This window comes from Enoplosus armatus, chromosome 20, assembly GCF_043641665.1.
Source record: "Enoplosus armatus isolate fEnoArm2 chromosome 20, fEnoArm2.hap1, whole genome shotgun sequence".
Lineage (NCBI taxonomy): Eukaryota > Metazoa > Chordata > Actinopteri > Centrarchiformes > Enoplosidae > Enoplosus > Enoplosus armatus.
In genome coordinates, this window is record NC_092199.1 from 19,153,797 (window position 1) to 19,225,885 (window position 72,089).

Below are 72,089 nucleotides of genomic sequence, written 5' to 3' on the forward strand. Positions count from 1 at the left end.
CTCCTTCTTGAACACAGCCGTATTAGCATTGATTCCACATGTTTTCGGGTCATATTTATCAGGAAAGCTGGCACCAGACGACACTTTCCCTACCCTCACGTGTGGAACCAGTTTCCAGCAAGGCCCATTTAAGAGAGACAGGGGCCTCCAGAGGAACGCTAACACTGTTTACAATGTGATACCCATGCGACTTCTGGCTCTGTTATTGAGGCTACTATGCTCTGTCTTGGCACCAGGCGCTATTTATACACCTTTCATCTGTAATGAAAAAAAGAAAGAGAGACAAAACGGATACTCTCCCCGTTGCATGTGAAATTCTCAGATGCCAAGGTGGCCTCTAACTGGAAGACTGGTGGATACAAAACACTGCGCTACTGTGTTAGATGCTGCAGACAGACTGTCCAAGTAGTCTAGAAGAGAGAAAACTTGTTCGGTTCTGAGATGTCCGTGGCCGCCAAGGAAATGTTCGTTTCACTTCAGACGTGTCGTTGTGAGGGAAGAACACGAAGATAATTCCTTAAAACCGCAGTGTCTGTTTTATCAACTGGAGGGTTTGCTCAAGGAGAACAGCCTGTGGGCCTTATCAATTTTCATGTTGCGGGTTTATGACGACGGTCGGTTCGCTTTAAAGGTGATACTTATCACTCTTGTCATCAGCACGTCGAGCAGAAGATTGGGATCTTTATTGATCTGAGGCAGCCAAAGTCGCTTCGGCCTGTCATTTGCTGAGGGCTCGCTGTCAAATCAGCTGATGTAACATCTCCTGTCAAGTTAGTTTGTATTAGCACTACGCACTGATTTGGCCAAAATGCAACATGAAGTGTGCAAACAAAAGCAAAATATGCAGTATCTCAAAAACACCTGGATGTCATGCTGAAAAAACCCTTCCAGTATGCATGTGACGCAGTCCGCCTCGTGTGTCCCACAAGTTTCTTCTCAAATGTGTGCTGAAGACCGTTAGAGAGACCAGCAAGCTCTGAAAGTTAATAAACTAGTGAGAGTGCTGAGATGGACAGCGGCCAATCTTTCTTCATTCTTTGTTTTATCTTGGTATTTTCTCTGTGCTGTAGACATATTGCCTTGCTTGACTGCATTGTCACCCCCCCCCCCCCCCCCCCCCCCCCCCAAGGGGAGTTGTTAACTCTTCGCTGTGAGAATGAGCTCCCAATGCCCCTAGGGGTGTGGGGTACAGGAACAGTAAGAAATGCTGAGGCAGGCAGAAACGGTGGGGGGACTGAAAACACAAAAGAAAAAGAAAAGAAAACTGAGGCTTTGACTCTGGGCGTGTTCATGGAGGACAAAGAGACAAAAGACAAAATGTCTCTGTGTATTTATCACTGTTGTGTTTGGACGTAGTTTTGTGATTTGTGCTGCTTACACCAACAGACCAGATAAAATACCTAAAATGAAGATATTTTTAAAAAATATATATATTTAAGTAGGCTAAAGCACTGCCATGTGAGAACAGTCTATATGTCTTCTCAGTAAATGGATCAGGGGTTCCCCTCCTTCCCTTCCTCCCTCCCTCCCTCACTGCCTGATCACGTCCCCGACGTGTCCACAGGAGTGTTAGTATTAGCATTTCTGATTCGGGGGGGACCCTGCATAAACCCCAACAGCACGTTATTAACATGTTATAGAGTTGTGATTAGCTGAGCTTTATGTGACTTTCGCCCACCTGGAAGAAAAACAATTTAAAGTTGAAATGAAGCGGCGGGTCCCCAGTGGCTTTACTAGTGATATGCTGCCGACTGCAGCATGCACCCTGCCTCATGTAACATTCTAGACTACTCAAATACTAAGGTGGTCGGCTGTGGTGTTGACACCAGGATAGTCCTATGAGGTCAACATGAGGCTCCAGCAGTCTGAGTTAGACAAGCCAACCACTTTGAGTGTGACCATTCTGAACAGCTAAAAACATTTTTGCCTTCAGAAGTGTTCAGATGACACTTTTGGTAGGAGAGTAAGAGTGTGTGTGTGTGTGTGTGTGCGTGTGTGAGTGTGTGTATGTTTGGTGGAAATTGGCATTGAAACTGATCATCTGCCATTTATCAAGTAACAAGGGACTCAGTGTAGGTTTCCCCCCACTACCAGGTTGGAAGATGAATTTCATGCAGCCATCCTAGCTTAGAGGGACTGCATGATAAACACAGCCCTGGGTCACACACACACACTATCTAGTGGCATTAGTCTGATGCCTGGAGCTATCCTCCCTTAGAGGAGGGCAGTTCTCGGGCTCAGGCTGTGGGTGTCGGTGGCGGCAGTAGTAGTGGCGAGCACGGGCTACGTACGGAGGCTGCAGCTGCAATACACCAAACAAAAACACCTTGAACGTCACACGCACGCACGCACACACACACACACACACACACACACACACACTTAACACACCAGGGTGTCTGGTCATGCAGTGCTAATGGGGCCATGCAGGATGCTGTAATCAGTGTTAGGGCTGTGGAGCGTGTCAAAACACTGAAGAGTGAAATCTCAATCGCAGGATGGGACCTGACAGGGCGGGGCGAGTTGGGGGGGGGGGGGGCAGCTGCAGTAGATCAAACAGCAAAGTATTTTCTTTCTGCTGATATAAAAGGGAGGATAAAATAACAGGGTCATCGGATAACAGTAAATATCTGTTCTTTACTGTCTCTGTCTGTTCCCCCTGGTTCGGGTCAATAGAAGCGTTTAGTATCAGTGACCCGGGTCCATTATCCTGGAAGGGCCACGATGTGTGCAGCCCTGAGATGTAAAGCATTACTGTCTCCTTCTGTTTCATCTCCCACCACACCCCCCCGGTGGGATAGCGGGCGGCAGCTGAGGCCTTCTTGTGGCCACAGTCTGCTCTGTTTTGAAGCGTAAGGTTAGACTGTCACTTTGCTGATATCGACCTCTGATCATGGATTGTCAAAGTGGACACCAGTCACTCTTTGTTGTCTGCCTCTGTTGGGACGCAGTTTGATTGATCAGGTGTTTATGGTGGAATTGATCAGTGGTTTTCATGAGAAACCTTTAATGCCACAGTCACTTAAATATGCATGAATATTATTACGTTTTTTGTTAATATTATCTAGGGGCTTTTACAAGAAACGCGGTAAACCTGTAATCTCCAAAACCCATATCAGTTGAACCCCAGTTAAAGGGTTACAATGGTACCTAGGTTTTAAAACATTTGACTTTGAGATTACTGCCTTCACCCCAATACAATGATGGTGAATGGAATTTTATTTGTGGGGCTCACAGAATTCAAAAAGTAGATTTAAGAATCTACAGCCATGCTCTGAGGCTGTACTCAATTACTCATCTTAGTTTAGCGTGTTAGCATGTTCACATTTACTAATTAGCATAAACAAAAAGCGCACAGCTGAAGCTAGTAAGAATATTCTGAAAGGTCAGAGGATTCAAGTTTTTATAATTCATCCCTCAAGAACCATGAATGTCTGGACCAAATGTCACGGCGATCCCTCCCATAGTTTATAAACCAAAAATCAAACCAAAAAAGTGTCAAAGTCGTGGCTGTGCTACAGGAAAAGTCAGGGGATCATTGGAGTCACGTTGTCTGGGAAACACGAGTGACCATGATTTTTTTTTTTGGGCCACTCTGGATCATCCACACAACATACTAACCCTATTATACCCTGGTCTTGGCCCGCAATCTGTCTCTGGATCTCTGCTACAGCAAACATCTGCTCTGTAAATCACTTGTCCTGTGTTCTCCATTTATATGGCACTGTATATTTATTGGTTTCATGATTGCACCCCTATCTTTGCATTAAGCAGTTGGAATGCTGTTAGGCAGAGCAGATGGTCACAGAGTCAGACAGTAGCCTACTACACAACACAAGAGCCACAGACTGAATAATTAGCTTTCCTGCTAAAGTCCCCTTATCTAACTTACAAACATGAACGCATGCCTTGGCCTGCATCTTGCGTCAGTTTGCAGGCTAGCTGATTTCAGCTGGAGTGAAATCACATGCCGAACAAGGTAGCCTAAAAAGCCCTTTCCTTGGCAAAGGAAAAATAAGCATAACCCATACAGTAGCGTCCCCTACCTAGATTTGGAAGTCCAGTACCTCCACACACCTAATTTGTATAGTGAGTTCCAATAACTCAATGTGGGCAGAATAGAAATAGCAAGAACCTTTCACCTACCAGGAGTAAATGTCACTATGCAGATACAGATCTTAATGGGGTCATTGTAACAATTTTTCTTTCGGAACAACTCTGTGCTGAAAAATAGTTGCTATGAAAACTGTTGACAGTGTGTTCTAGGGATGACTAATGTGGAGTTGTTTCTGTTGATTTTTTTTTTACTATGAATACCACAAACAAAATTCCATTTACTTCCATTGTATTGGGGATGGCAGCAAGAATCCAATATGAGATATCTCAAAGCATCGCCATATCTAGTATTGCAATATCTGCAAGGTCCAGGTACCACTGACCCTTAAAGTATGGGTCCTCTTGTGGTCTTGTGTGCACGTCCGTGTGTGTGTGTGTGCATGTTCCTGTGTCCTCCTACAAAATCTCAGAATCTTGCCCATTTTATTTTGCAGCAGCAGATGCCTGCAGAGCGCTACGGGAGTGTGCTCCTCCACCTTGCTACACTGTGACTGTTTTTTTCCCCCCTCATCAGCTGCACCTGCACCAGTCTCTCATCACACAGGACTTCATGATTTGTTTGTACGGTTGAGGCCATATATTTAAATACACCTAGTCCGCATATTTCATGTTACCATACATGTCTTGTTTTAAGTCAGCAGGGTAACTACTTTACTTCCATGAGAGATCAATTCCAAATAATAGCAAACGTTAAAATACACTCTGTTAGTATTTGGTGACATTGCCTTTTGATTGGTTCACTTGAATCAGACGTTTAGGGTAGCCTTCCACAAGCTTCTCACAATACTTTGCTGGAATTTTGGCCCAAACTCTGTCAGGCTTGTGGGCCTCCTTACTTGACCACTCCTTTTCAGTTCAGTCCACAAATTCGCAATTGGATTCACGCCAGGGCTTTGTGATGGCCATTCCAATACTTTTACGTAGTTGTCTGTGAGCCATTTTGTCACAACTTTGGCCGTATGCTTGGGACCGTTGTCCTGCTGGAAGGCGCAATTACGACCGAGCTTCAAATTTCTAGCTGATGTCTTGAGATGCTGCTTCAGTATTTTCAGGTAATCCTCCTTTCTCATGATGCCATCCATTTTCTGGACAGCACCAGTCCCATTTCCAGCAAAACAACCCCACAACGTAATGCTGCCACCGCCGCGCTTCACAGTTGGGATGATATTGGGAAGGAAAGCCTCGCCCTATTTTCTCCACACATAGCGCTGATCATTGTGATCAGTTGTGTGTCTCATCTGACCAGAGCACCCTCCTCCAAAAGGCTATGTCTTTGTCGTGGCGCTCATCTGCAAACTTCATTCTCGCCTTTTTATGCCGGTCTTGGAGTAGGGGCTTCTTCCTTGTACGGCAGCCTGTCAGGCCTTGGCCATGTGGGGGTCTGGTACCTTGTGCCTCCAACTCCTTCACTTCGGGTTCAGCTGAACCTTTCATGCCAATGTTCGTTCAGCATTTTCTCCTTCTTCCTGAACGATTCAGTGCCTGTGTAGTTCCAAGATTTTTATACCTGCATACTATGTTTTGCACAGACGCTCGTGGGACCCTCAGTTGCTTGGAAATCGCTCCTAGGGATGAACCAGACTTGTGGAGGACCACAATTCTTTTTCCGAGGTCGTGGCTAAATTGCTTGGATTTTCGCATGATGTCAAGAGGCACTGACTTGAAGGGTAGGCCCTTAAATACAGTTGCATTTCCCATTAAAATACAGGTGTATTTTCCCAATTAGCTTCTGATTATGTCAACTGGCCTATCGGAAGCTTCCAAAAGTAATTCCATCAATTTCTGGAATCTTCCATACAGTTTAAAGAGACAGTCAACATAGTGTATCTAAACTTTTGACCCACTGAAAATCTGTTCTTGTAAACAGAAGTTGAAATAAATTTCTATCTTGGCTATTATTTTGAAATGATCTTTTAAGGAAATAGTGTAGATACCCTATTGACTTAACACAAGAAATGTAGTTGTGTTTGAATGTCTTTACCTTAGGTGTATTTAAATGTATGGCCTCAACTGTAAAAACATATGCCGTGATTTCTGGCGTACTGGTTTTGTATTTACTGTTTTAATCATATGTAGTAAAACTTAAAATACGCTTGACTACACTTAAAGTGAGACTGTGTAACTTTTAGAAAAGAAAAAAAAACACAAGTTGAATTCATAACCAACAAAACACGTCCTTGCAATTCAATGCACTCAAGAGTTTTGCTGGTTTAACCTTAGGGGGTCTGGTATGACCAATGTGACCAGTAGCTTATGGTGGCTAATGTTAACTAACGTTAAGAAACTATAGATAGATCTGTGCGACTGACTCTTGTGTTTTAACATTTGACATTAACCTGTAGTTACCACTTGTGGGCATAGTGGCCGCTGTTCAGCAAAAAGTTCATAGTCTCGCTTTAAGTGCATTTTACTGTGCTATTTTGAGACTACAGTTTTTTGGGGGTTTTTTTTGTACTTTTGGAATTTAGAGCATCTTTAGCTTCAGTCAAGCAACATGTTTCCAAGTGAGTTGAGTTTAGTTGTGGGAAGGATTTAAATCAAATCTTTAAAGTTTTATTGGATCTCTCAAAAGTGGGTGTGGCTTAGCAAATACAGCACAATGCAAAGCTACTGTGAGTTGTAGATAGCCACTACAACCTGCAAGCTAACGGAAAAGTGTGGTTTTATATTACGGTTGCTAGCCGGCCCAAACCACATTTGATTGGATAAATTTATGCATACGCCGCGAGTTCAAGAGTCATCAAAAATAGGGAAAATATTTTACTATAAAAGATACTAAAACATTTTATTTTATATATGTTTGGTATATAACAAGATTTAAATGAACAATTCCATCAGGGAAACAGGATTCGACCTTGAAAAAGCTTATCCAGGTGGGCATAGACGCGGTTGAGCAGGTAGATGATGGCATTTTTATTTATCTTTTATTTATATTAATGTGCTATTTTTGTTTCGCCTTCTTTTTTTTCTTTCTTAAACCCAGACTAATGTCAATCTGATGGGTTGTCATCTCTTTCGGGGCAGGGTAGGAATTAGGAATTCAGGAAAAAAACAAACAAATGTGTGTTGTTACAGACTCTAGCCTGTGCCACAGGCCTCCACAGTACACTGGAAAGACATTTCTGGTAGCCATCCAAGAAGGAGGACAACACTGACTGGCTGATATTCGAATTAACATAGAGATCAGCATCGGCCGGTCTCTTTGGGAAATACTGTTTCAGGTCCAGTTGCATTCCGTTCTCTGTTCAGAGAATTCTGTTCTGTTTGTATGCAGATGTGCACATTCGCAGCGCCCCACGTGGGCGAAGGTCTCCCATTTTGCACAGCATGCCAAGTGACCCATAAATATGGCTGCTTCATCACATTACCTGCCTCTGAAATCTTCCAAACCTTCCATCCAAAATCCGTTTAGAGGACGCCGTTATGTAACTGACCTGAAATCATTGTCTCGGGGGCGACCGTCCTCCCACCACCTCCATCTCCTGAACCTCCTACTCTGTGATGCTGACAGAGGCCCGGTCAGAGCAGGGTCCACCGCCTCCACCTACCACTTCCTGTTGTGCGAGCTCAGGAGAGGCCACCAGGCCCTGAGAGAAGGGCTGCTGACTGCAGTCAATTCAGGACAGAGTGGGTGGTCTCAGAGAAGAGAGAGAGTGAGGCAGAGGGAAATGGAGAAGGGTGGGTGGGAGATGTGAAGGGGCTCAGTGTATTTACAAGACATTTTCATGGCTGTGTTCACCTCTGCCAAGTGCTGAGTGACTGCACATGGTGACATTTTGTGAAATGTGAGAATACACAGAAGGACAAAACACTGGCATCACCTAATTTACTCTCGCTGTCATTTTTTTCACGCACCGGGCAAGATCGTTTACTACAAGATACACGTTTCATTCGCCTGATAACCACACATTTGGGTTTTTAGTTCTTAATCGTTTAAAAAAATTCAACTGCACAGCTGTCAGTAGTCAAGTTTCCATCCAAATTTCTCACAAGTTTTAATAGAAAAATGCAAAGCCTGTTTCTATCCACTACGTTAATGTGAACATTAGAAGTTGCAGAAGAAGAGGACACCAAGGAGCGCCAGTCAAACCTCAAAAGATGTTCAAACCATGTTGAAAACAGGGTGGAAATATGACATTTCTGTTCGTTTCATGTAGCAGTGTGAGGCAGGTTACAATCTCCTCATCGCTCCACACGTATCTAATTTCTTTCGTCTCTTCAGTGGAAGCTCGAGTGATGTTTAAGTCACATGCTTCACGTATGTCATTCATTGGCAAAGTCTGTTTCCGTTGCATTTTGTTTTTTATCGATACGCCAGCCTTTCCATCTCAGCCAAGACTAGAAACATCATGAACCTTTGTTTACCACAGGGCTTATTTTCTGCAATAATCCAAAATTATAAACATTTACAATCCTTACAAATCACTTACTAATCCTTAAAGTGCCCCCCCCCCACCCCCCTCTTATTTTTATGTTGACATACAAATATGGCAGGCCGTTGCATGAAATGCAAAATGCTCCGATCTCTCTAAACATATTCATCATCGAAGGCTCTCCCTCCACTCCATTGCTTTCAAATTGACCTCCGACATTTCTTTGTGTGGGTAGACAGATGCCTCATATTGTTCTGCAGCACAAACTGGCTTCCTCACAGCGCAGCCAGAGGTGATCGAAATCAGATTAGCCAAGTTTCACATGATAAACTGACCGTTTGGCGCTCCACAGTGCGGCGGCCCCGCCGCTGTGCTTTGAAGGAGCCGATACAGATTCTCACATGCGGAGATAACACTGTTGACCATTAGAGATGCTGGGAGAGGAGAACGGTGATAAGCCACTGCAAATTATTAGGCGTGTGTATCTATCCTTCTCTGATGATTCAGTATATGTCTGCATGTGTACATGGTCCACATGATTCAAAAGAAAAAAACGATATGTTGCGCTGTTGTCATACATTTCACAAACGTTTTGGATCTGTGGTTATGTATCAGTGTGGTCATATATGTGACTCTCTCCTGTTGGTTGTCCGATATGTATCAGTTAATCTTAACACCACTACAAATGATAGCTTGTATCTGATGTTTCATTTTGACTTAAAATATCACAAGATAGCACAATGTGGGCCGCCGAGCCTTTCCCTCTGAGCAGAAACCCCTCAATATGGCAACAATGAAATATGTTACGGTACCAGTATGGGAGCTTCTCAATAGCCTTTTTTTTTACCCCAGTGTGAAGTAATGCATCTCCACAACCAGTAACCATTTTGACAGGGAGAGGATCACTTAAAGCTATCTCTAAAGTGTGACAATATCAACATGCCTGGTGGTAGATTAAAATGTTTATGAGGCTCGTTCGCCACAGTCGTCTCTGTCGAGATGGGCCAGTACCCATATGTAAATGCCTCGCACTCTGCTCCCTCTCCTTGGCAGTAAACTTGATTAAAAGGTCTGTGCTGGGCCTCTATTGAGGGATTGCCTCAGTTCAATGCAATTTTACATGGCAGCAGATGAAGCATCTCACTCACTGTCTGAGTTACACAGCTTCGGCAAATTCATCACGTCGGCCGAATATATAGACATCCATACCAAAACGATGGAGCGGCAAGGTTACGCTTTCCCGGCGTACTCAATCACATGGAGGGAAAAAGACCCCTGTCTCTATTTTTCTTCATCACTTAGATGCAAATAAAAAAACATCCATCAAGTGCGTGACAGCTCTCTGCAGATACCTAAACTGCTAGCACAATCATTTCCTCGCAAAGCTCACGCCGACTGTGGACTCACTGGTGGTTAGCCAGTGTGTGTCTTTCGTCTGATGTGTTCACCTTGTGCACTTACGGATCTGGAGCAACGTTTGCTTGCCGGAGGTTGAAGATAAAAGAGCCAAAATTCAGGTTTCCAGTGCTCCACACCCAAACGGAGTCTTTAGGGTTATTACTACAGAGTTGCAAGTAGGAAGAGTTACTTCCAGAGTCCAGGGCTCCGGAAGTAAAAGTCCAGTGTCCAATGTCAGGTGACTGGAAGTTGGAGTACCCCCAAGACTTAGTTAGGCATGAAACTAGTCCCAGTTACAAAAGATAGAATATTAAAGGCCCTGTTTTCTCAGTCAGCTCTGCACTATGACTACATGAGCACCATTTTATGCCAGTCAAGATGAACCTTGAGTTGAAATTAGTTTGTCAACTGTTGTTTCGAAGATCACCTCAATTTTGCATCCAAGTCAAGTTTGCCAGTTGAGCTAGAAAACAAAACCTAGAGACCAGAAAGCTCATTCTTGACCACCACAAGCTATTTTTTTCAGAGCTTTCTAGCACATCTGACAGTCTTCCTTAGCGGAATCATTATGACAAATTTTGACATCACATCACATTGAGGGCCAGTTCTGATCGGCTAAAGCAAGTGGTGATACTTCATTATATGAAAAACCAGGTGAAATTAGCTCACGAAGACCGTAATATGTAATTGAAAGCTTTGGGAAAAAAGCTAGTAATTAGACCTTGACCTAAGCTTTTCTTCCTTTTTGTCATAGAAAATCCAGCTATCTTATAATATACTCTTTGAATCCTTTTTCTTGACTTGAACTTGACTTAAAGAAGACCAATTATGCTCATTTCCAGCTCTATGTCTTTATTCCGGGACACCACTAGAGTAGCTTTGCATGATTCACAGATCAAATGAGTCCTTATTCATCTTATTCTGGCCCTCCATGCAGCCCTTCAGTTCATCCTCCTGTCTGACACAAGCCGTTTGAGCTCCTGTCTCTTCAAAGCCCGCCTCCCTAAAAGCCCACTTTATCCTGATTGGCCAGCTCCCTGCAGCCCACGAGGGGTAGGGAGACGCCTCTGTGGTCTGCACACAGCCCTGCACTCTGCACACAACCCCGCAATCTGCACACAGCCCGCATCGCTTCATACTCAAGCCGCTGTGGAAGCTTGGAAAATAGAGATATGGGGCACTGAATTTGATGAACTTGATGTTTATCAGACCGCAAATGAGACAAGAAGTAAGTTGGAAAAATGATAGATGCTGATTACTGTACAAAAACACACCATTTTATTCACTGATTTTGGTGAAACTCAATCATTTTTCTGGCTGCTCTGCCTCAACTCTCTGTGTTTTACGGGAGTTTCCTGATGGAAAGAAAGCTTTATAACGTAACTGCTGCTGACTGTAGCTGTCGTTAGCTCAGTTAGCTCTGAGCACCAGGGAGAGTGTTGGTGTTTACACCGCCAGCACGGGAGCTTTGGACCCCCGGGGGGAGGAGGAGGTTTTCAGTCCCGGGCTCAGAGAGTCAGATGGTTAAGAGTCAGCTAACTAAGAGCATAGATATAGATATACATCTATGGCTAAGAGTACCGCTACATGCACAGCTAACTAGCGAACGGAAGCTAGACAGTTACGGCTGCTACCGTTAGCAGTAGTTTACGATTACTTTAGCAACAAGTAAAGCCACCTGTCCATCAAGAAACTACCTCCTACCTACCTACTTTCCTTCCCAACAGAAAAAGCTCTTTCAGCGAGACACACTGAACAACCTGAGTAGCAGTAAAGAGCAGACCTGAGCAGCCGAATGTGCGGCACGGTGGCGCAGTGGTTAGCACTGTCGCACGGGAGGTAGCGCAGGGTAGAGCGGTTTTAACCCCCGTTGTGTCAAAGTGTGCTTGAGCAAGACACTGAACCTTATCCAACAATATCCAACATTGTAACACTATGTATATGACAGAAAATAAGGAAAAGCATAATAGGTCCTCTTTAACCCTTTAACACCGAGTGTCCACCGCTGTCGGAAAAATTCTAACGGCTTCTAAAAGCTGAGACGTTGCGCTTTACAGCCACTGAGAGGCGCGAGCGAAATTACTGTAATGACACCATATTGGCGGTGCAACATCTCAGCTTTTAGAAGCCGACAACGCAAACCGTGATGTAATCATGGTAATCCAAAGTACGCTCGTGCAAATGTGTCGCAGACGACACACTCTGTGTTAAAGGGTTAAGATTAGGGCGTATTTGCTCCGTGGAAATTAGGAAATACGTTGACATTTGTAAGAAATTCCTCCTTTGGTTTAGTTTGACCGCCGTCGGAGGTGACCGAAGCGTTCAACGGCCACCCGTCAACCAGCATCACCAGTACGTTTCCAAGCTGTTTTACCTTCTGGGTGGAAACGAAAAGGTGTAGCAGTGCTGCACAGTCGGAGTCTTTCACATTGTCTCATCTCCTCCTCAGAAGAAGAAGTTCGCTGTCTTTTTAAAACAATTTGAGTTTATTAAGTTATAGTGGCACCGGGGTAGTGAAGCCAAAATAACGTTAGCTAAGCTAGCATACAGACACTAAAGTGACTGCAAAGGTTTAAAAAGACACTGCACTCATACTGTGTGACAGCCAAACTATAAGCAGGAAGGAAAAACACATATTGAGCATGTGTCTCACGCTCTGTGTTTCACGGAGTTTCCTGATGGACAGAACGCTGCATAGCAACTGCTTCTAACTGTTGCTTCCGTTAGCTCCGTTAGCTCTGAGCACCAGGGGAGATAACTCAGACTGACTGAGCGGGCGGACGAGTGCATCCCTCTACTTCGTGGGCGTTCTGAGCAGATGACCACGTGAGGAAATCCGGGTTGTATTACGTAATAAGCCTCACGGAAGTAGACACGAAAAGCTACTTCGTGGCCGTGCTTTTTTTTTTCTTTTTTCTTCTTCTTCATGGGTAGTGGGAACATCACTTGTGATTTCTTAAAGATATACATATTATCACATGACTATTGTTAGTTTTTTTTGTCTATGGAGAACAATGGCCTTCCATAGCCGTGCACTCTGCCTGCCCTAACCCCACAGTAAAGAGTACACAGTACTTGCAGAGTACAGAGTATTTATTCTTACGGTGTAAGAACAAAACAGTGTAAGATTCATAATCCAGCCCCCCACCCCCCTGTTGTTACTCTGTATTTACAGAATAAGCACATCTACAGTTATACTACAGATATCACCACATTTCAGTGAAGTCAATAAATATATATTAATGAAAAAAGAGGCCGGTCTTCGGTTAAATTAAGTTTTATTTTTCAATATACTTTGCAGATCTTGGGTGGGGAGGGAAAAACTGCCTTTTAACAGGCAGAAACCTTGAACAAAAGTGGGACTTCTAGGTGGGCGGTCGTCTGCCTTGACTGGTTGGGTTGAGGTAGAGAGAGAGAGAGAAAGAGGGAGGGTGGGCGGTGTCTTCATCTCTTTTCCTGTCTCTTGCCAGTACTCGTGCCTCAGCCTTCTGGATCCACTGGTGAGACTTGTTGGGGCGACCTGACCTGAGTTCTTCTGTATCTTCTTGAGACAGGATGTGCCCGATTTTCGCGATGTTTCGTAGGGTTGTATGTGAAGCCAACGTTCGGTCACATCACCTGGTTTCTGCTCTCTGTAAGCACCGTCACAGATGTAATTGCCTGAGATGGGGGGGGGACACACTTGTTTAATGGTACACGTTCAATTCTTAAACCTTGAGACAAACATTTTCAAACACGTGAGACTACCAAACGCCACCAAACACTTACCAAAGTGAGCCGCGGAGCCCATGTGGCTGACGATGCTGACTAACGAGTAGCGAATTGATGTCTACAAACGAACACCGTTACCAACAGTTAGCTACATATGCAGACACGTTTAATTTGACAGCGGGTTTCTGTACATTTGACAGTTTATCTGTTTTTTCTTTAAATCGCTGTTCTAGGATCAGTTTCTATCCGGCAAATAAAGCTGTTAAGACAGCAAAAGTCATTTTTACCTCTTCGGTGATGGTGCGTTCAGGATTCACCAGCAGCTCCCTTGTTGAAATGATGAGGATGCCAACTTTCTCAAGGTTGAAGGATGGATCTTTTCATGGATGATAAAAAAAGCGACATTTTCAAACAAACACACAACATGTGATTGCAGCGTTTGGCGGATGAAATCACACTATACTCAAGAGTAAATGAGCAGATGTGCCACTTACTTTCATGTGCAGACACCGACTCACTGAGCCCCCAAGCACCAGGTCCAGGGAAAGGTTGAGGAAATCCTCCTCCCTCGGGGGTTGCATACCACATCTGCAGCACAAAGGGACAACTCCTATTAAAACACGGCTACAGATTTCACACTTGAGTGTAAAAATGTAAGTGGCTGTGTATTCATACCCCCTGCAGGTCCTGATGCTCAACATCTGGAAGGCAATGTGAGCATTGACAGGGCAAGTGTATCTGACGCCGTCATGGGCATCCTGCTCAGAAACATACAGAACAAAGATGTTCAGGAGGTGGAAATGTTTTTAAACTATGTTGTGTGTTGCAAATAAAAAGCATTCTAACCTTCCGTCTATTGTCCTCAAACTCTGAGTTATGTTCAGCAACAGTCTTTTTAACAAAAGCAGCCAGGACACATTTTTTCTCGTCCTTGTTGTCAGCGAAGTGACAGACCACAAGATATATATATATATTTTTTTTTGTTTGTTTTTGTTTTGTTTCTTCTTGTTGATCTGCAAAGTTAGCTGAGAAAGAGTGATCTGTGTGTGTGTGTGCCGGCATTCGGAACGAGAACTCCACACCTCCTGCCTGTTGTGGACCTCCTGAATGAAATGAGTCGGTGTCAGGAGGCCTTGCAGGGTGGAGTTCATGTAGCAAGTCTGCGCCAGGTTGGGGGAACCTTAAACACAAACAAAGACGGGACCAAAGTCAGACAGGAGCTCGTTTTCTCCACGGTGTGCATGTTTCAGCTGTATTTCAGGGGTGAAGATTGATATATCTGAACCTCGAACTGTATATACAAGCAAGTATAAAAACAACACGTGAGCCCACAGATTGATGTCGACAGATTTGACCTGTAGACTCCCGCCATGACCGATCAGGGTTAGCCGCCTTGGCCTAAGTGCATCAATGGGGAGGTCGACTTCAGACAGCTTGCCACCTGAGTCGACCTCTGCTGTCTCAGGTGGAGGGCCTCTCTCTGCTCCTTGGTCTGTCTCAAATGGAGACGCCAACTTCTGTTTCTGTTGAGTGTCAGTACAAAATAAGACTACATATTCACACAACATGAACAGAATCCGCATGTTAGGGTGCATTTTGGTCAGCTGGTAACACTAGCAACATGCATCTCTGTGGAACATACCTTGCGGCGAGAGAAAAGCCACAGACGCCACCGAGGTTTCTTTTTCTTTTTAGTTTCAGCTGAAGCTGAGACTTGGAGTATCAGGGATGGGTGATGCCTCCTGGACACCAGCTCCTTGACGGCGTTGACACTGGAGATAAAGGGAAACGCACAGATGGTTACTCTGCTGTACGGCCAAGTCAGCGTTGAAGCCAAGGCGGTGCACAACATATATAGGAACACCGATGTAATGTGTTCAATCCGCTCAAATAAAAACAGACAGTAAAAAGAATCTCATACCTCTTCTCTGTGGCAGAAGATGTCAGGTTTGTGTCTTCTGCTAACATCTTCTTTCACTGGAGTCTTTGGTTTTCTGTCGGGTATAAAATCATAAACCGTAACAGCGGTTACTGATTACTTTAGCAACAAGCAAAGCCGTATGTCCATAAAGTAATTACCTACTTTCCTTCACAACAGGAAAAAGCACTTTCTGTGAGATGTACTGAACAACCCGAGTAGCAGTAAAGAGTAATCCTGAGCAGAGCAGCTGAATAACTCCCTCTACTTCGCGGGCGTACTTTTATTCACTTTTTTTTCTTCTTCTTCTTCTTCATGGGTGGTGCTGTCACTGCTGTGCCCTGAGCAGATGACCATCTGAAGAAATCCGGGTTGTGTTGCGTAATAAGCCTCACAAGAAGTAAGACACGAAAAAGCGAGCGGAGTGTTCTGAGCGGTCTGAAGCCTGAGCTTTTGGCTCACAGGGGAGTGCTTTTACATACGTTTTCCTCATTATTTGGCAACTTTGGTAACGTTTAATAGGAATATCCAACATTGTAACGCCATGTATATGACAGAAAATAAGGAAAAGCACAATAGGTCCCCTTTAAAGTGGCCATATTTTGATGAAAAATGTATAGAAATGAACATCAATGTATGTATAAACAACAGTCTGCTTTCGCTGCTCCCTCCTCTTGCCCTTGTGCCTCTAGCCTGCAGGCTATCTCATATCCCTGAACATTATTAGCGTGTTTACAGGGAGAAATCTAGACGTTTCCCCGTGCTCTCCATCGAAATCTCTGAGGGGCCAATCAGTGGCTCAGTAATCCTGGCGTCTAATGTCAGCTTCTGTCTTCTCGCAGCCATTCCATATCTCCAGCTCTCCATTCAGAAGCATTTAGAAAGATGGAAATCCATTGGGGTTTTTTTTTTTTTTTTTTTCTCATTCCATTTCCAAGGTTTGATATATTAAAATGTTTGCCTCAGCAGAGATGCTTATTTCATAAACTGCTCCCTGTCCAACTATTTCTCAAACATTTCTCCAAACATCTCCTTTTGGAAGAAAAAAACAAAAAACGTATCCATGGGTAAGATGTGGTAAGCAAAACTGTCAACAATGGATTAAACAGTGTTTGTCTGCTCTAGCCGAAGCTGCAAACATTAGCATGCCCGGCAAACTAGCTCATTAACAGCATCATTAGCTAACAATCAGGCTTACAAATGATGTTGTAAAAAGCCCTGTTTCAAACTGACGCAAGCCAAGATGCTCACTACGTCAGAGCTTAGGCTAATGTTAGTGCCTCTGTCCTGTTCTTTTCTAGATTTAGCCCTCATTCTCATAGCTCTCATAGTCTCAACACAGTTTGAAAATATGAACAACAGGACAAAAGTCTCAATTTTACCTTTCTCACGTTATGTTTGCAAATGTTCAGATCCGATTTGTATATTACGCTGACACAGTACACCAGAGTGAAAAAATAATTGTCAGGTCATGTAGGTCATGTTGTGACTGAAGAACAAAGATACCAAACCAAATTTTGTGTGGTATATAAAGGCAAAAAAGAGTTATACTGCACTATAGTACTAGTATGAGATGCAAGAACAATGTTGCGTTTATTAGCTAGCTAGCTACACCGGATAAACTTGTAGGGTTGCCAACTGTCCCCTATAATTGTGCGTCCGTTACAGATTAAAATGCCCATAAAAATGACAACTTTTACTGTGACAGGTTAGATCGTCACCAATAATGCTGACATGTATCTGAATGTCGTCTGGGGTTCTGCCGAAACGCACTGATCTTTGTTTGCAGGATTCTTTCCTTTGAGTTTATCAAATACGCACACACACAAATCAAAAGAATTTGTTGGAAAAAAAAAAAACTTTAGTGAGCATGAAAAAAACCCCACTAGAGTAAATAGCGTCAAACCGTCCAGTTATTGACAGTGAACACAATGCTACTGTTACTGAGCAAAAGAAACAGTACAACAACTTCAGGCGAGATATCTTCATTATTATGTTTATTATTAGTAGTGTTTCATATATATCATATTCATATTTTGGTGACATCACTCATGTTGAATGATATGTGGAGATGTTGGAAGCAGGACTTTCACTTGTCTCTGCCGTTAAATATCTGATGGAAGAACATGAAATGGGAATGCAGGTCGTATTGGATATGAAGTTGGAAGAGAGAGCTGTGAAAAAGATACAGCAATGAGACAATATATGGTGAACATATATACAGTATATGATAAGGAAAGAAAATGTGTTTAGTCATTTGGATATTCATGAGAGTCTTTTTTTTTTTTATATATCACCACAAACTACATTTTAGACCAGTCTTGGTTTAGTCCCTAATTTTACTTTGCTGCTGATTTTGTACAGAACAAACGTTCTCTTGGCGAAAACAAGCCATAATGAATACACTCCACATTTAAATGCATCTCGTCTAGCTGAAGTGCCACAGTGTGAGAGCAACTCTGGGTCCAAGTCCTCAGCCATGGGCACATCTGCTTGATCCTGATCTTCCACTGGATCTTCCGTACTCCAAGCGTATGCCTGACCATCCCTCTGGTGCCGATATGAGCTCCGTTGCATCTTTGCTGCTCAGCTGTTGTGGGATTTAGGGTATGGAGTGACAAAAGTTACTCTGACCCATACCCAGTGTCACCCAGCACTGGTCCACTGTGGAGTCCTTTCTGAAACTGAGCACACAAAGAGTTGAGAACATTTTGAATTTTGAGATGCACCTTTCCGACAGGCAACAATGTTTGAAAATGGCATCCTGCGGTTCCTGTACGGTTCCGACAGCATCAGGAGTTGATGGACATCCATCTGTACAGTCAATCACTCCTGGGGAGTGCCCATATTGATAGAATATAATATTGATATACTTGGCTTGGCCAGCAGCATCAGGAAACACCTCAGTTCACAAGTGGCCCCGCAGACTACTGAACTATTCTACACACAGTTGCTTCGCTGGTACCACACAAATAACCAAGCAAAGATATTATCCCTAACGCATTTGTATCTTTGGACATACCGTATATACATTTAGATATTCCAAATAGTCAAATAAACAACCCCCCCCCCCCCCCCCCCCACAAGACAAACAAAGTAAACCGAGAATGCCACTCCTCAGCGGACAGACCCCCCTCCCTAAGGGTCTGGGAGTTGTCCAAGGCAGGTCAAAGCAAATGAAACTAACTAAAGAATAATATGGGTGGTGGTCTTTTGCTGACCCGCAGAGCCTGTCTCCCGTGGGGGGCTTCTGGTTGTGTTGCTGAGGGGCCGGGCGGGGGGGGTGCCTGTTGCTCACCTATCCGTTGGCCCGGTCTACCCTCACCCCCCATCACTGTATGCATATAATGTCAATTATTATGACTGTTACTATTAGTTTGTTATATTTAATGTTTATTAGCATAGTAATATATTATTATTATCATGTCATTATTATATTATGATAACAATACTGCTGTCACATCATATATTTATGTCAACCTCAACATTTACATGATGTATAGAATAATAGATATTCCAGATAGTCCCATGCTCCCTCACAAACAGCATTAAGCAGAAGTTAAAACTGATCAATTTAAGACTCAATTTAGTCCAAGAGTAGCTCTAATCCTCCTCTCTAATCCTCTCGCAATTAAGTTTAGCTTAATCCAGAACAGGCGAAAACTATTTCAAGAGTCACTTTGAGTTAGGACAGCTCAAACAGGCAGAACCAGCCTCGAAATATATACAACAATCGTGCCTGGTAATATTCTACATGTGATAATGACAAGGTACTTAATGGGAATTTCACAGATGAATGTTGAAAATGACGGTACAGCTAATCTGTACATGCACATATATGTGAAGTACAAGTATGCAATATACAGGAATATGTAGGTAATACAACACATGCAAATGGATGGAAGTAAGTCAATTTACAAAAAGCAAAATAAAAAAAATCAGGCGTTGTAATTCAACCTCACCCATCATTAAGTATTTATCTGTAATTAAAGTACAAGTTTAGTTTAGTAGATATTTTGTTAAGTGCCATAGTGATGTGTTCCCTAGAGCATCTTTCCCGTTGTTGCCATGGGTGATGCAGGATTGCCTCTTGCCCCCTGGTGGGTGCAGTTGCCATGCTGGCCTCCGGGACCTGGAAGTTTCTTGAACATGTCTGGGTGTAGCTTACTGTATCAGCAAAGACACTGGACTGCTGTCCCGGTCTCCACAGCAACAGCAAACACAAAAATGTCCCTGTGAGACTTCAGCTGGTTCCATATGTTGTACTGCATCTTCTGACGCGTAAACCCAGCTTTTGTAGTGCCGCAGACAGCTGGATTACCATGCCTCTTCGGTGAGGGAGAAACACATGTAGTGGTTAAATAAGCATGGCTAAACTTCACACACCAGCAGAGACCCGGGCCTGAACCCGGCGAAATGAATGTAAACAGTAACTGAAACGCACAAGCATGCAATTGAGATGTTTGTATCACTTCGCCTGCATTAGGGCCGGCTGGCACTGGAACTGGGAAATGCTTTGTGCTTCTCAGCGAGTCTATTATCCTTTGTGGGGCCAAAGTAGATGGGATGTTTGCAGCTGGCGCTGCAAAATGAGATTTATCTCCTTGCAATAGAAAAAGACAGTCATTTTTCTACCACTCGCTCCGGTTAGTGGGGAAGGGGGGTGTGGTAGGAGTGAATTAGCTTGCGTGGAGTTGTGAGATAGACTGGAAAAGAAGTGAAAAGAGATGCACACCAGGGAAATTACTTTCTCCTAATTGTGGGTTGGACAATTTAATCCTGTCATAAAAAGAGCCCTGGAGAAGTGGTGAGGAGAGAGAACATTTTTATTGACTAAAGCCGTGTGATATCTGAGTAAATTAAACTGGACAAACACACACAAACTGCTGCTGGAGAGCTTATTGGTGATTGCTTTATGCGGACAGACTGAACCGAAATAATTGGGGCCCCAAGCCTGCGAGTGCTGCTGTCTTCGAATCTGAGGGAGATATTCATTGCGAGGGGAAACCTCACAAGTCAAGTCATTACCAGAACATCAGCAGAGCAAATACTCTGAGATGTTTTAACAATAATCTGTCAACATTGGCCCGCTTCATGCTAATGTTGACTGATCATTTGCGTTGCCTGCCTCGCGCACGAACCCGCCGGGCTTCCTTCCGGCGAGATCGGTCTTAACGTATGTGATCGCTATTTAGTCACTTGCTATCCAAGGGTGCTGCCGGGGCCACGGGGCGCATCCGAAAATATCCGCCTCCTTCCATGGGCTAGTTACTGAAGGGGCTGTTGAGGCGGCGGTGCCAGGGCTGCAGAAAGCCGGAGGAGGGGCTCACGGGGGCCACCGAGCAGATGGTTTTTCTCTATGAGCTGAATATTTCTACGTCACGCGCAGCATCTATCCTATGATTTCACAGATCACAGAGGGAGCAAAGACAACTACAGGCCTCACACAAAGGCAGACGTTTTTGGATTAAGCTTTAGCACAAGCTTTTCAGATGGTGATCTGTTGTGGCTGGAAGTCAGATAGCCTCTCTAGCATGACGTCAGTGCAGTCATACTGATGACTAAATACATCAAGTTCTCAACTGTTTTTAATATTGTCATATTGTTTGGCTGACAAAACATCACATCGTGCAGGCAAACTGTGATCTGCAGTGTTACAAGGGCATCATGAAAGTGTTTTGCACAAAAATTGTAACCGTAATACTTTGTGTGTTGGTTAAATCATCATGGGTTTAGCAAGTAAATCACATCAGAAAAATATTGCGGATCTTGCCTAAGGATCATAAAAGTTGAGCAACGTCATCCCTCAACTCAACAATATTACTATCATTTCCCAGATTTCCCCAGCAGATGCCCGTCCAATAAGTTGTAATATGCAACAGCAAGCGGCAGTCCCGTAACCTGACGTGATTATAACAAAGCATTCATAGTGCCCTCCCACCAATCAAATTACAGTACTGACGTCATCAGTGGGTACCAAAATGAGGGAGCACTTTACGAGTACTTTATGATTTTTCTTGGGGATAATAGACAAAGTTCAGAAAGCAGAACTGTCAAAATGCAATCACATCGGTAGGGAAAGACCAAAAAAAAAATCAGAAACCTAATTGGATGTTGTCAGCGGCTGACTAGGAGCGGCCCAGCCAATGTGTTGATCGTGTGCGTGTGATTTATAATGCAGCCATTTACCTCCATTCATTTTGGGACGTCAACCAAGCTTGTGGCACGGAGAAAAGGATGGAACACAAATGGTTCAAAAGTTCAGTTAACTTTAAACTTTAAACACGCGAAGCCACTAGTGACCAGCTTTGAGTGCAGATGAGTCAGTGTGAAGTCCACCATTGTTTGCTGGGGATCAGCTGTTAGAGGAAATGAATGAACTTTATCCTGCCCGCAGTGTGTACACACGGTCAGTCAGTGTTGATTCTTACCGCTTCCAAAATCAGTGGCCAGGTAATTGAATCCGATTCAGTCCCAGGCTGACTCGATATTCAGGTCCTCGCCGTCTCCTGCCTCCTGCATTGATATGCAGCGGCTGATGTAAACAAAACCAGTCAGAGATGCAGCGAGGGCGTGGGACTGCTCTGCGAGCCGAGGGGACGTGCGAACATCTAAACGTCTGCACCCGTAGAGATGCATTTCAAAGGCAGCAGGGGTTGATGACACTGCGTGCCTCCGCAACAGCTTACGTGCTGAGACAAAGTGTGTTTTCTGGAGAGGATGAAAAACTACCTCGGTTTCCTCCTGCAGTAATGGATTGATTATTTATGAGAACAACAGTATATTCTCTGATGCCTTCTGCCAAACTTGGTATGCTCAGTGGCTTCTGAGCTGTTGAGGAGCCTCTGGATCTTCACCTCCTACTTTGTGTTTGTGTTTACCGTTAGCCGCGGCCTCTCGAGGGCGCCTGCGAGAGAAGAGTTTGTGTTGTTTTCTGCCAGCGTCAGCAGTCGTTCCTCTCTCGGCTAATTAAAAATCCTCCTCGGCCTCCCCTTCACCCGCTCACGGGTCGCTGAGCTGGAGCTCCTCGCGAAATGCAGACACCTGAGCGTCAAGGGGAGCGTTTCACCTAGATTTAAAAACACTCCGTTGGAAAAGCAGCTGTTAAACACAACTCAATCCTCCACAGATCGATAGTAATTTGTTGGAAACGTGTTGAGACAAATCACATATATATATTTAAAATTCATAATTTTCTGACATCAACAAACCAGTAATTTGATGGATATATATATATATATAGACATATATTATTTTTTAAATTTTAGTACCATTATCAATTGGCACGTCAACAAAAAAGAACTTAATTGACTTCAACAAGAATATCACAAGTATAACAAGTATGGAACGCAAACTATGCGAATCTAAAACAATAAAAATCACAAGATGTCATGAAATACTTATTACATTACATTACTTCAACGCTGTTCATTTAGCTGATACTTATCTTATCCAGATCAGCTTACATTGCATTCAACCAAGTACGTCAACTTCATCAAATGCGTTGAACTGCTTCAAGTCTACATTTTGAAGCAATAAGAGACAGAGAAAGAAAAGGTGCAGTTTTGAGAATGTGTATAGTTTCTGCCGTCCTTATGTCAATGGGGAGCTCGACACACCATTGTGGAGCCAGGGCAGCATACGGACGTGATTTTGTTGAGCGGTAGCTGGGTGCCACCCCCCCCCCCCACCCTCGTAGTGAGGGAGTAGTAAGCCGATTGGCAGTAGCAGAGCATAGTGGACGGGCTGGGGTGTATGGTCTGACCGTGTTCTGGATGTATTATTCTGCACAATTCTTGTTTTAATAGTGACAGAGTATTATTTCATTTCACTACAGGTATTTTCATTTCAAAATTTTCAACGTTTATTTTTTTTTCTTTCATAGTGGCACTTTCCATGACAGTTATCGCTAACCCCCCCCCTCACTCACTTTTCAGCCCATCACACATCCACCCAAATCTGTTCCCATGAAAATAAGACGAAATGACATTTTATGATACTGAGTTACGTTTTAATATTTTATCAAATGATATACAAATATTTGCCAAAACCTGTGAACGATTTCAATTGTTAAGGGGGGGGGGGGGGACATGTGTAGTGCCACTGACATGCAAAATAATTGCATTTCTAAGTAGTTTTATCCTGAAAATAACAATACATAGCAGTGTGAGTAAGTAGTAGAAGTACCCGAAGGGTTATTAAGGGTTAATATAGTCACCAAATTGTTAATTGCCATGTGATATTTGTGAAAGTCCAAAATGGCCAATAATACATTTAACATGATGAATATTATTTTTCTTAATAATTGATGTAAAGGGTCTTTGATAGTATATAAAAGCTAATTAAAATGTATTATTATTTATTTTTCTTTCTTTCATAGTTGTAGTGCTGTTGGAACTCATTTATATTTCATTATAGTTTGTCATCAATACCTCTTTAGCTAATAATATTATTATGGCAAATTTCACAATTCTTTTGTTAATGCACTCATTTGTTTGTGTTCATATCATTATTTATGTAATGTCTTATTTATTCGGTGTTTCCCCTAAATGATTAGCACCGCTGCTATATATAAAAATCTGCTCAAACACAATAAACCTGCTATCTCTCCTGTAAGCAGCCAGAGTTGGGGACGGGCGAGCTATATCAATCAAACACCCCCAGACATTGCCACTGTTTAGCAGCCTGTTAATGGTTATTGGTCATTCGAAAGCGCAACAAAGGCACCGCTGCTGGTCTCGCTACCTACCTATTACAACGAAGTTCAGCGAAGACATAGGGACAATGCAGAACAGCTCCTATATATATATATAAAATGGGGTGCCCTCTTTGTCTTTATTGAAAGTCTGTTGTTTAGCTAACATAAGTTTGAATGTGTTGACCCACAAGACTTAACAACGAACATGTGTAATAATCATGAAAGCAAATACAAAAACAATACTATTTAGCTGCGTATGCACTCAAATTAACTCAAAGGGCTTATAAATCACAAGACTTCATCACTTCTTATCATAAATACAATATAATAATAATAATAATAATAAATACAATATAATATAAATACTTGTTGGGCATAAAAATCCTCACTGAGACGGTCAACCACAAGCCTGTCCATTTTGGAGGTAGTGTTTTTTATTCCGCAAAACACAAGCATGTCATGTTTAATCCCGCTGCAAATGATGTGTTGAGTTCTGCTTCAAACCAAAGGCGGATAACCTTCTGTGGGTCTGATTGCAACTCGTTGCAAAAAGCTCTTTTCAACTCGAGACTATTTTGGGGTCATCGTGACTGTAAATATTCTGGGCTTTTTCAATGAAACGCAAACAGAAATAAAGTCCACTACTATTATTCGACACACCGTGGAGAAAGGCGAATCAAGGCCATGACTCTCTAGTGTTTTGATGTCATAAATCAGAGGCTGTAGAATGGGATCAAAGCTGTATTTCTTCCACATCCGCAGCTATGAAACAGTGAAAACACAGTGAAACTTTAGTGGCAGATTTCTGAGGACAAAATAGAGAGCACCTGTTTTGTGAACACCACACTTTGAACCCAGTGGGTTTCATCATAGTACATATGAATTTATAAAGAAGTCTGTTGGTTAGAGAACAGTGGATGTGAATTCAAATACTTCCATTGCAAAAGTCCTCATATCTGTCGGGTTTTTCATTCCAAAAAATTGGAATCTGGGTGTGTACTCATTTCTGATTGGCTGCGGGGTGTCCATTAATTCCTGGAAATGGACGCCTACCAACCGTTCTAAATGAACGTACTGTAACACACAAGCTACAGGAAGTACACTGCCCCTCTGAATTCCCTGATACTTTGCATCACACATGCGATCATCTCACACCCCATTCACTAATCAGCTCTCTACTTTAGGCTGCGGCCGGCAGTTATTGACTTTGAATCTCGCTAGCGTAACGTTAGCTGTGCTGAGCGGACTAGAAATATGCCCTGTTGCCGAGTCGTATCTAAGGTTAGTCCTATTTACTGCAGTAAGAGCCTTTTGGATTGATAATGATTGTTCCAGTTATTAGTCAAAGGTGTTACCAGGGAAACTGAGTTATGGCTTGTGTCTTTGCTTTCTCCCCATTCATTTGGAAGGACAACACACCTGGGGAAGCATGCGTAACAATCAGAATTATCACTTTAAAGCAGCACAGGGAAAGCGAGAACCGCTAGAACGTTTTCAACTGCTCCCAGTAGGACTCAAGAATAGCTGAGTTACTAAACACGCCATGGTAAAACTGAGTGTTTATGTGTGTCCATGTGTCCCCAAGAAGTCCTCGCTGTTGAGGAATGTTGTCTAATTGAGTTAATAAACGTGAAAAACTCGCTGGCTCGCGGGATTTTAACAGATGAGACATACACACCTTGTGAAAGTGCACCATTTTGTCTATGGCATCACTGGGACTTATTTTGATCCTCTTCCATCCAGCCGAGGGCGGCGAGAGACGGAAAAAGCATCAGAGAAGCCGCTATGTTACTGTCCCGATCTATCAGCAGGAAAAAAACAAAACAAGGCAAAACAAAGTCATTAGCATCTACTTGGAATGCACAAAAGGAATCAGCACTAGCTATTTGCAACATAAACCAAGCATGTCATGTAGCGCACTGGTGCCATTATCATTCTCTGCAAGTTTCTCAGCAGCTTTCAGAAGTCGGCGGAGCTCGCTTGACTGAGTCAGGTGTTTTGGCCTCTTCGATAACCTTGGGCTAGAATGTCCCACTTTCTCAAGCATCCTGGAGACTTGTTCCAGCACCAAGCAGCAGCAGCAGGAAGTCTTAATTCAGCGGTTGATCATACAAATACACCAAGCCAATGGTCAGTGCACTGCTTACTGCTTACATCCAACCAAACTAAAGAGTTTAACTCACTAGTTATTTGACGTGGGAATGTCCAGGCGGTGTGTTGCAAGGTCACCTTCATCTTCCGAAACACACTTGCTTCATCAGGACAACAAGAAATAATATTGTCTCCATCAAGCTGCACTGTGGCAACCTTGACTGGCCGTTGAAATGTATACCCGGACATTGTCTTGAGGCGCCAGGCTAAATATCCTGTTTTCCCCATCATAGAAGTGCCCCTGATAAGTTATTTTCAAAAATATCATCACAAAGGTCTGTCACTTATTGCTCTTACAGAAAGAGCAATTACATTTTGCATGAATGGCTGTATAATAATGTCAAATGTATATATATACTTTTTTTTTATATTTGTGTGTGTGTGTGACTATCCGAAAAGAGTAGCATACTCCACAGTTCTAGTTGCTCAGTGGTACTATGGCGTGCCATTCTTTTAGGCCAGTTTCAAAGGAATTAAACCTGTTTTCAGTGTAATATTCAGTCTACCAGGATAGTATAATTTGAACAACGATATGCCAAATCACGTCTGTTCAGACTAAGGGTAAGTAATTTACTGCATCAGAGGAAGGTAAAAAAAAAAGAAGAAAAACAGCAGTGCTGCAAAAGAACAAAAATCTGGTAAAGCAGCAAATTGATAATGGGTCAGGTTAAAAGCCAAAAATACGCAATACAGTCTGGTTTCAACTACTGACTACCTGTCAGCCAGCTACACTCCTGGCCTTGCAGAAGAGAAGTGACCATTCAATGTGTGTGAATGATAACCTAATGTAATAAATGGGTATGGAAAGAAAAGTTACACAATACAGATCTGCACAACAGCCCAATTAAATAAATTTCCCAATTTTTCTTAATCTGGCATTCACCATTCAAGTGTCACGACACTCTCATTGGTGACAACCTCAATTCAATTTGAAACTTTACTGACGATATTGCGAGTCAAAATTGTAAAGGACAATCTCCTGCTCTCGAGTATCTCTGACTCAGTAGTCTGACTCACACGATGCAGGCCGTTGGGATAAGATCGGTGATCAATTTCTGATTCTGATTCTGGTATCCCAGAATGATAATGGACTAGTGACTCAGAAACCTCAGTTGTTCATGACTTCAGAGCTGGATGTATCTCTGCCTGTGCGAATCCCTCATTGTCTTCGACTGGAGAGGTCATTGTCCCTTGAAGAAAGTGACGGGGTATCCTTGAGGGAAGATGGTGTTAAATGATCCAAAAATCTTTTCTTTAAAACAAGGAAAATGTAAATATATCCAGTACAAGGCCGAGCTGCTAGAAATGTGCTATTCGGGGGTGGCACAGCCATTAGTAGAGATGATTGGTAATGTGGCGATGATTGTGTGACCTTGTGCAACACAAGCACGGGACCTTCACAACCTAATCCACATTTTTAAACTGTTTCGGCAATTGGATGCCGGGTCTGTCTTTTGCTGAAACAGTTTCTTTGTTCATCTACTTTGTCACAGTAGTCAGACTGTCAGGGACACGAAGGGGTTTGAGCCTCGACAACGTTTTGCTGCAGAAAAACCCTGAGCATTGATGACGAGCGATTTAATAATGAGGCCTGCCTTCATCTGAAATGCGGTCATGTACTGTTAAGTTAGGACTGGCCTCTGTCAGTTCGAGAGAGACGTCTTCCTCCACTGCTCAGTTTCATCAAAAATGTGAAATTCAGCCAGATAAAGATACCTGAAGCAGGTTTAAAAAAAAAAAAAAAAAATGCACATAATGAATGGCTGATCAACCCATTTACCTCTTAAAACTAATCTGAAATTGCACATCGCTTTTTACTTGAGCGCTATCGTGATTTGCATTTTGGTCATTACCATCAACAGAGGACATGCGGCAAAACAATCACTTAAAAAAACGGACCACCAGCCGCCAATTTAACTGCTCATGTCTCTGGTTTCCAAATGAAAGGGCGCGACAAGAACACCCAAATCGACACACATCAACTCAAAATAGTTTACGAACAGCAGTTCATGCTACCGATTTTGCCGCGCGGTCACCGAGATAGAACATGCTGTATATATCAAAAGGATCAGATATCGTAAGGATTGTGGGAGTATTGGGGGGGGGGGGTCCTGGGGTAGAAGTGTCAGTAGCAAATACCGTGTTTTCTGTAACGATTTGATTAGCTAAACTAAACTTGTTTATAATGTGGCAACGGCTTATAGTGTTTGCTCCCTCTGCAATTAACTAACATTAGGGACATCGATAATGACCGCAACAACTCGCTCCAAGCATGACTTTTTTGCTGTCATTATCGTTGTACTGGGGGAAACGGATCAAACTGTTCAGCAAAAAGCCCCTCTCATGTCGGCGGACGTGCTAAATATCCCAAGGGGGAAACACTGGTATGTATTTAATGTCGGCCATTATGGAGATCCATAAGTATGTAGCCCACTTAGTGTCCATTTTATACCGGCAGGCTACATTTATTCATTGATGCTGCATTTCTCATATTTTCACAATTCCTCATTCAGTCAGCCATTATGTACAAATATGGTATCTAATGTCCAATAACGAGGTTCTGATGTACTTAATCCTCATCCATGACAAAGTGGGTCGATATATACGTTCATGCGACACATCTTTTAGAGAGGCATCTCAGTCCAGCTCTCCTCCAGAGCCTGCATGGATCTGCTTCTTTTTTTTTTTTTTTTTCCCTTTTTGCGGGGGCTGAGGAAGGATTTCTGCAGCCAGTGTAGCCCTAGGCGTGCTTTCAGGGGGCTTTGGGCTCAGGCTTTGAAGCAAGCTGTGAGGGCCTGACCACTGCAGCCTTCTGGATGTGTGTGTGTGTGTCTGAGAGAGCCTGAGAGAATTGTGAACGTGATTCTGCATGTCGATGCACACACAAGTCCCTAAATAACTGTGAAGAGGTCTCTTTTCGAAAAAACAGCGTTGTGTCGTTTCTTCTTGTCAGAAATGTCTCATCTCTTTTTCCTGCTATTCAACATGAAGGGTGGCTTACATTAGCCGGTGTGATAGATGGTGGTTTTCCTCTGAGGGTGGGGTAGATGCTCCGCTAGAGCAATACATATCAACAACACGTCTAATTCTCCAGAGCTTGATGCTCAATCAGTTGGTTCCCTCCATCCAGCTATACAGACTTTTTGCTTTTTAATCTCCCGTTTTTCAGTAACACAATGTGCCCCATTTCTTTTATCCATTTACCTATTTGAGTGTGATTTTCTGGGATCACCATGAACCCCCCCCCTCCCCTCCCCAGAACCCTCAAGGATAACTGGATGGATGGACTGTGATTTCCTGTGATTCTCTGCACTCCATTGGTTTGCGGTTGGCAGGCATGCATCTCCTTCATGCTGTGCATTTTATTCAGTCAACGACAAAAAAAAAAACAACAACTGGGGAGGGATCCCTCCGTCTGTACTGGGGCCAGCTCTTAGATGAGATAATAAATGTCTCCACAAGTTGTTCTCTCCAGGAGGACATCATGCACTGTACCATCTGTATAATAAAACTCTCTAGCACACAACTGAGCTTGATCTTGAACAGGAGAACTAAATCCTCCAGTCTAATCAGACCTTTTGATTTGACCGTTTTCATTTTAAAAGCCTCTGAAACTGCATTGAGACCCTGAAATCTATATATCAATTAAACTACTAAGGGAAATTCTGGTATTTGTCAATTGTGGTGGTTATTCTCAACATTTTACTCAACCAACTCCATTGTAGAGACTTGGGAAAAGTGGACTCTAGGAAGAATGACTCATACTCATACTGGTGTAAAATAGAGCATCTCAATCACTTGTCTTCTAGAAGGTGTGGACTTCTCCAGTCGCCTCTCCACTGGCTCCGCTACATTGATTTTTGATTTTTTTTTTTACATATATTAGTTGCATTTGTGTACTTTTATGAATAATTTGGACAATGACGCCATAGGGAAATGGCCAACTCACCACTTTGCAGACGCTGCTCTTGGAGTAACATTGGAGTAAATATCAAGGAAAAGGCGGAGGGGGAAAAACACCGAAGTTCACACATCTCTGCGTGAACCTGGGCGGTAGGTAGCCAAGAGGGTTAGAGAAGCGAACTAGTAGCCTTAAAGTTGCTGGTTAGAGTCCCTGGCCAGATGGCCCAAAAAACTTGTGTATCCCCCCCATTGTTTTTCGTTTGTGTATGGGGTGTTTGGATGGGTTAAATGCAGAACATTCATTTCCCCATGGGGATTAATAAAGTACTATATTATTCTAATGTGTAAAGAACAATTTGAAGTGGGAAATTGGGAGGTAGTGAAGCAGCCTTTATACGTTTCCCGCCACCCTACGATTTGAGTCAGTGGCAGATTGATTTACCTGAAAATAAGAAATAAATCATTAATCCAGATTTCAAACATCATCAGCTCCATTTGTTTTCTTTGGATGGGCTCAGTTCTCAAATAAAATTACAATCGAATCAGGTGAGGCTTCTCACCGTGGCCAACATTTACAAATCTAGAAGGAAACCGAGACTGAAAAGTGACAGCAACTAAATCAACTGATCAAGCCGGCATTCAAACAATAGTACTTGCCGATTGGTGGGGGAACTATTCTCTGCAGCTGGGGGCTTTGGGTAAGGGTCTGGCAGATCATTCTCCTCAGCAGAAGTGGGTAGTACAGTTACATGTGGTGCTTAAGTCACTTTTTTAGAGTAAATTGTACCTGTCGGAGTAGTTTTAATGCTACAGACTTTTTACTCTTTACTTTTACTTAACATTTTGACACATTCATCATGCTACTTTTATTCATTTATTTATTCATCATGCAAATGAAGAAAAAAAAACAAAACAATATTTCATGTGGACCACAGATCAGGTCAAAGTGAAGAAGCATTATCTCCTAATGAGCCTAAATGAGTCATCTGATATGCAAGTCTCACACAGCCAGACCTATTTCCACACTCAAGATTGTTAATATACAGGGAAGGGTCTGGCTCAACCCCTTATCATTCTGGGATAGGGGACAAAAAACCAATGGCAGACTTATCCCAACAGCCTACATCCTGTGAGACTATCTAATATGAGACTAATACGAGATTTATAAGATAAGAGACTGATTTGGCCACATCCCTAGTAGGGGGCTCACACCTGATCTGTGGCTGTCTGGGATAGGAACTGGGATTTGGGACTGGAATTATCAAGGTTTAACATGTTGACAGTCTTTATATTTACTTTTTGACATAACATATACATGGTCTATTATGCACATGCACATGATTTGCTTATTTTTTTTGCCAAAACTTAACATAATACAGGAGTCATCAAGCAAAGAATGTAATTTAAAAAAAAATGTTCACTTCTTCACCTTCACCATGAGACAGCCATCAGTGGATGAAATATTTTTTCAGTCATATTCTCATCAAATAAGAGACTTGGGGGGAAAAACATTTGGAGCACATTTAGAAACAATCCATACACGAGTTAGAGCAGGTGTGTGTGTGAGTGTGTGTGTGTGCAATCTGAGCCATCAGAGTTCATAGTTGTCATAGCAACATCCCTCCCCCTCTGCACACTCCGAGAGACACCCTGTGCAGCGGACGGGTCTGCTTCAAAGCTGTGTGTGTGTGTGTGTGTGTGTGTGTGCCTGAACACGATGAGAAGAGGGTGTGGTCAGTAGGCGACTTTGGAGGCGGGCTCACTTCTGGGCCCACCCAATCAGAAGTTAGAAGCGGCACTGGCATTATCTGAGCTATTTTTTTCGATTGGCTGAACAGAAAAACTTTTTTTTTTGTTTCTCTTAACTTTCGATTGGGTGGGCAAGACGCACATTTGGCTGGGCTCCTTAACACCGGAGCACTCCAGGGCTGCATTCTGAGCCCCTTGCTGTACTGTAACTCCAACACCACCATCATCATCATCATCATCATCAGGTTGGCTGACAACACAGCTGTGGTGGGCCTGATCACAGATTAAAAAAAAAAAAAAAAAAGGCTTACCTGAAGGAGGTAGAGGACCTGACCCTCTGGTGTCAGGACAACAACCTCTTCCTGAACGTCAACAAGACTAAGGAGCCGCTAGTGGACTTTTGGAAGAGGCAGGGAAGGAACTACGCCTAAGAGAATCATTAAGGATCCCAACCACCCGGATAACAGCCTTTTCTCCCCGTTGCGGCCGGGAAGAAGGTACCTGATGCACCAAGCCAGCGGTGAGAGGCTCAGGAAGAGCTTCTACCCTCCAGGCCACTGGGATGCTAAATGACGACTGCCTGTGCGCACAAGGTTGGTTATAAAAATGATTCACTTTGTTTGTATAACTCTTATAAATCTTATAAAAACTCAATATAAATCCTGCGTTCATTGATTTTTGGGGGCCACTTGGGGGCGGCGGAACAAGCTGTAAACACAACATCGACATTTTTTCACCTCATAGAGTTATTACGCTCACGATTTAGTAAACTTAATAACTGTTAGCGAACAGTTGCCTATTTACACACCCAGCAGACACAGAGCAACATTAGCATTCCTTTGCGTTCGTCATGTTTGTCTCCGCCAGAGGATTGTTTCACAAAGGTGAGTCAGACAAGCGGGGATGGTTGTGAAAAGCTTTGTCTTGAATGAGCCGAACACACTTGACGCTCAGAGCTAACGAGATCAGACCAAACCAAGTCTGATCCGAGAACTGACTTGAGATCACAGTTCACAGTGAAGATAAGGGGGGGAGAGTATAGTAATTTTTATTTTTGCTGAATGGAGGGTAGTCCAATTTTTTCTTTTTTTAAAAAAGCAGGGAAAGGTCTTTTATTTTTCATCCCACCCTTGGGACAAACAAAAACCCCACCACTGACCCAATCAAAAAACAACCAAAGACATGGGATTTATTACATGAATACAAACAAACAACCAAGACACTAAATAAAGACAACCAAAAGGCACACAAAAATTCCCAGGCTGAGAGGCAGCAAGCCCAGCAGCCCCAAACCACTAATGAGGTGCACCAGGCCAGGTGCACCTCATCATTGGGCACTCACGCAGCACACCTGAGCAGGGCTAGAGAGCCGAAGAGGAAAAAGGGACGACAGTAAAGGGAAACACATTACAGCCTCTCATTTTAACCCCCTAGACCCCCCCCCAGTAGAATTCTCGAATACTGCTGCAGTTCACTGAGAGCCCTAACATGAATGAGCGTGTTCCCACTCAATCCAAACAAACAGCTCGATCTCAAAAACAAAAGTCGCAACTTCCTCTTTAATTTGACAACAAATATGTGGCATGTGTGGATTTTTAGATCGAGTTTAATTCAAAAACAACAACAACAACAACAAATTGCCCTGAAACTCCTGTAAATAGCTATTTCTGTCTGATTGTCCTGATTGATCTCATCGTGACTACATTTTTTTTAGATCTCACCAATTACTTTTGTAAGTGTTACGTTACGTGACGTTATGTTATCAGGAGCTATACAACAAAACTAACTTATGGACAAATGTATGAAAATAAGACCCCAGTTCAAAAAAGGGTTTGACAGACTATGGAGTCTGTAATCACCACACTCTGATGAAATACGAATAATCTGAAGTTAGAATACAACATAATATATAATAAGAATAAGAATATATCAGTGTTTCTTTTGGTTGAACATTAACATTGAGAAATACACCTGTCACGTACTACAATAACACTGCCATGACAACGACAATGGTTTCCATGGAAATGGTCTTAATAGCCCGGCCTCTGCTGTGACCAAGTTGCGTTAGATGTAACCTATATTCTAGGGTCAGTTTTGTGACATGCGCGACAGCTCACCATCTTTCTGAACACACACACACTTTTCACAATAAATGACAGGGTTTTATCATCACATGTGACGGTGACACACTGGCTTTTTAATCAACCCGCCCCCCCCCCCCCTTCATCCACTTTTACTACACAATTACGCTTTTGAAAATCAGTGTCGAGAGTTCAAAGTGGTTTAAATAGTGGGCTCGAGCGGCGCAAGCTCGAGGGCGTTTTCAGTGATCTCTCCGAGATTCCATCCACCACAGTGGAAAGCTCTGGGTTAATTAGGCAGTCCCAACATGACTTCCACGACTGTTTCCGATGCCTGGCTTCAAAACGCGAGCCTTTACCCTGCGTGCGCTGGTTACGCGATGAAAACCATTCCAAAGGCTTGTCATATCACACGTCGACCCTGGAAAAAAAAAAACCCCGCTGCTTGAAATTGAAAACAGACAAATAAAGACATCCATAATTTCCACGTTAGATAGCCTCCTGTTTCACACAGCCCCCTCTTTCCGCCGTTGAATTATTCATTTGCTGCATTATTCAACAAAGCTTTATTTATCCTTTCCTTGGGTTTTTTTTTTTTTTTTTTTTAATCTTTGCCAGCGATGACTTTGTTCCAATATTAATGAAACCTGCGCTTTAACAAAGACATCATCTCTGGCAGTGGGAATGGGCACAGGGGCTCAAACAACCAGAATGAGCAATGACTTTGTCACAACAGTTCACCGCTGCAAAGCCTACCTGTCTGAAAGCCTCAGGAGACACACACACACACACACACACACACATGAGGGACCTTCCTACTTATTGGCTGACTTCTGTTTGAGGGGTCACTTTTTTGAATGTTGACGTTAAAATTAGACTGTAACTCCTGCATGTCATTGTTCTCTTTTTGAACTAATGTCAGTTTCTTTACGCCAAATTATCTGCAGGTCTTCCTCACTGTTGTTCTGACTAATACTACTCAAAAGTCTCAGTTAGGAAGCGCTCCTAACGTTCCTATCTACACTCTCTGGCATCTTAAACCTGCAATAACTGACACCGACAACAACGTTGACATATTTTAAGTTGATAGGAAATAACAGTTGTTTATTTACACATCCAGCAGACACAGAGCAACATCATCATTCACAGTTATTTTCGGTTCTTTTGGCTCATGAGACATCTGCTCAGGTCTGCCCCCATTCATTTACTATGAAAGTCGCTTGCTACTAAGAGACTTCCTTTGGCCGTGCCAGCTGGCATCCCGTTTCCCATCCCTCAGTGATCACTACAGTCTCTTGTACAATTACTGAGCACTATCTGTCCACCTGCATCATGTGTCTGGTTCCGTGTTCCTCATTGATCTTTCCTTAAGAATGACCAGAGCTGTGCTTTAAACCCGCATTTCACGTTTCTTGTCACGAGGCTCTGACTGACATTCAAGGGTATAGCCCACCCCTGGACGTCCGCCCGGGGAAATAGTCACAATTTCACAGTATTAACCTACCTAGCTATTTCCTATCTTGAACTTAGTCTGCACCACAGAGCATTTATTCAAAACAAATATTATACTGTTTTGTTACTTTCGATGACCGTGCAGCTCCTAAAAATGCTTCCCATAATAAAAGATGAACAGAAAATTGAGAGAAACGCAGACAAGGCGCTGAATGTGCACCAGAGGTTAAAAACAAAGGTTAAAACTGGTTTCCAAATGGTTGGACTACAAAGTTTGGATTAGACGTGGTATTTTTTTCTTTTATTTTCTATTTCTTATTTTTTATATTTTGTACATACTTTTATTGCTAAATTTATGCTGCTTCCTACTCTTGAATGGGCGCACCAGTACTGTATCTAATTCTCCCCCCGGAGATCAATAAAGTATTTCTGAGTCTGATGACTTTGCTTTGGTTCTGCATATTGGTATGTACATAGTGCTAATACATTGGAGTCTTCCAAGTTCACCAAATGACATTTGGTACCAAAATACACATGGCATTCTTTGGCACTTTGTTTTTTGCACACGTATAGTAGATATTAAGTTTGTAGGTACTTACTTCTGCATAGTTTGCATTTTTCCGTCTCCATGAATATAAAAATGATCAAATCTGAGGTGTATTATGGGTTGACTTCCAATTTAGTAGAATATCAAAGCGCATTCAGTCTGGTTTGAGGGTCCCACTCTGTTTCCAGGAGGAATAGGAGGTACCCTCCACCAGCCACTCTCCTGATCTGATGCACTCCATTTATTGGTGAAGTGGGTGACCCAGTTCTGTAAGTATGTCTCACATCTGGGCTGAAACCGCGAGTTACACTAACACAACATTTAAATCACGCCTAATTAAAGGCAGGATGTGAGGATACACAGAAGCACGCTCTACAAGTTGGGCTAATGAATTGGGAGTGAAGAGCAACTCTCCTCATCAGCGAAGCAATCCAAAGCTCAAAGACTCCCAGTTGCGTGTTTTTATGTGTGCAGGTCAATTCAAGGCTTGTCTTGAATTTCAGTGGGTGGAGCCAGAGAAACTACAGGCACCACCGGCTGGCTCTCCAAGAAGTTCCCAAAACTGGGCCCAGTGCAATGTCCAGTGCCAACTCACGCCAATGGCAAATACCATTAGCTCCTGTCATTCCCTTTAAACACGGTAGACAATTTATCCTCTTCCACTATTGCTCCACATATTTGAAATATATATACGCTGTTGCCCATAAAGTTGGAATCATTTTGTTTTCAGACACATTTTTATTCCTATTTATACACATCAGTAATCCCCTTTGACCAGGTGCAATGATTACATAGTCCCAGTTACCCAGGGGAAACAAATTCATGCTTAACAATTATTTGGCGCTATAAAAGGCAAGACATTCGCTGTGTTGTCCTTTTCCTGCTTAAAGTCTGTGTGCAGCAAGTCCACGTTTTCAGAATTGGCTGTATCATTTTCAACCAAATTTGACACAGAAGTTCCCTGGGCTATGCCTCGTCCGGCGCAGCTGGCAATACGCCGAAGAGCGCTTGCACTCCGACAGGACGGACACAAACAAGCCAGCATTGCTGATTTCCTTGGAATATCGCAGAGCGCGGTCTGTAAAATCTTCAAAACGTCATCGAGAGGAGGGTCACTTGAGGCTACGAAAATCTCCAGGACGACCACGACTAACTACCAGACGAGATGATCGGCAACTGCTCAATCTGTGCCGTAGAAATCGGAAAGATGCCGGCGAGCCGCCTTCGTGGAGAAGACACCGCCAAACTGTAAATCGAAGATTGCTTCAGCATGGTTACCGAGCAAGACGAATGACCAAGCGTCCGCGCCTAACTGTTCAACACAGAGTTGCTCAACTTCGCTGGGCTGGGGAGCACAGAAGATTACAGCTTGGGTGCTGGCGACACGTTGTCTTTATGGATGAGAGCCGCTATATCCTTGACCGTATAGATGGAAGACAAAGGGTGCGGCGTTTACGTGGCGAGAACCTCTGCGATGACTGCATCCAGGAAACCACTCAAGGAGGTGGCGGCTCAGTGATGGTACGGGCCGGTATGCAGTATGGAGGAAAAACGCCATTGGTGTTGCTGGATGGAAACGTCAACGCCGTCGTGTACCGGGACATCCTGGAGAACCATTGCCTCCCACACGCAAGAAGGGTCTACGGGAACAACTTTAGGCTGTAAGATGACAGCGCAAGAGCACATAGGGCAGCTGCAGATGCCATGGCCTGCTTGCTCCCCTGATATGAACCCTAATCAAGAATGCCTGGGATGCCTTAGGCCGAGCCCTTAATGAGAGGGACAATAATCCTCAGAGTCTACAGGAATTAGCCCGGGATCTGACCGAAGAGTGGGACGCCCTGCCCATTGACGGCATCAACAAGCTTGAGGACAGTACGCCGCAACGTCTTAACGCATTGATCCGTGTCAGGGGTGGCCATACTCAATATTAGTGACCGAGAGACATTTGAAAGAGTAATATTGGACATCCTTATGCATGAAATCCTCTCGAATATGTGTTTCCTGTTGAATTGACCAAGGTTGAAAAATTGAAACAAAGCCCTTAATCCTATTGTCCAATACCCCCAATTTTGTTTGTGGTTTCATTTTCACTGTGCTATGTTTGGAAGAGATTGATCAATAAAGTTTTGAGAAGATATACACTTCTATCTATCAAGAATAAATCACATTGTCACAATCATTTCATGAGAAGAGGTTTATGGGCAACAATGTATATTCAGAGACTCTAGATCTTACTTACTAATAATCAATTCCTTCAGTATATAGTAATTGAGGGGCCAGTTGTTCAAACAATTTAATCTGGATCAGAATGATCTGGATTTGGAAATCCTTGGGGGTTTTTTTCTGACCAGGAATCAGGTAGTCCGTCTTTACTTTTGTACCCGTTTTTCAAAGAAAGTTGGAACTTTTTAGGATCACCAAATCCGGATTACCAGTGCTCTGAATGGTAACAACAGGGTGGGGTCAGTGGGGGGCTTAATTGAAGACTAACCTAACCTAACCTAACCCTAACCCAATAATAGTTAAACAAATCAAGTACAAAATGTAAATAAATGTATTTAAACTACACGACTCAAGTGCATTTTTGATCAATTTCGAGATTTTTAAGACATTTTGATCCTGAAATCCACCTCGAATCCATCCTTCAGCCGGGATCTGAATGATCAAATTGATCCCAACCCTACTAAAACACAAACTGAGGGTTTTATCCAGATTAAAAACAGGATTTGGATTACGCGATCCGATCCAATTTTTCGAATCCAGATTTCCTTCTGAACGACCCATTTTCAAGATTTGATCCAATCCGATAGCCGTAATGCAACCGTATTACTTTTGGACAGCTGGCCCCAGGTGATTGCGTCTCCATTTCTGTGGTCACAGTGCAAACAGGAACTCCTGCGAGCTGAAGTGGCGTGACTTCAGTATGTTTTTATTAGACAGTTGCCAGTGTAGAGATGATGTCTGCTGCCTCACCAAAGATATGCAGTCAATTTGCTGTTACTGCTGCTGTTCATATGGCATTTTTCATAAACCACTCCTCCACCCAAGCATCCACCTGTAGGCTCGGAGTCTATCCTCTCCTTGGGTGGGACCTTGGTGTCGTCGCTCCCCACTCCCTCGCTGTGCAGCTTTGTGTTTCCTTGTTGGGAGTGATGAGGTATTTCTACATGAGTTGGCTGAAATGATCTTTAATTTATCTTTGGTTAGTTCTGTCTGTGTAAACATTATACAATCCAATAATGCTCCCACTGAAAACACTCACAGTTTGGTCACATCCACAGTAGTCTGTATGTATGTTATCAAGGTCTCTCCTCAACACTCCCCAAAATCATGTGAAAGCAGCAGGTATTTGTTTCCCATTTAACCCATAAGAACCCATGGTGACACCAGTGTAACACACACCTCAAAGGCCCCAGAATCTTCCTTATATAGCTTTGTGCTTGATCTTAACTCATCAAGTCCCTGAGCGACATATACGAAACATCCTGGTGTGGTGGTCATGTCACAGTCATGTGACCGTGACAGGTCGGGACCTTTTCAAAATGGTGGTGTGACATGTAAACACAAGTGAAGGAAGCAACTCATTTCAAAAAGCCTGTATTTTGATACTGAAGGTAAGTTAAAACCCATTTAACGATTCTAATGCTCTAATAGTGTGTCCTGTATACAGTCAACCTGTTTTGACCATATTTCTTGAACAAATGAATATAAAACAATAAAACAAGTAAATTTACCATAAACGCCCAATGTAACGTATATATGTACCATCGCAGATCTTTGACATTAAGGGGTAGTATAAAAAAAAACCCCATCAGAAATGTCTTCAATGTGGTCCGCTTGGTCTGTGGTGTACTCCCCATAATTTTCCTTTAAGGGGAAATGGGTCTGGGTTCTTATGGGTTAAGTGTCCAAGCGTAGTCCAAGCGTAGTTATGGATAGCAGAGCCACTGCAGTTCCTCTTACAGTTATTGAATATGTAGACTCATTATTTTGTTTTTGTGAGGATTTCTTCTTTATATCCCGGATGGATAATGCAACTTAAATAAAGTCGGTTATTAAGGCTGCAGGTAGCTGATGGCGCGTAAAATTACATTTCTCGCGCTGCGATGAATAATACATGGCTCCTGCTGCCTCCATGATACAGAAATAAAAAGGGAAGAAGGCTTAATCGAGAACAAATTTCAAGCAAAGTTATTTTGTCTGACGCACAAATAAAAAGTAATACAAGCAGTATCTCTTGGTTCATTAAAACTCTGGAAGTCTCAGACAAGAATATAAGTTAAAAGACGAATTAGGGGCTCTGCCATGATGCACAAAATGATGAAGAGCTAAAAACAATTCTTTCAACTTATTGTTTTTTTTTTGTTGTGATATTAGAGTCGGCCCTTGGTCGAGTAAAGTCACAACAATCGCTCCCCAAACAAAATTGCGTCGTGTCGCCTGATCTGTATTAATACATTATCAGTTTGCATGTTACCAAATTCTCCACAAGGACGTCATTTGGAGCCAGGAAATTACCAACAAGGGTCAAGTGCAAGAGCAATCAAGTTCCATGTCATGGGCCAGGTGCCGGAGGAAGGAGGAGCGAGTACAGAGGGAAGCTTAATTAGCTGAATGGAAAGCGCCCTATATACCTTGCCGTTCCAGATCCAGGTTTCTGAGTCTTGGAGCGCTAAGCTACCTTGGCTACAGTAAATGCTATCTTGTTTAAAAGATTGAATTAGTAAGTTCGGTGCCTAATGTCTGTAGAAGTTCAGTTAGTTTTAGGGTTACCTAGCTTTGACTGTTTTTATTTTGAAGTCTGGATTTACACGTCACGCTGCACGTGGATCTTGTTTAAAAAAAAAATGTACGTCTGGCCTCCTGTTGACAACCAGCAGAGTACAATCATAGTTAATAAATTGTCATATTTATCTTGCAATGCATACTTAATGAGATGCTTGAGTCGTGCGGCTCTGCAGATCCACGACAGACGGATAAACGTCCTTGTAGGGGAGAACTGCGAGCTTATAAGACCCCGGGTAGCGTTGTTTCTCCTTGTGTTTCAGCCTCTTTCTCTGGCTGCCTTCCGCCCGCTGGGTCTTCGGGTGACACAAAGACAGCACAAAGCACCCATCTCCTTCACCGCCACTCATTTCATTTTTACAGCCATCATCTGTGCAATTGGCTGTGTAATGCCTGCGGCGGCTGTGAAACCCTCAAATGAGTCGTAATTGACCTGTAATAGCGCTTTCATCCGTCAGCCTTCTGCCCAAATCCCGACACTGTTCCTCAGTGTTGTCCCCGCGGCTCGCCCCTCTGATACCCTCCGCTTCTCGCTCCCTACTGGAGGGGGGGAAGGTCTTGCTTTCTCCATAAGTCAAAGGCAACCTGAGGTGATGTATTTCCTGCTAAGAGTCATTAGAGTAAGTGGATTAGTTGTAATTACTTCATATTGCCTCCTGAGGCAAATTGTGATTCGTGATATTGGGCTATATAAATAAAACGGGCTTGACTTGGACTTAAGGCAGTGCAAATATTGACATATGAGCTGTGTCAGAGATGTTGCAGTGGATCAGCTAATGCAGTGGTTCCCTAACTTCTTCTGTCTGCCTCGCTCCTCTGCAGATATACAGATATAGATATATCATTGTAACATTGTAAGAGGCAATATCAGGACGTCAGCCAATTGCAGTTGACGTGATTTCTGTGTGTAGTAACCGTTGCAGTATGTAATGCCAGACTGTTCTGAGTGAACAGAATTGCAACAAACAGGCAGATAACCACTAATTTGCAGAATCTGGAGAAAACGCCGAGCCTCGTGCACGGACCGCCGTCTTTATTGGGTGGTGCGGCATGAGATTTGGTGCACGCATTCACGCCACCCTAGGGATGAGTTGTAATAACTTTAGGGATCCTCTGACTTGTCGTCAAAGTTTTAAATACCTGTTTATGACCAAATAGCCGCAAAAAACGGGTAAGACATTCCCATCAGCCTCGGCTGCACTTAGTTTAGTGCTCATTTTGAAAATGTTAGCATGCTAACACGCGAAACGGAAATGGTGAAAATGGTCAACAATGTAGCTGCTAAACATCAGCATGTTAGCATTTTCATCACGAGGATGTTAGCATGCTGATGTTAGCTGATTTGTTTGAAATAGCAGCTCACACGTGTATTTCCTCTTTCAGCATAGTATGAGGTGTGGGGGTGCACATGTACACCCCCACCCCCATTACGTAGAATAACCAGTTTCGTTAAACCCATCTCGTCTGCCAAATTGATCGTGAGACGAGATGCATCGGGATCTGTCTGACTCAGGCTGTATTGAGCCCGTGACGTTCGGAGCAATCGCAGTTGGATCATCATCCGCTAAATGTTTACTTCTACTGTCAGCCCCCCCTCCCCTCCCCGTTGTAACTCCCTCAGTTTGGGAACCCCTGGCTTAAGCACATGTTTATGTGGACTGAATAACCTCTTGCTCTATTTGTACTTTAATAGATATATTTTCAAAGTTGCTTTGTGCACCTTCACGTCAGACAATTCAACGAATCCCAGTCGAGCCCACGCCGTGTGGAACTCAAACAGACACTGTTTGTTGATGCAGCTTTTTGAATGCAACACGGAGGAGGAAGAAATGGGGGTCATTTTATGGCTGGTGCAAAATGCATCGGCGAAGGGACTCCTGCATGAGGTACTGAATTTGCTCTCGTCTGAGCAACAACACTCAAGCCCTCTGAATACAAATTGAGAGGGAGGGCTGAGGAGAATACTGCTCTGGCTCTCCTGATTGTACCAGGATTGGATGTGCCTTATTTCCAAGTGAAGTGCTGGCTGCTACCATTCTCTGCCCTTTGGTCCTCCCCTGCCATCTCACTTTCAATTATTAGTTTTCTTCCTTTTTTTTTTTGCAGTGGGGGGGGGGGGGGTGCGGTGACCTGATATATATCAAATCAGCCCTAAGAGAAGACAACTCATCGTCAGATTTCCTTTTGATTAGACTCAGGCGTCAGAGGGCCAGGGGACACATAGGCCCTGATAACAGGCAATCAGTGAGGGCCACAGGCCAGCCTGTGCACGCCCCCTTGGTGGGGTAACAGTGTGGAGACTGCAGTAGTGCACAGAACAAAGTGTACATGTCGCGGAAGAAAAACAGAACACAGAGCGAGCATGTATGTGCATTCACACACACACACACACACACACACACACGCAGTGATATCTTCAGCATTGTTCCCCCTTGAATGCTCTTTGTCATGACTGTGTGCTGCAGAGGACATGCTCAGCTTGTCTTACAATGTTTTATTGGCTTCAGTGTCTGTAGCACGCTGTTCTGTGCTTTGACTGGAGTACCCCCCCCCCCCCCCCCACCACCACCACCACCCTGCCATCCAGCCCCTACAAGGGCATCGCTCCGCCATTGTTGACCCAAGCAGCTCACAGATAATAAAACCGCTTGTGGACTCGCAAAACCTCGCAGCTCCTTCTCCACTTTCCGATTAGGACTCTGCTGGCAACAACAACAACAACAACAACAACAAAAATCAGAGAATGACCTGTCACAGATGCCTTCAACATTTTGGATATTTAGAATGCAAAATCTTCAGGATTTTAAATGCTGAAGCAGAAATCCTTTTCCTGTGGGGTGTTAATATTTCAAAAAACAACTTACAAGAAAACAAGTCACCCCTGTCTCTCCCCCACAGTGAGAACGAAAGAGCTTACTAATCAAAAGCGTCTCCTCACGTGGCCTGATATCTGGTGATTATGAGGTGTTTATGTCACTCCCTTAACTCACGCACTCGTCTGGGTTTAGAGCCTCAGCAGGCATCGAAATAGTGAACCAAACTGAGCGTGAGGATCATCTTCTTATTCGCTGGCGCAGTGATTGCAGATCTGCTTATTTGGAGATGACTGGAGATATCCTGACGCCGGAGCAGTAATCACCTTGCGATGTTGACTCTCTCAAAAAGTGGCTCTCGTATACTCCAAAGCGTTTTGTTTTTTTTTTCCCCCTGAGACCAGCGTATTTTTTTTGAATGGCTCGCAATGGGAGCGCAGAGTATTTGCGCTCTTCTACAAACGCCAGCAGCGTGACGAGGCGCTGGCTATATCTGCGTAAGATTGCCAGGGATGGATCAGACAAGACTGTTTCTCATTATGTGTTATGACAGAGGTCAGTGGTCTGTGGTCCATTAAGGGCGTTGGGGCATTTCAATTGTGAAATACATATTTTGATGAAAAATCTGTTTTGTTATTGTGTGTGTGTACACATTTAAGTTGTCACTCTCACATAAGTCATACCTTATAACTAAACTATAAAGACCCGACCAAGGGTGTTGTTTAAGAGACGATGCTCTTGGGAACTCGTGGCAATCCACACACTGCTGCCACAACTCCGTCTCGTGCCCAAAAAGAAAGACTACAACTCTGACTTCCAGCCAGAGATGGAGAACCTGAGGGCGGGTCTAATTACAGATTGACTAGCTTAGTCAATACCATTTAGATGGATCTAACTAATCACACTATTTTTTTTTTCTTTTTTAATACCGTTTAATGAATAATTGTCTGAATCACAATATTTTCCCTCTTTTAAACCTGTTTCCTTAACTGTATTTCAAATGCAAATATCTTATTATTGGTGCAATAAATAAGTGACTTTATTTTGGTTGTAATGGAGTCTTGGTTTATGCTAAATGAATAATTGCGAGCGAGTATGTGTGTGATTCAGCTTTCAGACGTGTTGAGGTGATCATCTGGTGATTGAGCAGGATAATCGTTCTGCCGATGTGATTGATTTGGAAACCACTCCAGAGGGACTTGAGTGTTGGATGGAGTGCCAGTGGTCGGATATGGATGAGAAAGCAGCAGCTACTGATCTACGGATCTACTGCACTACTCCAAAAAAACAAACTCAAGGGGGGGCTGTCCTTACATCTCAGCAACATTAAAACCACCATCTTAATCTTGCATGTTGGAAAATCCAAATGTGAAGAGAACATTCTCTAACTCTCTGAATTTGTAAGACCAATCATAAGGCATTAATATTTGATTACGCACATCACCCTGAGAAATGAATTCTGTCCGGATCCAGCTCATACCAGGTTATGATGGCTGCAGTGTTCCGCCATACTCTGGATGCCATTAACACTAATTCAGCTTTATCTTACATGGTCTCCCGAGTGATCACTGATCTCATTTAAATACCACCTAAAAGTTAGTACCCTTAAGACTTTCACGAAAACCCTGTCTTTAATATTCTGTGTGGTTGCCATTTTTCTGCAATAGTAATTCAATGTATTTACTTTTCTGTACTGTCTACCTCTGAGTTTTCATTGTTCGTGGCGGACTCCGCCATTCCTGCGCTGGATTCACAGGAAAGCATGAATTACATGCTGTATCGTTCAACTGGTGTTATATCGTGTCACTGTAATTTGATGTTATTGATAGCCTCACTGTTTACTCTCCTCCAGTTTTATCAGAGTCGCATGAAATTCCTGCTAATGCTAACCCAACATTTCCTACTGCTGCTTCACATTAAAAGGGTTCAACTGTCAACAACCTGAGTTTGTAACGGGTGTAGTGGGAACCCAAATGGGGGGGGGGGGGGGGGGGGGGGGAATGGCAGACTGCGACAGCACTGCAAATATACCGGTCCCTCTTCTGTTGTGTTTCTGAGAAGGAAACAGCTGCTCAACGAGTGCTTAGCAACGAGTCACCAGTAACCCACGTGTGTCGCTGAACCAACCACAGCCCCATTTTCCCCAAAAGCATCTTAAGGCTAAGATGTTCAAAAAAAAAAAAAAACATTGTAGAAACCTTTAGAGATTAAGAGTTGTTTCCCGAAAGCATTGCAAATCTAACTTACTGTCAGACTCTCTTAGAAATGATGACAGAAGAACACGTCGCTCCAGCCTGTAGGAGGCTACGAGCGTCTGAAGAAGCTCCAGCTAATGTCCTTTGGTGAGCGACAGTTGATGTGAAATTATACCTGCCAGCTCCTGTCATCATTGTCCTCTTCTCCCCCCAACATATTCATCTCTTCTCGCTGAAATTCCCGGTCGATGGTATATTTCCAGCTTGTTATTCGTGCCACAGCGGGTCTGACGCAAAACTGATGGCAGGATGACATTCACGATGGATGACCTGCATATTCATGTCTTTGTAATACACAGCACAGCTTGCAGACAGTCAGATAAGTGTATTCGGCGACATTTGGAGTGCTTGTGGAAACACGTGGAAGTTTGAGAGCTTTTGTAGCCCTCTTAAGATCGGGGCCCAGGACTGAAATCCTAAGGTTACAACTTATTACAACTTGTCAACAGCTTACAACCCATCTTTCCCCCCCCCCCCAAACACTTGAACTGAATAACCTCCGCATTCATACAGACTACCTATCTGCTGGAAAGGGCGACCTCCAGCTGTGATCAACCCAAACATCTCTGCTTTCACTGTAAGTGTAAATGCTTTCACTTCAACTCTGCCAGTTGCCTGGGGGTCCAGACCTTCCGCTCCACTGAGTTGACTGACTCTGGTCTGGAATCACGACCTGAAACAGCGGGTTTCTCGGGTTAAAAAATGATTATCCAATGATTGCTGGGGGTGGGGGGTTGGTTGATTAGCCAATCACCAACACCTGCTGTTCTCAAGCTGTTCTCACAGTGTTGTCAAGATTCAGGCGGATATGCTGGTCTCTAGCGATCGGTTATGGAAAAGTCAAATCCCCCTCCCCCGTGGAAATCGGTTAGAGTGGGGTGGCGATGTCAGATGAAGCTGGCAGAAGGGGACAGCAGCATGGGTTCATCAATACACTGCTGAATCTCTCTCTCTCTCTATATATATATATATCTTTAATAAAGATATATGAAGATATAGATACACAGTGAGGTCGTGTCACAGCACAGGAAAGGCCACCACGTCAACTTTATGTGTGTAAAACTTCTCCCGCCCTCCGCCTGCCGGAGAGCACCTCCTCCGTCAGTTTCTCCTTGATAACAGACACTCCAATTACTCCAATCTGTCTGGTCTTGCCACTTGTGTCCACTCGGTCATTCGTAATACAATGTACATTCTCTAAAAGTAATGGGTGGCGTCAGCAGGGGAGCCCACCGTCTGCTGATAGCGAGGAAATAGGCTGTGATTTGATGGAATTTCTCATATTTCACTGCCAAGTAACTTCCATCTTAACAAGTCATTTTGTCTCAGGTTCAGCTTTCAAACCCAGTTTTTCTTCAAATATAAAGAATAATTATACCAGCTGGGTTACTGCTGTTAACTTTGTGATATTTTTTTATAAGGGACCCCGCCATTATCTGTTTATTATTGTGCTAATAGCTCATTTGGCAGACTTTTAAGGTTGGCAATTTTCCAAAAACGTAAAAAAATGAATAAATGTAAGCTAACAGAAATATGGAGGCTCAAGCTGTTGATTCTTTTCTACCCATCAGGCTCAACAGAAATACCCATAGACTTGTCTGTAAAATGTAACAACGCACACACACACATACACACACACACACACTGCTGTAATGTGATTTACCCGCCCTGCTCCGCTCAGCCACACAGGACCCCATCCAGTGTTTCTGTGTCTGGTGCGTGTCAGAGTGATTTGGGGGGGGCCTTGGTATGGAATGAAGACAAATTCTTCAGGCTTCAGCAGCCTCTGCCAGCAGGCAGTGTGGCACAGCGGAGAGAAAACAGCACACTCAGCAGCAACCTTCACACACACAACACACACACCCTTATGAAGGCAATATGGAGGCGAATGAAGACATATGTTTGTGTGTGTGTGTGTGTGTGTGTGTGATAGAGTGTGTTTATGCAAGAAGCTGTGAAGGAGTTTGACAAATGAGCAAGAGAAAGAAAAAAAAGAAAGGTGCTGCATAGGTCCCTCCCTCTGTTTCCAGATGTTTCTTTCAGAATAAAAGCATCTCCATCCGCCATCTCTTCCCCTCTGGTCTGACTTCATCTCTCTCCCAGAAGCACAAACAATTAAGATGAATCACGTCAAGGAGATTTTGGACTGTTGTTCAGCCATGATGGCTAACAACCCATCAACATCAACCCCAGCGCAACGCAACGCCTCTGTATATGAAGGGAACGCTATCCTCCTCCACATCTCTCCCCCGGGGGCTCTCTGATAAGGGGTAATTGCCTCTTTGCTTATCGGAGGCCTGAGATTAGAAGGACGTTAAGGTCCTGAGCCTTCGTCCCTTGGACTAGCAGTGAAACCAGATAACTTTGCCTCAGGGACAAGCATGCTAAGCTATGAGGAGCTGCACGTGCCTCTTGTCGTTCAACCTTTACTCAGAAGACCAAACTTCCATCCGACCCAGGGACTAAGGGGACCAAGAACCTTTTGAGGAACTAAGGAACTAAACCTGTGTTTCTGCCAAAGGAACCAAGGGCTAAATTTTGTTCCTGTCGGATAGTTCCAGGAAGCAAAAAAAATCCCTGCAGTGGGGGCAGTACTTTCTGAAGGATCAGGAACTAGGGGGTGGTTCACAGGGCTGACTGTCGCTGATCGGGCAAACACGGACACCGCAGCTGCTTGGACTTCTGCACCGCTTTATTCATAAAAAACAAGGAAGGCTACATTAGCTGCTACTAGACCAAACTGTAGGTGGACAAGTTGTATTGTGGGTCAAAGTTTGTTGTTTTTAAATGTGCTCTGTGAATGAATTGACTGTTTGTTTGCAGGCTGAGGAGGTTCCGCTGTCAACATCGACCCCATCGGCCTTGGCTATCAGCCATCAGCGATGCCAGGGCTCGCCTCCCCTTGTGCAAATGTTCCACCAAAACAAGCCCCCCCACCCCTCAGACACTATTTTGCAAGGGCAATCTCCAGATTGAAATCTTTTACCAGCAATGACCACCTCGTCAGTCTCTGATTTGAATGTCGCACCTGGCTCGTGAATACAAGAGGGTTGTGGTCAGTGGTCCAGCTCCAAAGCCCAAAGGCCTTGCCCTCCTATATAAGGCAATGCTCAATCAGTGGAGTCTTCTTGTAAGGATTCTATAACTTCAAATGAACAAATGCGCATGCTCCGTTTCTCCTCTACCCCAAACTTTCATGAAGTTTTCAGTTGATACCGAAGAAGAATCACCCTATATGACGGAAATTGCCAGCGTCCGCGAACAAGACGAACAAGCCTGAACAATTATCAATCTAATTATACTTCGGCAAGACGGGGAATACAAAGGACAGGGGCAGAGTGCACAGAGGAAGAGAGGGAAGAATAAATAGATCAACAGACAGATAAATGTGAAGATTATCTGTCGGCATGAGATGGAGTCGTGTCTTTTCTGTTGCCTGTCCCTCTTTCTCATTAAGCTGCAGGGCTGAGGAGGGCTAATGGCCTGTAAACAGCTGGAGCCTTCATCACAGCTCCAGCCCTTTTTGTTTCTGTATTGCATCGCTAACATCATTTTAAAAACACATGTGGCCACATCCACGTCTGTTGGGAGAAGCTCAGAACAAGGAGTGGCCGGGACTAGGTACAACATACCATGTATAGTGTACGAATGAAATGTATTGGTGGTCCGATCTTCGCTGTGCTTGTCGGTGCTTGGTTTATTTTGGTTCCAGTGCGCTCCAGTGATGAAATACTCTGGTGGTAATCTGGTGCTCGTCAATATATAACCCAGAGTGTGCTAAAAAAAAAATTTGCTTGTGTCCTTATTTTACACTGAAGTAAATCAGTGTTAAATCCTCCAGCTCCATCGTGTATGAATCATATTACGTATCAGGTATTTCAGCCCAACAGCCCTTTCCAGACAGTCGTATTTCTTTCTTTAAAATCTAGTTTCTATATCATTTTTCTACACATTGATTCACTGGGGGTCTCCAACCTGCCAGCTGCTCTACTTAATTTGACTTCTCTGCTTGTGCTAAAAACGCATTTCAATACTTTAATTAACAAAAGTTAAACAAGAAGCTTAACATACCATGCCTCACCGAGAGACCATGTTTGGTGTTTTCCTCCTTCTGGTTCTGGTTCTGGTTCTATACCACTCGCTCTCATGATGATGTCTTTATCATAAATGATTCAAGAGTTCAAAGTGCCATTGTCCTGTCATTGCTGTATGTGTCCACAGTGGCCGTTGTTGTGAGGTGTGTCCATACACAAATTACTAAAAGCTTTGGGCAGAAATAGTCTAATACTTTTTATGGTTTTAAAATGTAATAACAAAGAGAATTGCTCATTGTAGATAGGTCGAGGTTTGGACAAATTCAGTGTAACCTGAACATACGCTTACACTAACAGGCCAACGCTCAGGATCACAGACATTGCTTGGTAGAGCGATCTAAATTTGAGTCAAATGCCGAGAGGGGTTGTTAGTCAGCAGACTGGGGCGATATTATGATGCAGAAAAGAGCCACCTCACCTACATGCAGGCCTTGCAAGACTGCATTGGTATGCAGCGACTGATGGCGACCCAAATTAAAAAGGAATGTATTACACGGGATTTTACACTTGGCTGACCAGGCTGAAGAAAACTCATCAATCCGCAGAGTACGAGATAACTCTAAAAGTGTGTATGGGATGAGGTGGAGGGGGTCCTTCTACTTGTTTTCTGACTGTCTGAAAAACATGCCAACAAATCCAACTTTATATTTTCCGTTGTTTTCTTTGTTTCTGTATTAGTTTGACCCTGAAATGCTCAATAACTGTTTCCCAGTCACACTGCACCCTTCTTTCCATACAATTCAAATATCAGTATCCCTTGCAAGGACCACTAAGTTTAGAATGTTTTGTTTGTTGGGACTGGACTCACGACTTGTTGTTGGTCTTGACACTGAACTTGACTATGTGCTTGTTGGTCTTGATTTGTGACAGGTCTCCAGACTTGGTCTTGATTTGGGAATGGACTTGGGATGTGCTGATCTTGACTTAGAACTTGACTTGTTGGTTTTAATTTATTACTAGACTCAGGAATCGTTGGTCTTGATTCAGGACTTGTTGATCTTTATTCGTAACAGGACTTGGGAGGTGGTGGTCCTCAATAATGACTGGACTTGGGACTTGGGTTCTTGACTTGGGATTTGACCTGGGACTCGACTCGGAACTTGTTGGTCTTGACTCGGGACATGACTCAGCAATTGGTGGTCTTGGCTTGCGACTTGTTGATCTTGATTGGTAACAGGACTTGAGATGTGTTGGTCTTGACTTGGAAATGCACTTTTTGGGTCTGAACCCAAGGCTGGTTGATGTTGACTTGGGACTACTTCCTATGAAAATATGAAATGGTATGGGCTGTAAAGTTGTAATTCTTAAGATCTTCATTCAAGCAAACCCCATTTTTGATACTATTCACGGCTGGCCTTTCAGAATCAGAATGATATTCAATTGCAAATGCAAACCAAACATTTTCTCATGCTGCTTCACACTAAAAGCCTTCAAAATCATCTAATCATGGGGTGGGCTTTTATTGTGAAGCAGCCAGAGGAAATGCACTAAGCTCAACGCGTTTGTCATTGAGGTTGGTGCTATTGTTCACTAAAAACGGGTGTACGAAAGGTGCGGATATATTCTGCGTTGTTTAGTCAGCGGGGCATGTTTCAGCTCACAGTAAGAAATCAGTCAATGATGATCAATCATCACTCAATAAATTAGAATTCAGTAATATTACCAGAAACTCATTTTCACACAGCAAACATTTTCCAAGGTATGATTCTAGAAGTTCTAGATGGGTGGCTTGCGTGAATAGAGGCCCACCAGCCCATTTTTACCCCAGTGCCCACTAGTCTAACCATGGGCAACTATTAGTACGATTGATAGACTAGAAGAAAGTTAGACTCTAACTCCTCATGGCTTTTGAGGTTAAATACTTTGTGTTGTAGCTGCTGTAAATCAATTTCATCCATGTGCCCTGAATTCCACTACCCATTAATTAAAAAGGATTTGTGAGAATTAATTGGTGGGTCTTGTAAGCCACCTTATCAAATGTAAATTGCTTATTGAGGCAAAGTAATTAAAAGGAAACCCACACCCCCAGGAGCTCTATCTGTTGTGTTAAGAGACAACAGGTTAGGGGCGTCGCACTGCAAGATTTTTGATATGATGTCGACTCAGTTAAGTCAGCCCACACAAATGGTGTGGAGATCAGGGGCGAAAACTCCCCTTGCAGTTTTGCTTCAGGGTTGTCTCCGAGCTCCTTGATCTACACAAAGACGCTACAATAGCAGCTTAATTATTTGGAGAAATCTTGTAGTGTCAATCAACCCTGAGGGACAAATGAACACACAATTGCACACACACACACACACACACACACACTCAGGCAAATGCACTGTAATTACACCAGTCACAATTATTATAAAGGATGCAGTGGTGTCTCTGTATTATTGCAATTTTTCAACACGTTCACATGCAGATGTCAATACTAACAGTAGGAACAACTTGGAGCTCAATGCCCTTAAGACAGTTAAGATGGTTGTGGATTTCAGGACCCAGAACCTAGCCCCACCCACCACCCCCCGTCACCCTGTGTGACTCCCATCGCCGACACTGTGGAAACCTCCCGCTTTCTAGCCACACAGGACCTCAACAGGGGGCTGAACATCAGCTCCATCGCCAAGAAAGCCCAGCAGAGGATGTACTTCCTGCGGCAGCTGAAGAAATTCAACCTGCCGAAGTCAATGATGGTGCACTTCTTCACCGCCATAATCGAGTCCATCCTCACCTCTGTATGTCTCCTCTGTGTATTGTTTTGTACATACTTTTATTTCTAAATCTATGCTGCTTTCTACACTTGAATAGGAGCACCGGTGGTGTACAATTTCCCCCCCCTGGGGATCAATAAAGTATTTCTGATTCTGATTCTGATATGCGGCCCTCAAAAGAAGAAAAAGAGAGAAAAACAGGTTTTAAAGAGTTCAGGCTGCTGTATGTAACACTAAAAAAAGCAGATAATGTGACAGTTATGTGTTTAGTTTCATGTTTCCTGTTTCAATTTTGGTACTTACCTCTCCTCACCTTTCAGACTGTTTCACTTCCCGCCTGTGCTCTGATTAGTTTCATCTGCCCTTCATCATCCCCACCTTGCTTCTGTATTTAGTCTTCTTCTGCTTCCCTGTCTCCAGTGCCAGTTTGTTGCATGTTTCTCCTGCGTTTCCAGTGTTCCCAGTGTTTTTGGACTTTACTTTTTGCCTGCTCCCTGTTGGTTTTGTTTGCCTTTTTGGACTGCTTTCCCAAGTTTGACCCCTGCCTGCCTCACCATCCCGTAAGTCTTTATCCCCCCTGGTTTCACTCATAAACCTTTTTACCTGCATCAGTTCTGCCCCGGTGTCTGCACTTGGGTCCTATTCCCTGTGTGTCCTGCTATGGTGCTATCACAGCCTTGACAGATACCGCAGCCTGCCTTTGGATAATCTTCAGGAATGTGTTTTTTTTCCCAGCTTTCTTAGTTGGACTACTTTGTCTAAGAACATGTGTCTGTTTGTCCGTCTGCTATCAGTATTTAAATATAATAATTATGATAAAATATAATAATAATGAATCTACGATTTAAAACATTTGGTAAATGTTTTTACAGTGCAGCAAGTGCAAGGTAAAGTTCTACAGCCCAGAGATGACCAAGCAATAGTACAGTAACTGCAGCCCAACTGGCGATACACACCCAGGTTTTAGCTAGTTGTAGTGTTATGGGAACTGTTGTGTTAAAATGCCAGTATGTTAGAGCAAACTTGAAAATATGCTATGTAATATTTTCAAATGTAATTTTCCAGTCTTAGCCCAAATGCGTAGCTACTGTGTTTTGGCTTCGTTGGATAAACACGTGTTTATTCAGTCACAAAAGAAAGCCCCGTGTTAGTTTTGGCACAGCACTTAATCAGCTATCATTACTAATGTTCATTTGACAACATCCTTCATCCTCTTTATCATTCAATCAAATCTGGCTACATTTACTTCACACTGCTGTTACATGCTGTGCTGATTGATTCCCCCCCCACCACCCCCCACCGATCACTCACCCGATGCATTACAGCATGTATATTCCATGACTTAATGACCTGAGTGTGGGGGTGTTCTGCTGTGCTCCCTGCTGAACCTTGTGTTCCTTTGGAGGAACCCTCAGGAGCTGAGCTCACACGACAGACAGGAGCACTGTATCCCTTACAGCTGCAATCTGTTTGCCCAGAATACATTTTGGCATCAGATATGAACCCTACTAGTAAATCTAAGCACGCACAGAAAAAGATAAAACCTAAAAGAAAAGTTAAGCTGACGTCTAGTGGCAGTGACTGAGCACTTCCTCCAGAAAACTGTTCCCTCAACTTGCCTGCCTCTGGGTGTCATTAATTTACAGGCGACACTGACTGGGGTCGGAACAAGGTCTCTACATTTCTCTTATTTATTTATTTATTTTTTATTATTATTCAAATCATCTAAGTGGTGTTCCAAAACCTTCTCCTCACTGTCAGGAATACAATTCAGGAAAATAAATGCTGCAGACTTACAAGTCCTAAAAGTAGTCACATTTAAAGCTGCATATAATATAACCAGTAAGATTTCCTGTCATTTAAAAAGATATTACTCATGGGATCCCCAGGGTTTCACGCCATGAATGAAGTCTGTTCTTAAAAACAGAACTGCAGATAATAAATCATAAAATGGCCCTTGTTATTTTCTAATGGCATTCTCTAATATATTAGATCATGCTAACCATACAAAATCATTTTCATCCTCAGACCAGTTTTACTGTATGTCTGAGTGGTTATGGGGATGTGTAATCATCTGTATGTTGCATCACATACTGCCATTTCAGGGAGCATTCTTCTTTGACACAGTAATGAATGTGTGAATGCCGCTCAGCAAATAGGCCCTACTGCTCTGATTTGTAATGTGAGTGTGCAAATCTGATCAAACCTCTAGTTCATAGGTCACTAACAGGCGGACCGCGTGTCCGAGTCCGGACCCAGACGCCGTCCTACACGGACCCGGACCTGTCATCAATAGATTATTAAGGGATTTTAAATTTTGACGGGGCGCTTCTACTTTAGCTGGTGCAGCTTTTCTAGTCTTTTGCGGCGCTGGTTTAGTGGATCAGGAAACTCACAGACCAATTGCATACGAGTTACGCCAGCCCACGTGACGCCACTCAGCCAATCAAATCTGTGCATTCCAGGCGCTAAACATTGCAACTCTGAATACAGACAGACGAGAGAGGTGAGAGGCGAGTGACAGATGATGAAGACGAGTGAACCATACAGGGAGGGAGAGACTGTTCAGTCAAGATGTGAAACAGTTAACAAAGAAAAAGGGAAACTCGAGCTGCTGCTACACTTTATTTTGTTTTTCTAAAATTAAGCACTTTATTTCAAGATGCACAATTTTTCTAAAGCTATTTTATTTATTTTCTCTATTCTATTTTGAAATGCAGCCCTTTTACTTAATGAGAGAAGAACATTATACATATCTACAGTATTATATATCTGTAGAGTTCAATGTTAAGTGACAATAAATATTGTCAAAATGTTTTTGAATTGTACTTTCTTTATTTGATTTGTTGATTACATGCAGGCGTTGATACAACTACTAGGCTACTTCAGTATATATCACACTAAATCACAACGCAGGTTAGACATTAGGATGTTCCGGACCTTTGCTTGAGGACATTTTCTCTAACTGGACCTCTTCGAACTTTAGCTGAATACCCCTGCCCTAGTTGAAGCATCTGTATAGTCTTTGAAATGTAAGCTGCCATTTAAGGATGAAAAGTTCTTGAAAAATAGTTCTTTGAGGTTTGGAGAAAGGATTTCTACTTCAGTATATGTGATATTATATAGTATGCGAGTACACAGACACACAAGCAGTTTGGGGGGGGGGGGGGGGGGATTTCAGCTAGTTTAATTGCTTCCTAGTGCAGCTTCAATGAGAGGTACAGTACACTAATTATGCCCAGTATGTAGTACATACTGGGCAATTATGTAGTGTGGGGAGGAAAAGTGCATTTTATTTGCTACTTGAAAACCTGCATAGTCGTTTTCTAAACTACAAATAATTTATCCACTCATAAAAACTGGGAACGGAAATCTAGTGTGTGACACTAAGTGACCTATGGAGCTGTTTGTCATGTCGTATTTCAACATGGTAACAAAGGTTACATCATACGGACCATCAGAGATCATGCATGTCAAAATCTCACGAAAGAAGTATCCATAACACGATTTTTTTAATTGCATTCCTAAGCAGTAGTTTTATAGAATGAGTAAGGAGCTTGTACCAGCTCAGTCTCTTTATTAGAGCTGATGCAGCTTGAATATTATGTGCATAATTAAGTCCAAATAAGCTATTGCTAGCCCCTTTTTCCCCCCAAAATAATTAATAATGTATTTCAGTGTGAGTTTGACTTTAAAAAGAAGAGAAAGGAAGGTCAAAGGAATTTTGTGGAAATACGAGCATATCCACTGTAGAATTATTCAAATATTAAAATTAACACTATTTGCCAATTCGGTATTCCTTGCTGTTATGGCCCTCATTCATGATGCTCTCATCTCTCCAGCCTCCAGCTCAGTGTACATAATCAGTGCTGCCTCTTTCACCCCTGCAGCATTGTTAGGCCTTGCCAAAGAAAGACCTGGGATCTCATGGGATTTGCAAATCAGCATGTATGAAGTAATGGAGTCCACTCCACCTTGACGAATGAAAAAAACAAACAAAACAAAACAAAAAACACGAAGATCAGCAAACTTAATTATTGCTCAAATTGAGAGTAATTAGAAGATTGCTGCAGCATTTCCTGCTGAATGCTGACGGCTACTTTGGAGTTACAGAGATATGATGAAGATGAAGTAACTGGTGGAAACTGGGCTTGTAGGAACTGCATGGGTCGCCTTGGGCGTCCCTGCCACTCTCCACTCCTATTGACTCCCTATAACAGCCTGCTCTAATTGCATCAGACATAGGACTTGTCTCTGTACTTGTTTTGTTAGATCTTAGTGCTAAATTCGACACCATTGACCATTATGTCCTATTACAGAGACCGGAACATTTAATTGGCATTAAAGGAACCGCACTAAGCTGGTTTAAGTCGTATCTATCAGATCGATCTCAGTTTGTCCATGTTAACGATGAATCCTCCATGTATGCCAAAGTCAGTCATGGAGTTCCACAAGGTTCTGTGCTTGGACCAATACTATTCACCTTATATATGCTTCCTTTAGGAGATATCATTAGAAAACACTCTTTTTCATTGCTATGCAGATGATACCCAGTTATATCTATCGATCAAGCCAGAAGAACCTCATCAGTTAGCTAAACTTCAAGCATGCCTTAAGGACATAAAGACCTGGATGACCTGCAAATATCTGATGTTGAACTCAGACAAGACCGAATTTATTGTACTTGGCCCTGAACACCTCAGAAACACAGTATCTAAGGATATTGTTACTCTAGATGGCATTGCCCTGGTCTCCAGCACCACCGTGAGGAATCTTGGAGTTGTCTTTGATCAGGACATGTCCTTTAACTCCCACGTAAAACAAACTTCAAGGACTGCCTTCTTTCACCTCCATAACATTGCAAAAATCAGGAAGCTCCTGTTTCAAACAGATGCAGAAAAATTAGTCCATACATTCGTCACGTCTAGACTGGATTATTGCAATTCCTTATTATCAGGTTGTCCCAATAAGTCCCTGAAGACTCTCCAGTTGATCCAGAATGCTGCAGCACGTGTACTGACAGGAACCAGGAAAAGAGATCATATTTCTCCTGTATTAGCTTCTGGCTCCCTGTAAAATCTAGAAAAGAGTTTAAAATCCTTCTTCTCACCTACAAAGCTCTTACTGGTCAGGCACCATCATATATTAAAGAGCTCATAGTACCCTGTTACCCCACTAGAGCACTGCGCTCCCAGAATGCAGGGTTGCTTCTGGTTCCTAGAGTCTCTAAAAGTCGGACAGGAGCCAGAGCCTTCAGCTATCAAGCTCCTCTCCTGTGGAATCGGCTCCCAGTTTGGGTCCGGGAGGCAGACACACTCTCTACTTTTAAGATTAGGCTTAAAACTTTGCTTTTTGATAACGCTTATAGTTAGGGGCTGCCTCAGGCCTGCCTGGACCAGCCCCCTAGTTATGCTGCTATAGGCTCCTGTAGATCGTGGTCCTGGTACGCCTGGCTGCTACCGCCATGGGCCCGCTTGACTCTCATCACAACAATCATTTTCAATGTCACAGTTACTGTTAAAGTTATTATTGCTATTATCTAGGTGCTATATAAATGTAAGTAACCAAGCTACTCTAGTGGAATCCCAGAATAAAAATAAAGAGCTGAAATGAGCACAATATGGGACCTTTTAAAATAAATGCTGATGTTGCTTTGTGTCTGCTGGATGTGTAAAAAGACAAACCCCCACCCAACTGCTAAAACGTTCCCCACAACAGCTTTATAGGGTGATGATATGTCAAGGTTGTGTTCACAGCTTGTTGCACTGCCCCCAAGTGGCCATAAAAAAAACGGGGGGAAAAAAATATTATTTATTTATTATAACTATTATTGGACTATAACTCAACTCTAAAGTACATGGAGAAGATGGCCTTGCCAAAATGCGTATAAAACAACTATGCCATACCATTGGCACACAAATGAATGTGATTTCAGATCCACTTCAGAATAACATTTGAACAGAGTAGAAATGACCTGCCATACACAGCAATTGACTTGTGCACTCTGAAGTGAGACTTATATATAACGTGGAGCACCTTGTATGTTCATATAAAAAGCAACCTTGGTTGTTTTGTGTACAGGGCTTGTCTGCGTGGGCAGGGAAAGATGCAAACACCAAGGACCTACAGCCCACGCGACATATCAGGGGAGGCAGTGACAATTATGGCTACGGCTGCAGATGTCCTTGGCTGGGCGTTCTGTTTGATCTGCCGTCCTGTCAGGAGGAAACTCCTTTATGTTCAATCGCTTTGTGAAAAATGAGTCAATTATCGCATATCTTTAAGAGGATTCCCGCTTCAGGTGAGTGGGTGGCCATTTATCATCAAAGGTTTGGAGGCACAGGTCTGCTGACCCTGCGAAAAAATCAAGAGCCTAACTGATTTAAAGTTTTTGGCCCGTTCCTTCAAAGCGTCAGTGTGTATATATCTCTCATAAGAATGTGTGTGAGACATAGCTTACAGGTAACGTATGGTCCGAAGGCAATTTGCCACGAGCCGAGCCCTTATCCTCTATCAGCATATGAATATGTCCTGATGACTTACCTGTTTCATCAGTCAGGCTGTAGCTGCAGCAACAGCCTCTCTGTCCTCTAGCCTGATTCTCCATGCATCACATCCTCTACTTTGTTGCTGTACGCCGATCTTCCCTCAAATATGCATTATATTCCTTTGATATCAAATAGTATGAAGAGTGACCCAGTGCACTGCACATCATTGTACGGAATAACACCCGTGGCATTAATTGTTTTTGAATTGTCTTTAGAAACTTGGAAGTCCATATTGGCACTAATTTCCTTCTAATTTTGTTTTAAAGCTTTTTTTAACGTAAATCCAAAAGAAAAAAAAAGTGCATGGCTGTGAGAACTTTGTCTGGTTGGATGGTGTGAGTGAGACTTTGAAATGGTTATAGACAGTCCTGGCTTTTTTTTTGTAGCGAACTTGTGTTTCTCTAATTGCAATGTGCTGTAATCTCCCGGGGGAGTCTGCTATGGTGCTGAAATGAACCTTAATACTTAATCCCCCTGGAGATCTAGAAAAATTAGTTTGGGTATTTCAGTTTTTATTAGATAGAATACGTCTCTTGGATGTCAGTGAAAAAGATGTCAGTGGTATGTCCTTTGCAGTGGACATCGGGACATTTTTGTTGTCTGCCATTTTGCATCAGGACCAACTATTGGAAACTATTTTTGTTTTTCTTGGCCGCACACAAATACCTGTTGCATTTGACACACTTCACAACAGTTTACCCATGAACATCCCACTTTTTGCATCATGATTAGTGCCTGACATACTGGATTTTTGAGATTGATACATTATACATACAGGACATAAGGGAAAGCATAACAGCCCCCCCGCCCCTTTAAAAACTCACTATTTATACTGTACTTGTTGTTCCAGATCCTGGTTACTGGGTCTTTGAGACGCCAAAAAAGCCAAGGTCACTTTAGAATGAATCCTAATAACTTTGGCGACCTCCGGACTTTTCATCTAGCGCCATCATCATCAGGTCAAACTTTTAATCCTCCGTTAAGAGACACTTAGATTCAAGACTACAGGAAGGAGGAGAGTGTTTGGTGCAAAGCATGGGGACCGGTGTTGACATTTAAGGGGTCTGAGGGAGGATGAAGGAAGGGGGATAAAGGATTGACAATTTTCACCCTGTATGTTCTTTATGCCGCTGTAACGTCGTTCTTGAAAGAAAATGGAAAAAAATAAGTTGGCCTCTATGCACCTATGTGGTCTGTACCCAACAATATCCTGCAATAAATATGTTGCTAAAAAAATAATTACCAAATACCTGCAAAGCTGATGACATTCCCAACAGCAAATTGTTCGCAAAATAACATTTTAGCATGCTAACAGGCTACACTAAGATAGTGAACAGGATTTGTACACATGACACATGTGTAAACATTGGAGTATTGTATTGCTGCTGCTGCTGCTGCTGCTCTGCTTGTGGCTGCTTTCATTATGCATCATGCTCTGGTGAACAAAATGACTCCATTGGTAAGACGGATGCCCACTATCAAGGTCTGGAAAACCGGTCTTTAGCCACACTCCAAGTGCCACACCGATTCTTCATTCACTGATTGTGTAGAATGGGGATGATGTCATATCATCACTGCCCCCCGTCCCCCATCTCTGCCCCCGTCTCCACTCCTGCTGCTCTGATTTCACAGTATATGATTATTACTTTTGAATAAATTAGCGCTGGTTATGTGGCAAGCTGATGGAACAATGGCGCGTGCGTTAAGGTTGCCGCGACTCAGGAAATGCACAGTAGCTGATGAGGGTATGAGGTGCAGGTGGGGAGATGGGCTGGGCAGCTCAGGTGAGGGGAATGAGGTGATTGCAGGGCAGATGGGGAGTGGCAGGGTCTGGAATGAGAGGAGAAAGGTTCTGATGGCTTAGCCACGTAAGGGAGTGAGGTGACAACAGGTGATTTATACACATGATCCATAGTTAGGTCAAGGGATAACAATTAAAGTGACAAAGTGAAAGCTCGAGGAAAAGCTAGTAAAAGCACCGTGTGTTAAAATCATTATGTCAAACTACTTCTAACTTCCACACTCATTCTACTTACTTCACCCAAAGCATGAGGGGAAGCCTGATGGAGTTTTTCTGTTTGTTTTACACGATCAATAAAATGTGTTTGCAGCAGTATTGAGCTCTATTTACAGTGTCACATCTTTCCATCGCTCGCTCCGACCGTCACTGTTTCTCTGACTGCTGAGCCCCTGAAAAACTCCCAAGCCGGAAAGCTATGTTGTGTTACAACCAACACTCGGAAGCTGCCTCGTCATCAGCTGTGGCATGACTGCGTGGTTTATTGCGTTTTTCTAATGTTTTGATATGTTTGAAGACGTAGCATAAATGTGGACTCCACTGTCTGTACTGTATGATATAAAATCACAAATCTTCAGAACCATATCTTAGACTTTTATATACAAGTAATATAATACATAATTTTCCTTTTTATTTAAATGATATAATCTAGCAAATAATACATTATGATTATCATGCTCTCCATAATTATGTTAGTATACCAAAAAAAAAAAGCCACATAAATGGCTGCACTAACCCAATAATCTCACATAACTTCCTTTATAGAGACCTGATACGTTTTGATAAATATTATTATGTCATATTAAAAAAAGGTTTGTCAAAATTTAGGATTTTGAAAACTTTCCACCCCCAATTGAAATTACGGCCCCGAATCGATCACATTTGCATGTACACCGTCATCAGTGGCAATGTCTTAATAATTATCTTTACATTAGAAAGACAGCCGGTGATTTAGCTTGCAGTTGGATCACGCAAATCTTTGATTGACATTTTACCAATCTTTTTTACCAAAATTTCTGACGTACATTTTTGTGCATATGCATCATATAAACACATGACATTAGTCTTTGATTCAGGCTGAGGTATTTGACATTTTCATGTATTTGGTCTATAAATAAAAGGAATGTATTAGAAAATTATTGTATTTTTTTTTTTTTTAATACATGTTCATCTGCACCATGTTTAACCATCACTTCGACTTTCAGCATACATAAAGTAATCACAATGTGCATGGCCCAGTGGGTTTATCCTGACATCCTATACAGAATGTTCTCCGCTTGCAGGGGTAAGTAGGTATCCAGAGCCTCAGGGTGTCTTCCTTGTTGCTCTTCCCTCTTGAGCCCTAATTGCCAGCTAAGGCTCATTGTCCAAAGAGTTTGGCATGAGGAAAAAAAATCAATGTTTTCCCAGGACATGATGAAAAGCATCGATCCTATCCAGCCTGTAAGCCTGAACGTCTTGGTGTACTGTACCTACAGCGTGTAAGCATGCACACACACACACACACTCACACACACACAGTGTAAACCTTTCTCCTGACACTCCAGATGAACCGGTGAGAGCACTTGGCTCCAGCAACCTAATGCAACCGGCAGGCCCTCACTAAAGATTGACATGATGGCTATCGAGGGAAGACTAGTTGAATGGAATTCAATGAATAATTGAACAGTCAGACATGGTAGTAAAGACAGAAGGGAAGCGTGGTGATTTAGTGGATGCGTTCTTTTTTTTTCATGAACTTGTTTTTGGTTCATTATGCATAGCATCCTATCTGAATTTTTTTTCCACGCTCAGCGGAGAGTCCCTGTAGTTTGGCACTCAAGGCCCCCAAAAGCAGGCTACATTTAATGAATGGAGAGGCTGGTGTTCCGCTACTAATCAGGGAGAAGAAGCGTTTCCAAAAGCACGACGAGCGTAGCTGCTCTAAAAATCCATTATTAATACACTTTGTGAATCTATGCCAGTATGGATTGAAAGTATGGAGGACGGAATAAGCATCAGTACCTGAGGTCAGATGAGTAACCGATGCAGACACACTCCACATAAACACCACCAAATACCACTAGCTGTGATAGGGATGATGGGATGCATGTGCCCAATTTTTATCATGCAGTTCCTGAGAATATAGTGAAAAAGGGGTTCTCTGCACATCTTCCAGCAGTATGCAGCTGAATCAGGGGCTTCGCAGAACAAAGACTGCAAACTTCCAAGGGACCAAAGGACTGGGGCTCACTGACTGATATACAGCCTTTAATGGTCTGAACAGACCGACGTCGAAACGGACAAAGACACGAGGCAAACACATGTATAATCAACCTAGATCAGGTGCACTAATTGTAATTGCCATTGGATAATCGGTTGAATGGGATTTCAAATCTATTGGATGATGGAGCTGCCACAGCAAATGTGCCATAATTACATTAGAAACGACAAAAAGGAAAGTGCATCTATCATCAAGTGTCATCAGTCAGAGGAAACATGATAAAAATAGTACTAATTCAGGCCTATTTAATTGAATTTAAGTCCAATATTCACTCTCCTTTGGCTCTTTAGCTGCTAAATGCTCCGCTATATTCAACAGCGAGTCTCTAACTACGTCTGCCTGCTGTTAGGTACTGAGCAGGTGGTGTACAGTGGGTTTCTTTGAGCGTCTTTCCTGAAAACAAGGTTGAACATGACAGGCTTTTGTCGGGTAATAAGGTTATCAATGAGCAACCCCCTTTCACGTAACAGATAGTCAATTGATTGCATTGTTAACATAAAAACACAAACACTGATTAGTGCAGCTTTAGCGTACAAAACCTTCCACCAAGTCTCATATACGTTGGTTAACAAATGTTGGAAAGGTCCCGTTAATTAAAAACAGACAAACAACAAATGCACAAACCGTGGAGGTGGAGGTAAAAATAGTGGATGCATAATATGCCTGAGGGAACGCTTTAAAACAGACAACTACTGGCCAATTTGCAGTGAATATACATCCCAAGTGGGATGTTGTAGCTGTTGTACTTTTACACTAGCAAGGACCACATCACAACGATGCACATTTACAGGTTTAATGAGCATTCTGGTGTTGAATGTCAGAAGACTGATGAATGAACGTAAAGAGGGAAGGGTGGAGGTGGAAGAAAGATGTCGTCTGTTAGGCTGGTCTGGGAGGTCGTAGTGAAGACCGGTGGCGGAGAGGGAGACTCAGTGCGGGGGTTCCGTCTAGGTGTGTTTTCCACCCGAGCCGATTACAGAGACCCCCAGACGGTACCTAGAATGAGACGTGAGAGAAGTGTGCATCGGGTTGAAAGGGAAGGGATGAGGGGGAGGATGGAAGAGAGGATGAAGGGATGTGGGAAGGGATGAGCAGAGGGGAGGGATGAGGTAGGGATGAGAGGGAACGGGAAAAGGGAGGGTGGGTCTCCACCTGCACCTCATTCCCTAATCACCCTTCACTACAGATACCGGTCCACTTCCTCTGTTCCTTATCAGATTGTAAGTCAGCTGTGTGCTTCTGAATCCTGTTTTTCCCGTTGTTCCTGGGACCTGCTACCTGCCTGTTTTGGATTTGGCCTGTTTATCAGGCTTTCGATTCTTGCCTGCTCTTTGTCGGATTTGACTTGCCTATTTTGGTCTGCCTCCTCTGATTTTGACCCTTGCTCTGCATCACCATCCCGTAAGCCTCTGTGCCTCTTTTTGTTAATAAACTCACTTAACTGCATCAGTTTGCCTCCTCCGTCTGCATTAGGGGTCCTATTCCCCTGTGTTCCAGTTATCCTGCATTTTACGTCCAACATCCGGTGTTGCAGAAGATCCTGTGCCTCAACTATGCTGCCGACAGACTCCCACAAGTCCTGCTTCTTCTGCCCGAGTCGGTGGCATCGGGCTAAAGCGTTCGCGGGGCTGATGTGCCGCAGATTCAGTCTCTTTACTGGCTACACCTGCAGCGCCCGTATGACATGCGAAGTGTTGTGAGTCACGGGCTGAACCTTCCTTTTGGGATTGTGTCTTCAGTTTTTGGACCCAGCACAGCGCTGTGAAACTTGACCTTTTTCACCAAGTTTGCAGTATGGATAAGGTAACCTCTACATGCCGGTAGGGTGATCAAGACCCCAAAGTGGAAGCCCGGTTTGATGCAAAGTAGCTGCGATGCAGTATAACTGTGCTCACCTTGCGTGAAAAATATAAATAGACTGACTGACCTATTTTTACGCTTATAGAGCGGATCTCCGAGGCTCATACGCACCACTTACGGGCTGGAAACGCAGTGCTGCAGCATCCGTTCCGTAAGCGCTCCCCATGCGTCACGTGTTCAACGTAGCCAAAAGCGAAGGTCCGTATCCGTTTGTGCTTGAGAGCATTCTTAATTCTTGAGTTTTATCTGTCAGCTCCCTGGAGTGTCATTACGACTTGAGTTTGACTCCGCACTGAGGTCTCGTTCTCCAGCTGTCACCCCCAAGGCCAAAGACGGGTGATACCCCACCCTAAACCCCTCCCTTTTAAGCATCAAACCCTCAGACTAGTCAGTCAAAGGCAGCTGTCTGGTGTCAATTCAAATTCAAAACAATGACAATTCCTCTGCCATTTTTTTTTTTACTGTCCCAAACCTATTACGGTTCTGCACAAAGTGTTCTGTCAGCAGGAAAAGTTATCAATCACGGATAAATCCTTTTCTTTCGTAGATATTAAAACACACATTTTAATTAAATGCATCATAGCACAATCCCGTTGAGTTTTACACGTCACAAAAACATTGGAAGAGAATGGAACCAATCGTCAGTGCATTCTGTGTAGCGTTACTGCAAGAAATGGTATTTTTTATCAGGCCAGTAACTGTAATTGTAAATTAAATGCAATGCATTATATTAGAAAAGAATAATTACAGCGACACATTACCCCATCTCTGTAGATGGGAATCACTGTTGCCCACTATTTTTAATGTTTTCCTGTGTCGCCGTATTTGTTAGATATCTTAAGTATCCTGTGTCAAACAGAATAGGGTCCTGGCTGTGCAGGAAAAGAATTCTTCATTTGATTTCAGGAGGTTGGCATTTAGATCACAGTTTTCAAGTGAATTGTTTTGGTCAAGCTCTCCTGACAGATATATCTTTTTCTTTTCTTTTAGGTCTGCTTAAAGCATTTGTCATTCCTTTTGTTATTAAATGAACAATGACATTGGCTTGGCTGGACAAATAATGCAATCATTTTAAAGGGGACCTATTATGCTTTTCCTTATTGTCTGTCATATACATGGTGTTACAATGTTGGATATTCCTATTAAATGTTACCAAAGTTGCCAAATAATGAGGAAAACATGTAAAAGCTCAGTCTTCAGACTGCTCAGAACGCTCTGTTTGCTTTTCAGGGCCTCACGGACGGGCAGTGTAAACACCAACACTCCCCAGCAGTTCGCTGTTACTTTCTAAAGCTTTCTGTCCATCAGGAAACTCCGTAAATTACCGAGAGTTGAGGCAGGGCAGCCGGAGGACATCTGAGGGAAAACCAGAAAACATTTTCTCCAAAATCAGTGTATAAAGTTGTGTGTTTTTGTACAGTAATCAGTGAGGCCCGGTCCCCAGAAACACTTGGATTTTCCAACTTACTTCTTCTGTCTCATTTGTGGTCTGATAAACTGTAAGTTCATCATATTCAGCGCCCCACATCTCTAAATGGTAAATGGTAAATGATCTCACTTCCCAAAGCGCTTTACAGCTAAGCCTCATTCACCCATTCACACACGCATTCACACACCAAATGGCGACCGAGCTGCCATGCAAGGTGCTGGTCTCCATCGGGAGCAACTTTCAGGGTTCAGTGTCTTGCTCAAGGACACTTCGACCTGACGGGGGCAGCCTCCCTGTCCCTTATGGCTGCAGGGAGGTGGCCAACCAGAAGAAAGTGGGCTTTTAGGGAGGCGGACCTTGAAGAGTCAGGAGCTCAAACGGCTTGTGTCAGACAGAGGCTGGAAATGAGCATAATACCTCCTTTGGATTGCTTTGGATGTTCTGGAATGTTGCCATTGGCAGGTCTTTATTATGTTGAATGACCACAATCAAAACCACAGTCAATTATCAGGTTACTCATTTGCAAATTCATTCAGTCATTGTTTTCTATTCAGGGAGTTAATGATTACATATCGGGTGTGCAGTGACATTCCTCACCTATGGAAATATGGTGTCATTGTCTGCTCCTCTGCATCCCAAAGGAAAGGATGTATTGCAAAAATACACCTGCCTTTATCGCCTACAGAGAACATTGAACGCAGGCTGTAAAGCAGTGTTTTACTGCCCTTTCTGGTTCAAAGTTGCAGATCTGTTGGACCTCTGGTGGGGTGTTCTTTTGCACCTGTAACCACTTCGACATCACTGCAGCAAGGTGAGAAGTGCAACGACTGGAGGTCAGCGAAAAATGTATAGCTGCTACTGTAGGTTGTTGGTGTGCAGCTACTTTCGCAGAAATATAACAGAAGAGCAACTGGTGCAGCCAAATATATGTATCGTTTTAAGTCAGTCAAAAATAATTACACTTCCAACAAATAGTAGAATAGATAGCAGATTTCATCGCCTGGATGTCCAGGCTGAAGAGCGAGTCGGTGGAGAAGGGGTCATTCAAGAGGAAGCACTGCTCTCGCCCACCTAGAGTCCTGGTTCTGATCGAGGTTTCTCCTTGCCACTGTCGCCAAAGGTCTTGCTCATGGTGGGAACTGTTGGGTCTCTGTAATAACATTATAAAGAGTCGGTCTAGACCTGCTCTATATGTTAAGTGTCATGGGATGACTTTTGTTGTGATTTGGTGCTATATAAATAAAATTGAATTGAACTGAACTGAATTTTTCCTTCAGGGAGGACAGGCCCAGCCAGAGGTGCCTGTGCCCGACCTAAACAGCCCACATGGTGAGCGGCCGCCGGTGTCTGGACCTTGTTGATCTCCGTCGCTGACAATTGAGCCCTCTGGTAGGTGAGGCCCAAACAGGAAAGCCATATTATTAGCCAGTGCCACCTATTTGGCAGCACCGGCATAACAGTGGTCGTGGGGACGATGACACAAGGGCGAGGCCTCCCGTGAGGCTGGGCGAGGAAGCCTGCAGTGAAATCCCTGGCGGGAGTCTTGGAGGGCGGCTGGGGAGGCAGCAGGTGGAGTTTAACAGGCCGGTGCTGGCTTTAAGGGGGCTTTAGGGGTTCCTGATGGTGATGTAAAGAATGTATAAGATGCCTTGAAATCAGAGGATCTATTCCAGGCTCGCAACACTGGTGCTATAAAAACGGATAAAAGACCCGTCAGACAGCAAGCTCATTCACACAAGCAGCAGATGCATTCTTGTAATAGACCAAAAGAGATTTTGAAGAATACATGGGAAGGTAGTAATATGGCATGTCATCTGCTGTATCGACCAAATGATAAGGCCTTGGATTTGATACTGTATCAGGATGCATTTGAAGTGGCCAACCCACTTGGCTCAGGCAAAAAGAAGCAAAGTTCTTGCAGTGTACGTCTCTCAGATATAGAAACGAGCAGGACTTCATGCACTTTGGCCAAGACAAAGTCGTCAGTGCGCCTGTCACAGATAAGGAAAAGGAGCGATAGTGACACTATTGCCTTTCTGAAAAGTTCCGAGATTTCCAACGAGAGCTTTCTAAATTTCTGATCAGTGTTGGATGGCAAGCATCAAGGGTCAGGTCGTGTGCTTGCTGTTGTCTTCACGTGCTAATACAACTTCAACCTCCAATTGGAGGTGGATTTCTGTACACTAGGGCGCCACTCAGCTGAAACTAGGTAGTTTATCTAAAAATGCTACGATACGGAAACCGATTCATTTTGTGCCTATAGCTGCAAGTGATTGGAGATGGAAAACATGATGCAACCCAGGAAGAAGGACAAAGGGTGTTCATTCACAACACTACTTTGTATTTTCAAGAGCTGTATTTGCGTTCTTTTTTATTTAATTCTGTTTGCAGTGTCCAACCTGGCATTGTTCCTATGTTCAATATTGAGGATAATTGGGCCAGCACGCAGTATTGTTAGACAACATGGTTCTGTGCAGTGAAACCCCCCTTAGCGTAATGGAGGAGGCGATTTACAGTATTCACTCTGTCCAGTGAAGTACAAATGTTTTTAGCCTGTCACTCACTCACTTACCCACACACACACACACACCTCTATGCCCTGTTGCCCTCGTCAGATATTGCACTGTAGCTTGCTGGCGAAACTGCTGCCAGTAATTTGATTCTACGAAAATCTTCAGGATTATAACTTCACGCTCCACTAATCACATGTACTGACGAACCCACAGAGAATCATCACCCTGCTCACCTCTGCAGAGCCTATTAGCACTCTTTCAGTTGAGTGCGTTGGTTTTAAGGCTTGCAACCTCTTCTGGCAGCTAGCTGGTGGACATAGTGGAGCATTTAGAGTCAAAATGAGAGTGAATGTTGGACTCACGTTCATCACTATGGACACAAACGCAACTACCAAATGAATGCTAATGTTGCTCTGTGTCTGTTGGAGCTGTCACTGGGCAACTGTTTCCTAATATGTTGGACATATCAACTTCACAAGCTGTTAATATGTCAGTGTTGTGTGTTTGCGATGCCCCCGAGTGGCCGAACACATCGGTTAAACACCGTAGACTGCGCTAAACTGTTTAGCTTCAACTTTTGTACGGTGGGAGGAAGTGGAGACGCGTCTTCCATCTTTATGTACAGTCTGTGGTTAATACAGGTTTGAAGAAATTCTCCTCTTTGCTGCACACAGAGGTTACTGTGACAGCGTCAGTCTGCCTGTGTGTCCAATGAACCTCCATCCTTGGACCCCAGACAGACATGTTGTTGTTTGATGAAGGGAAAAAGCTGCTTCGACCTGCCAAGATTCCTACAGTACTTTCATGTGTTGAGATGAAATGCTTTAATCAAGAACCAGGGCACTGTAACCCCCCGCCGCCCCCCCTAACACACACACACACACACACACACACACAGCCTCCCTCTCTCCAGCAATACTCCTTTCACTGTCTCTTATGTATCGACTGGACTGTCTATCTGTCTTCCTATCCCTCTGTGGCCCACAACTCTGCTTCTACCCTGTGCATGCCCCCCCCCCCCTCCCTCTCGCAATCCCTCTCTCCTGTGTGCCAGCACAGAGGGATCTCCCCAGGGACCGTCCTAATTAGGCCATAAAAACCAGGGAAGTGAAGGAATAAAAGAGAACATCCTCATCATGTTGTCTTGCTTTAGCGCCTCATAAGGCCACGTACCAGAGATAATTATGGCAAATGAACGAGAAGCACAGAGATGTATAATGTATATAAGGGTGCAGTTAGTCTTGGGTTTTTTTGGTGGGGGGGGGGGGCTTACATTTGGCAGCCACATACACCTCTTGTTATGCAATCAGAATATGCTGAATGATTCAAATCCCCAGAATAGAACAATTCACATGCCAGCTGGGCCAGCTTGTTGTATGAAATCTGCTTTTTTGTTTCACTTTTCTTTTATCTTTATGGACCTGGACCATTTATTTTTATTTTTTTGTAATACCACATGTGTTTGGATGTGTAAATAGGCAACTGTTTGCTAACATGTTCGCCATAACAACTTTATAAAGGCACCAATATGTCAATAACTAATAACCAATGCAGCTTTAACGACATTTCATTTCAGATTCACCTCCACATAGGGTGGGTTGAGATTGTTTGCGCGTCTTTTCCCTTTTGGACTTTGTTGTAATGATGCTCCATCGTGCCAAGATGCTAGAACTATCAGCAGCAGACGGCCAAAGTTCTAACAATTATGCGTGAATTGTCTACTACGGACACATCCTCCAAATCGCGCCCCCATTTTTGTGAAGTGTGACTTCTATTTGCCTTTTCTCAGCAGGGTTTGAGTTTTCGCTCCCTAACCAGGCCGCGCTGCCCTAATTACTGTTATAATCGAATAATCTGAGTTAGTGAGTCTTGCAGCTTTTAGGGCTGTGATGAATCACTGCGTGCGCATTAACAGCCTATGGTCATAAATCATCATTAGCGAGTATCAACAAAGAGAAAGTGTTTGACTAAATCTGTCAGCGCCATTTATAACTCGGCTAAGTATTCTACCCAGACATCTTCAGAATTGTCAGGGCGGCGGCTTGGGCCTGCTCCTCTGCTTTTTCTTTTTTTTTCTTTTTGTCGCTGCGCCAGCATTTGCACACGGGTTAACATGGACGTGTTTTGTATTTGTGAGAGATGTGTCTGCCCCCCCCCCCCCCCCGTCCGGCTTTGAACTGCTCCCACCACTGAGCTGAAGGGTCAGCCGTATGCAGGAGTGCCCAGGGGCCATGGATACTAAGGCCACTGCATCTGAGACCTGTGATTGAAAATGCCTGCTCTTTGTAGTTGGCAGGTGAGGTGGCTCAGGGTGGGAGGAACCTTTGGAAGCAGTCTTGGCAGTTGATATGCACCTATAGAGAATATTGCATCCCTCGGCTGGAGGGCCTCTGTTCTGTGGTGAAGGTCAAGAGCGAGGCCAGGCAGGGGAAAGGAAAATGTCAGGCTGAGGAACAACAATAGTGTCGCCTCTGACAGTTTTATAGTTGCAGAAGTTAAGTTGGAGGGCTATGGTAAGTGTTAAGGGATTTCTTTGTGTGTGAAATATAGGGCTCGAAAATAGCTGAGTGGCAGTGTCACACAACGAGCCGTAAGAATTTAAAAATACCGGACTCCACCTGCTTTTGACAGAGTTTAAATCCAACCTGTAGTTGGTAGGTATTTGCTGCTACTCATCTCTAATGTACGCTTCCTTCTTGAATGGAAGCTAATGAAGCCCCAACGCTCTGTAGCTCTATCTCATTTCATGGGATTTCCTCAAGAGGCTGTAATTATCACTTCTTTCCAACACAGAGAGAGAAGGGGCATCAGAGGAAAACCTTCCCTCGCCTGGACCACTTTGATTTGAATTCGGATAACCTTTCTTCTCGGACTCTTCATTTGATCTCGGACCTGGAGCTGATTGACTTGATTGAGAAAAAGTCTTTCATAAATC